At 35.6% G+C, this 65347-nt stretch overlaps 2 protein-coding genes across 2 annotated transcripts; both read right to left on the bottom strand.

Annotated features, from left to right (window-relative positions):
- Positions 1-9528: 9528 nt before the first annotated feature.
- Positions 9529-46848, bottom strand: LOC144452898 (anti-apoptotic protein NR13-like). The gene is made up of 7 exons (XM_078144101.1): positions 46761-46848; positions 45857-45917; positions 34109-34259; positions 24023-24160; positions 23544-23707; positions 19632-19770; positions 9529-14635 (listed from the first exon to the last, which is right to left on the bottom strand). Exons 3-7 carry the CDS (start codon positions 34257-34259, stop codon positions 14598-14600), a joined length of 630 nt encoding a protein of 209 aa, XP_078000227.1. The 5' UTR covers positions 45857-45917; positions 46761-46848; the 3' UTR covers positions 9529-14597.
- Positions 46849-50617: 3769 nt separating this feature from the next.
- Positions 50618-56880, bottom strand: LOC144452864 (small nuclear ribonucleoprotein E-like). The gene is made up of 5 exons (XM_078144053.1): positions 56756-56880; positions 55584-55610; positions 54447-54509; positions 52292-52370; positions 50618-52067 (listed from the first exon to the last, which is right to left on the bottom strand). Exons 1-5 carry the CDS (start codon positions 56801-56803, stop codon positions 52009-52011), a joined length of 276 nt encoding a protein of 91 aa, XP_078000179.1. The 5' UTR covers positions 56804-56880; the 3' UTR covers positions 50618-52008.
- Between the last annotated feature and the right edge of the window lie 8467 nt (positions 56881-65347).

Here is a 65347-nt window from a genome sequence, read left to right as displayed (position 1 = left end):
GATATGAGGTCAAAAGACCAAAATTATACTATTTTAGAGTCCAACATGGCTGCCAAATACCATTTAAAAGTGTATGGGAAATACAAGACAGTTGATTTTCTTCAACCCCCCACCACACACACACACACACACACACACTCCTGTTATTGTTTCCAGCAAACTTTCATATGGCAAAGTTTGGGAAGATCTGAAGAACTTCAGGGAAATTGGTCCCCAAATATGTTTCTACCTTATGAGCAGTATGACTGCAGGCTGAACAACTGTTTGTATTCTTGGTTAACATGTTATAGAAATTAGGATATAATGAGTGAAGCAAAGAAAACAATTATTGATATAAATTGAGGCCATCACAGGAATTTGTTATGTGTCAAATATAATTGTTTTTCTATTCAACACAAAAGGTGGAGGATGGGTAAAAATGTCAACTTTTTGTCTGTTTGTTTGTTTGTTGAGCACTCGCCAGTGGAACTGTGGCTCTATATCAGTATGACCAACAACACACATATCATATCAATACATACCTCTTGAGTAGTACAGAGCAAAACTTTGTTCTCACTCTCCAACCAACCAATCACTGACATGGAATATGTATGGAATATTTTTGGGGATTGAAACCGGAAAATATAAATTATAGCAGAGAGTGAATACTGGATAACTTGTTCCTTTACTTTGGATCTGAAGTACAAATAATTCAGTTATCTAGATGTGGTAAAGATGTATTATTCTCTTTAGTAATATACAGGATAGAAGACATCTTTTCTAGAATGCAAGAAATAACATATGGGATTTTGTTCTAGCAAGATTCACAGTAAATAATATATGGGATTTTGTTCTACCAAGATTCAAAGTAGTCTAAGAGAATGATATCAACTGTGTGGCAATTAATGATATAGAATGATATCAACTTTTTCATGGCAAAATGCCAAGAAGAATATATTGCACATTTTGTAGCTCCTGATGGTTTTGTTATCAACATATATTCTTCAAAAGAACACAAATATACAAATGTATTACATTATTGTGTTCCCTACGCTATAAATCATTTTCAACATAACAGTTGAAGTGAACCAGCTCAAAACATAACACTTGAAGTGAATCAACTCAAAACATAAGAGTTGAAGTGAACCAACTCAAAACATAACATTTGATGTGAACCAACTCAAAGCATAACAGTTGAAGTGAACCAACTCAAAACATAACATTTGATGTGAACCAACTCAAAACATAATATTTGATGTGAACCAACTCAAAACATAATATTTGATGTGAACCAACTCAAAACATAACAGTTGAAGTGAACCAACTCAAAACATAATATTTGATGTGAACCAACTCAAAACATAATATTTGATGTGAACCAACTCAAAACAAGCCATTGAGAATGACATAGTCCCCGCTATGATTGGGTTTTAAGGAATTAGCACTACTCTGATCACGCAACAACACTTGTGAACCTAAATCAAACAGACCATTACTGGGACAAGCCATTAAAGAAGCAAGTCCACTTGTTATCAAAGAGTACCAATATTTACACATGTGATGATGGGCTCTTACATAACACAAGTAAACAGTGTAGTTCACAGCGTAAGATCATTTCTAAGGAGTGGGTCAATTGAGGCAAACCTTATCTCCGTCTTATATCAGTTGTTATCAATTTATTAGGCTATTATAAGTAACACTACAAACAGCTTTAGAGATGCAAACAACTTTTATGACACCCGTTTTCGTCAGGCAAGCCCGCGGGTTTGTTGCACTTGGACCGTTAATGGCTTGTGAATGTCATGCTTAGATATGTTGTGTCTGCTTGTCGGACATGGAACATGCCTACAACAAGAAAGGATTGTTCGGGTATGGGGGATCATATCAATATGAAAATGGATATGCAAATGTATGTCATAGAACACTGTCCTAATACCAACTCTGAATGAGATCTGTTCAAGCATGTCTGAGTTATGGCTTTGGACATGGAAAATTCACAAACAAAATGGCTGCCAGGCAGCCATATTGGATCGTATCATGACGAAAATGGATATGCACATGTATGTCATAGAACACTGTCCTAATACCAACTTCGAATGAGATCTGTTCAAGCATGTCTGAGTTATGGCTTTGGACATGGAAAATTTGCAAACAAAATGGCTGCCAGGCAGCCATATTGGATCGTATCACAATGAAAATGGATATGCACATGTATGTCATAGAACACTGTCCTAATACCAACTTTGAATGAGATCTGTTCAAGCATGTCTGAGTTATGGCTTTGGACATGGAAAATTTGCAAACAAAATGGCTGCCAGGCAGCCATATTGGATTGTATCACAATGAAAATGGATATGCACATGTATGTCATAGAACACTGTCCTAATACCAACTTTAAATGAGATCTGTTCAAGCATGTCTAAGTTATGGCTTTGGACATAAAAATTCACAAACAAAATGGCTGCCAGGCGGCCATATTGGATCGTATCATGACAACAATGAATATGCACATATATGCCATAGAACACTGTCCTAATACCAACTCTGAATGAGATCTGTGTGAGCATGTCTGAGTTATGGCTTTAGACAGGGAAAATTCGCAAACAAAATGGCTGCTAGGCGGCCATATTGGATCGTATCATAAAACAAATTGACATGCATATGTATGCCATAGCATGTTGCCCCTGTACCAAGTTTGAAAAAAATCGGTACAGGCATCTCCAAGAAACGGCTGCGGACGGACGGACGGACGGACGCACGGACGGACGGACGCACGGACGCACGGACGGACAGACGGAACCCAATCCATAAGTCCCCGTTCCGGACTTCGTCCGCGGGGACTAACAATAGCACCAATGGTGTTGTTGCACAACTGTACAGTTTGCGTTATTTACTCATCATATCTCGACTCTATTCACAAGTAGTTTTTGAGATATAAGTTTTTAACCAGAATTAACCACTCGGCCATTGACAACCCAAATCTGATCACTTTCGATTGAACATGTTTCCATTTACACAACCTATGTAATGTCCCTACCAAATACAGAGACAATAGGTATTTCAGTTGTTGACTTTAAGTGGTTCGAGTACACACACAATACATACACACGGTGACACCAACAGACATTTCTCAATGCCTAAAGCACTACTGAACTTCTCAGTTCAGTTGTACAAAAAAAAGCAACACCAAACTTAGTAACTTAGTAATTGTATGCACGGCAAATTCAGGTTGTGTATAGTTATGTCCCACTGATTGCAGACTGATATTTTTGCATACTCTTTATTGAATTTGCAAGAGATGAAGCAACGCACTTAAATTGAAGAAAGCAGTCTAAGCTTCATACCATACATACATGGACGTACGCCAAGCTGTACACTTGAAAACAGAAAATGGGCAATTTAATATCTGTTTTATCATGCATAACGACGTATGATCATGTCATTGATTAAGTGGTGCTCAAAAGTATCAAAATGTCCAAAATTGAGCTACAAACTGCTCCTGGCAAAAGGATCTTGTCACTACCTATCTATGGTTCACAGTGACATAGACCCAAGATTCTCTCTAATTTTCCCTACGCTAAAAAACAAAAATATAATGTAATATACAATTACATGTAATTGAAAGGAACCATGAATGCATGGTTGATTTTTTAACCAAATTTTGCCGTTTTGGATAAACATATGTAGTAATATTTGAACCCAATAACATGAGTGCTAGTGATGTAGAGACTAGCAGTATTTGCATGAGTGCTAGTGATGTAGAGACGCAATATTTGCATGAGTGCTAGTGATGTAGAGACTAGCAGTATTTGCATGAGTGCTAGTGATGTAGAGATACACTATTTGCATGAGTGCTAGTGATGTAGAGATACACTATTTGCATGAGTGCTAGTGATGTAGAGATACACTATTTGCATGAGTGCTAGTGATGTAGAGATACACTATTTGCATGAGTGCTAGTGATGTAGAGATACACTATTTGCATGAGTGCTAGTGATGTAGAGATACACTATTTGCATGAGTGCTAGTGATGTAGAGATACACTATTTGCATGAGTGCTAGTGATGTAGAGATACACTATTTGCATGAGTGCTAGTGATGTAGAGACTAGCAGTATTTGCATGAGTGCTAGTGATGTAGAGACTAGCAGTATTTGCATGAGTGCTAGTGATGTAGAGACTAGCAGTATTTGCATGAGTGCTAGTGATGTAGAGACTAGCAGTATTTGCATGAGTGCTAGTGATGTAGAGACGCAATATTTGCATGAGTGCTTGTAGTGCTTTCTGCTGCCATAGAAGAAGGATTTTGTATATTGAAGTTAATTGTACAGACCAACCAATCACATACAAGAGATTGAGTATGCAGATTAATCATCAGACCAACCCATTTCACATAAGAGGGGTTGGGTATATACAGTTATCAGAAGTCATCAGACCAACCCATTTCACATAAAGGGGGTTGGGTATATACAGTTATCAGAAGTCATTAGACCAACCCATTTCACATAAGAGGGGTTGGGCGCATACAGTTAAGTTATCAGAAGTCATCAGACCAATCCATTTCACATAAGAGGGGTTGGGTATGTAAGTTAAGTTATCAGAAGTCATCAGACCAATCCATTTCACATAAGAGGAGTTGGGTGCATACAGTTATCAGAAGTCATAAGACCAACCCATTTCACATAAGAGGGGTTGGGTATGTAAGTTAAGTTATCAGAAGTCATCAGACCAATCCATTTCACATAAGAGGAGTTGGGTGCATACAGTTATCAGAAGTCATAAGACCAACCCATTTCACATAAGAGGGGTTGGGTGCATACAGTTAAGTTATTAGAAGTCATCAGACCAACCCATTTCACATAAGAGGGGTTGGGTGCATACAGTTAAGTTATTAGAAGTCATCAGACCAACCCATTTCACATAGGAGGGGCTGGGTATGTACAGTTAAGTTATCAGAAGTCATCAGACCAACCCATTTCACATAAGAGGGGTTGGGTGCATACAGTTAAGTTATTAGAAGTCATCAGACCAACCCATTTCACATAGGAGGGGCTGGGTATGTACAGTTAAGTTATCAGAAGTCATCAGACCAATCCATTTCACATAAGAGGAGTTGGGTGCATACAGTTATCAGAAGTCATAAGACCAACCCATTTCACATAAGAGGGGTTGGGTGCATACAGTTAAGTTATTAGAAGTCATAAGACCAATCCATTTCACGTAAGAGTGGCTGGGTATGTACAGTTAAATTATCAGAAGTCATCAGACCAACCCATTTCACATAAGAGGGGTTGGGTATGTACAGTTATCAGAAGTCATCAGACCAATCCATTTCACATAAGAGGGGTTGTGTATGTACAGTTAAGTTATCAGAAGTCATCAGACCAATCCATTTCACATAAGAGGGGCTGGGTATGTACAGTTATCAGAAGTCATCAGACCGATCCATTTCACATAAGAGGGGTTGGGTGCGTAGAGTTAAGTTATCAGAAGTCATCAGACCAATCCATTTCACATAAGAGGGGTTGGGTAGCAGAAGCTGAATATTCAATTGTGTTTATATGGAAGGCTCCTTCCTGATCAGATGTTTATAATTTCTGTTACTGACTAAAATATTGAAGACCACAAAGTAGACTTTGTAACAAATGTATCTGATTTCTCATCAATATCTAGTAGTGTTTTTCAAAGAAAAGGTTTGTTACAACTCTCAAAAATGCTACAAGGTGGCAAACAATTGTTTAAGGCAAACATAGAAGTAAAAGCCTTGCTTGACAACTGTTCCAAAGAACTTAAAATGCTGTAAAACTGCAGTGTAGGATATCAGTTTATTTTTTACAAGAATCATAAAGAACTACTTTGCCATATCTACTTAATATGTAATACACTTTTAACCTGTACAAGGAAGGTAATACTCAAGTTTATATACATTATCTGTTTTGATTGGCTAAAGCAACACATTATGCATCTATATTCACTTTGCCAAATCAAAATAAAGGTACAAAGATTCCGTACACAAATCATTTCTGTTTGGTTAACACAAAACATGGCATTTATCTTCTTCAGCTAATAAGAATACAGCATACATCTTAAAACCATATGATACAAGTTTTGATATAATACAGAGGCTAACTTGAATATGGCATAAAGACTGATGCAATATGGTATAAAGACTAACACAATATGGCATAACGACTGATGCAATATGGTATAAAGACTAACACAATATGGCATAAAGACTGATGCAATATGGTATAAAGACTAACACAATATGGCATAAAGACTGATGCAATATGGTATAAAGACTAACACAATATGGCATAAAGACTGATGCAATATGGTATAAAGACTAACACAATATGGCATAAAGACTGATGCAATATGGTATAAAGACTTAACACAATATGGCATAAAGACTGATGCAATATGGCATAAAGACTGATGCAATATGGTATAAAGACTGATGCAATATGGCATAAAGACTGATGCAATATGGCATAGACACATAATATGGCATAAAGACATGCAATATGGTATAAAGACTGATGCAATATGGTATAAAGACTGATGCAATATGGTATAAAGACTGATGCAATATGGCATAGACACATAATATGGCATAAAGACATGCAATATGGCATAAAGACTGACGCAATATGGCATAGACACACAATATGGCATAAAGACTGATTCAATATGGCATAGACACATAATATGGCATAAACACACAATATGGCATAAAGACTGACGCAAAATGGCATAGACATAATATGGCATAAAGACGGACGCAATATGGCATAAAGATATGCAATATGGCATAAAGATACGCAATATGGCATAAAGATATGCAATATGGCATAAAGATACGCAATATGGCATAAAGATACGCAATATGGCATAAAGATACGCAATATGGCATAAAGATATGCAATATGGCATAAAGATACGCAATATGGCATAAAGATATGCAATGTGGCATAAAGACTGACGCAAATGTTTTCATACAATAAAAAGAAACATCAGAAAACTAACAAACTATTTGTTCAGAAATGACACAAGATAACAATTTACCGTAGCATTAGAAAACCCTTCTCTGAAATATAGCATGATTATTGCAATATATTCTGTGTATTGGCCAATCACGTACTAGTATGAGCTTGAAACTTACTGAGTTTATTTTAGCGTGACATATATATGCATACACTATACTTATACATATATATATACTTATACATATATATATATATATATATATATATATATATATATATATATATATATATATATATATATATATATATATATATATATATATATATATATATATATATATATATATATATATATATATATATATATATATATATATATATATATATATATATAGTTGTCTGATGATCGCGCCATGCGTGAAACTCCGAGTTACAACCAAGAAAGAGTTCCAGTACTACCAAAACTATATATACATATATATATGTTCAGTTTCATAGTAGCTGGGTGACTAAATGTTATTTTAGTGTTGCTATGCTATGTGCAGTTTCGTAGTAGCTGGGTGACTAAATGTTATTTTAGTGTAATGTGCAGTTTTGTAGTAGCTGGGTGACTAATGTTATTTTAGTGTTGCTATGCTATGTGCAGTTTCGTAGTAGCTGGGTGACTAGATGTTATTTTAGTGTTGCTATGCTATGTGCAGTTTTGTAGTAGCTGGGTGACTAAATGTTATTTTAGTGTTGCTATGCTATGTGCAGTTTTGTAGTAGCTGGGTGATGTCATTTTTAACAAGCTCCCAACGTGTGTGTTGTATTGTGTAAGGTGATTACCATTTTGGCAATTTTAACATCAAAATGCTGTGTTAGACTTTCCCATGATGCAAATATTTGTAGTGTAGGAAGACATTCAAGGTCAAAAGTCAAGGTCTTAAAATTTGATAATATGAGTGAAGGAACTTGAAGGCACCACTACATATTACATCTACAAAGTAATGATACATACTGTGAAATTTAACAACAAAGATGGCTGCCATTCGGCCATATTTGAGTCAATAACAAAACAAAGAGATGTGCACATGTCTCACACAGCATGTTACCTTTGTGCAAGGTTTGGTTGAAATCGGTTGTTGCATACCATAGGTATGAGGGTAAACACACAAACATCAAATATGGCCACCATTCAGCCATATTTGATTCAGTAACAAAACAAAGTGACATGCATGTCTCACATAGCATGTTACTTTTGTGCCAGGTTTGGCTGAAATCGGTTAGTGTATGCCACAGATATGAGGTGCACGTGCGGACAGAACCCAAGGTATATAAGCCCCTCCGCATTCTGACCGTTGGGGGCTAAAAATATTTATCTTCTTGCCAAACTATCCCTTGCAGTTGCACTGATACTAGAGGTGGACACTTGAATGGAGTCTCTATTTACTACTACCTGGTGTTATCTTTGCCATATACATTATCATTTGACTAATGCTATGGTTGTGGTCTCTCCTTGCTAAGGAATATATGCATACATACTTTCAATGTTTATTCACTTGTCCATCCAAAAAATGTTATCTTTGCAAAATATAATGGCATTTGGCTTTTGCCAAGGGCATGGTTATGGTTGCTAGGGTCATTTGTGTCAATAGAATAACACCTTAGCAAATCCCCATCAGATTTCAGCTACATCCACCAAGTATTTTTTTTAGATATAACTTTTTCACCAAAAGTGACATTATTAGATTCAATTTGCATAGCAGCATATCACTGACAGGTTCATCAAGTCCTTAATAATTCTTCATCTTCACATCTCAAGAAACATCCCCATTAAAAGATTTTTACTAAATGTTCACATTTTTATACCTAATTTACATATCACTGATAGGATCCCAATGGTATGAACAATCCAGACCTTCATCTACACACCCCTTCATGTATGTCCCACCACATTTCAGGCCAATCTGTCAAACAGTTTTGGAATTAAGTTTTTCATTGAAAAGCACCCTTTATAACCCACAATACACATCTCTGGTGTGATCATTTTCACTTGAACAACTTTCCATCTACACACCCTAAGTGATGTCCCACCAAATACCAAGGCAATCTTTTACTTTAAGTCTGTTTATGTACACACACCCATACACATGCATACATACACAGACACTTTACCATGCCTATGGTAATATTGTGCTAAAAAGTAACATGAACAATAAATGGCATATTAAGTGTTTACAGCTTACAGCACCTTAATGGACCTTATACTGCTGCCATTCAGTAAATAGACTGATATGTTCACTAAAAGTAAGGCTTGTGTATATTACTCTTCTTCAATCTGTATTACTTACAAACATGATTTAGAAGAAATTAGACTAACCATAAAATGCAAGAAAGTGCCTGTGATATGCAAGAAATGGCTTCATTTTTATAACTTACCCTGAAGGTTGGGGGGGGGGGGGGGTCAAGATCAAAGATCAACGTCTGCAAAGAAATCTTGCACTGATAATAGGGGTAGACACTAGACTGGAGTCTCTATTTACTACAGTTTTTGTATTTTTTTATTACAAATATGGCCACCATTCAGTATTAAATAGAGATATGACCACCAACAGTAATACTTCTATATAATCAGTCAGCAAACATGATTTATAAGGAACTGATGCAGCTTATAAATACAAGAAAGTATCTGTGATATGCAAGAAATAGCTTGATTTACATATTAACTGACCATGAATGTCAAGGTCAAATGTCAAAATCGGCTGCTATTCAGTCAAATTTTATATTATGTAAACATCAATATCAAATATTTCATAACTATGCCCTAAGAAACGTGATTGGCCAATATACAAGAGTGAAACCCTTTGATTGGCCAATATACAAGAGTGAAACCCTTTGATTGGCCAATATACAAGAGTGAAACCCTTCGATTGTTTTGTCAGATTTGATACCAATTACCATCAGCCACTTCCATTCAGCAACTTTCTATCACACTAATTTATGTAATTTATGAGAATAACAATATTGAGGAAATTCACCTCATTTGCTGCCAATTTTGCAATTTTCTAGATTTCCTTCAAAAGCATTGTCTATGTTAGATTTAAGCATGTTCACTGAATAAAATGACTTTATTTTCTGAACATTTTCACTTTTATTACAGTATTTTGTTGCCTGTCAGACTTGTAATTCAATGACCTCTTCATGTCATGTTTGAATTGTGAACTCTGAACTTTGACACTATGGGAAATCCAAGACGGCAGCAAGTAGTAAAGAAAAAAATATAGAAATATGCATGGACTGTGAGTTTTCCATGATACACATACAAAGTCACTCTATACAATTGATACATGCAAACAGAACCCTGCCCTTTAAATATACAATACACACTTTATCAACCAAGATATTGTTTTCTACGCATCAGCATGGAAAGAACAGGGCAGATATTAAGCGACTTCATATAAAGACAATACAGTTTAATTTCACTACAACTGAAGTACTTACAATGATAATGAAATAGATCTGGTTTATATCAGAAAAAAACATTTCAGTGGAGATGTTCAACCTTTAAAGTGAACAAGTTTTACAAGCAGTGAGTATTGTATTGCAAATTTATCACTGATGTGTCTAACACTCGACTGCAAGACTTTTTTTTTATCTTTTCAACAAATCAGCCCTCAATACTAAAAGTTCACATTTGTATAATGATCTTATGGAGGGTTTGTTTAAATTCTTTCAAGCAGATATATTCAAACCTGATAGTGCTGTCTTCCCTCCAGTAGTTTAGAGGTGTTTTACACCTGTGTCACTAGTGAGTCAATATTCATCTCTTCCCCTATAAATGTGTGTTGTCATGGAAATAAGCAATACACTATACAGTATACACTGTTTACATAAAATCTCCTTATGTTTTTAACATATGCAGATAATACTATGATAAAGATTGCAATTTATCCATCTTTGAAATCTTTAATATGCATGTATAGCATAAAGAAGCCCAGAGACTTGGTTTGGTGTTACTAAAGCTCTCAGCGCTCTACACCAAACCAAACCAAACCAAACCAAACCAAACCATATGCACTTCAGAGCACAGAAATGAATCATGGATTTGAAATATAATTTCCAACAGCTGTGTTAAAATGTAAGTGGACCTGATATTGAGTCAGGCGCTTGTAATTGGGCATGTGGCATTGATTATACATTTTAAGTTTATATATAAGATCCACTTAGATCTTAGGACAGCTGTTGGTGGTAACTTCAAATTCAAAAAAATTCCTGTGCTTCGAACTGCATTATGCCTTAATAGCTTGTGTAGAGAGCAATTATAAGTAACACCAAGACAAGTCTCTGGTCTATAAGTATATATAAGGTACTTAAACCAAATAGCAAGATGTAATATTGACCTAGATGGTATACATGTATTATAAATGTACACATTGAGAAGATGTAAAACATCTCCAACTATCCCTATTGCAAAGGAGGTAACCTGTACTTTCAGGTCTTGTTGACCATACACTTGGTCAAAAAAATGATTCCGGACTAAACAGTGGCAAGGCTTCTTTATTCTGATCCTTACATCAAGAAATTTGCTGAAATTCAGGAAAAATGAATTTCAGATGCATACTGAAATCTGTTACTCTCTTGAACTGTGATGAATGTACAATGTACTTTACACATGCAGTAGAACAAGTAGTCTGTAAGGTACGCCATGATGGGGCACCCTCAAACATCAGGCAACCCCTAACACATCAGGAGGCCGGTGAGGGCGAAACGTCACGACGTATCTTACAGTCTATAGAACAAGACAATGATAATAAATCATGGCAAGATAATGCATGGTTTTTTCTCTCACTAATAAAAACAGAATGTTAGAAATGAGTACAAATCACAACATTTCTTTACCAACTTCCCTGGTCATGGAGTTTGCTGTTTTCCACCTTGTTTTTTGAACATGTGATAAGAACATAGAATTTAGTCCTAGATTGATTAAAACAATGAAATTATTTAATTATGAACAATTCACCACCCCCTTCATAATTAATGTAGACAGGAAATTCCTTCATTATAGTACACTTTCCACTCTTTCATAATGTAGATAGGAAATTCCTTCATTATGGTACACTTTCCACTCTTTCATAATGTAGATAGGAAATTCCTTCTCTATGGTACACTTTCCACTCTTTCATAATGTAGATAGGAAATTCCTTCATTATGGTACACTTTCCACTCTTTCATAATGTAGATAGGAAATTCCTTCTCTATGGTACACTTTCCACTCTTTCATAATGTAGATAGGAAATTCCTTCATTATGGTACACTTTCCACTCTTTCATAATGTAGATAGGAAATTCCTTCTCTATGGTACACTTTCCACTCTTTCATAATGTAGATTGGAAATTCCTTCATTATGGTACACTTTCCACTCTTTCATAATGTAGACAGGAAATTCCTTCTCTATGGTACACTTTCCCAACACTAATGAGGGAAGTGACATTGTGTCCTTCTCTTCATAATGTAAAAAATAGCACCACTGGCATTGTACCACAACTCATCGTCATACATGACCGCCCTCTATGGCGAGTCTTATCAGCCAATGCCGAAAGGGTATGGGTATTATTTTTCATTGCATCAGCCGTGAAAAAATGCTCTGGCTTGCAAGAATGACCACAACTGTACATTTTTTGAATGTTTATTTACTTGTATATTAATTCCTGTTGTTATCTTTGCAATATAAAATCACCATTGGTTGTTGCTATGGGGACGGTCTTGTTGCTAGGTATATTTGCATACATTTTTGAATGCTTACTCCCTTGCCTGGTATGTTACTTTCTTTACCATATACTTCATCTTTTGGCTGTTGCTATGGGTGTGGTCTTGTTAATAGGCATACTGCATACATTTCTGATGGTTTATTCATTTGTCTACACAGCCTTGTTTTTATCTTTGCAATTACATCATCATTTCATAATTGCTAAGGGGGGCATGGCCTTGTGCTAGCATATTTACATCCCTGCTGTTACCTATGCAATATGCTCAATCATTGTTGTTGCTATGTGTGGTATCTGAGTTGCTGGGTGACAATATGTAATTTAATATTAATTATCTACATTCACATCTCTGCACATACATACACACACAGAAATTACACCATGCATATAGCATTATTGAACTCTTAACTCTATATATTGTCGGTGCAAATCATGACTAATCTGTACATGTAGTCATCTCAGACACAAGAAAAAGCCCATGCTTGCCTTGTGCATATGCAGTAGTATCTATAGTACGTAATGGATATAGATAAGTTAAGAGGTCAGACTTCAGTCAATAGTTAACAGAACCTCAGAACAGTTGTGCTAAAACCTAGTGCCAAAATGTGAATGAATTCCAGCACACTTTTGTATTTCATTGGCAATCCTCACTCAAACTAGTTTTTAGGCAGTCAGTCTACTTTGCTCTGGTCAAAACAATATGTTGAATTTGTCTTGCATTGATTGTTGTGAGGTCATGAGTAGGCTAAACACATAAACAAACTTAATTGACATCTCCACTATGTGGGCTGGCAAATTCATTTCCTAAAGCCAATCACATCAATGCCTTCCCATTTGAAAATGTTTACTGACACAGACCAATCAGAATGCAAGGAACTTATAGCCAATTACAGCTATGGATAAATTAGTTGTTACTGGTCCCTGTATCAAATCTGATGTGGGACCAGAAACAAGTCTTGTGAGTGTCATGGATCACTGATCCTAAGGAATTCAATGATCATTTGCAGTGTTTTCCATGGCTATATGCAACTGTGTTATATTTTTATCTTCTTCACATTACATACTAAACATCAGCTAGAAACTAAACTGGATTGCATGTTCACTTGCCTATATTGAAAGGTCTGTTAATGATAAATAACAGACCAGAACCTACTGTAAAATGAGACAAATTTAATGTCTGAGTGAATGAGTACAAAATCTGCTTGAAACTTCCACTAGTTTTACATTTTAACAATAACCAAGTCACTATCTACTACATTCAATACAAAAACAAGCAGCATATAAATTCTATGTCATCCAGAAATTAGAAACATTTACTGATTTCTTCAATTTGAAAATGCAGGAACTACATTATGAAAGAGGGAGTTGATAAATGTTACTCTGTGCCTCTTCCCTGTTGTCACAAACCACATAGAAAACAGCAAATCTTCAGACCACATGATACTTCTCAGAGAACTTGACACAAAGTAACATTTATTTCAAAAAGACAAATTAAAAGTTTCAAAATTGGATAAAATTTGAAGTACAATTTTAATGCAGCATTTTTCTTATATTTGTAATTCTAAGCTAAAATTGTGCTCCTTTCAAAACTCTGTTCTCTTAAACCATAGTTAAATGTACATTTCAGAAACCTGGATTATCATATTTTTCTTCTTTTTCCCCCTTTTTTAAAATACATCCACTGCTATATCATATAATGTCAGCTACAGTAATTTATAACTCATGATTCCCCTACAATGCATAAATAGATTTTGCCAACAACTACAGGACAACAAGGTTATTCCATTCTGAAAGCTAGGATAGGGGTTTGTGTTGCAGCTACACTACCTCTGAAGACTCTGGACTCTTCTAAACTTGGGTACCTGGTCAAGTTGCCATAGTGACTATGATGATGATGATGTGCTTAAAACTCCTCCTAATGCTGTGCACAAAAAAGACACAATAACACAAGCATTACAACAATATGACCTATGAACTCTCCATCTCAAATAATGTGAACTATGACCTTCTGATCTAGAGCAATGTGAACTATACCCTTTCCATCTAGAACAATTTGAACAATGGAAGGTCTAAACTTTGATAAGCTTTCTTGTTTAGATTAGGACAGATTCATGTTACTGGTATGACGGTTCTCAAATCTGGAAATTGACAGATTCTCAATTCACAGAAATAACTTATTTTATGAATATCTGCAAAATCTCTACCACGATGTTTGTTTTATTTTCTGTAACTCATTTTGCTTTATTGCTAATACTCTAAGAGCCTGTCACAATTTTTGACACCTTTTAAAGTCAGTTCTGTTATAATCATCAATTATTGTTTTAATTCTTTTCATTAATATTCACGAAGTTTGTTCAGAATTTGATGACTTGATAAGTCTTGCTTATGAATTGCAATGTTTATTATCTAAATTTCCAAAACAAATCAGATCACTAGATTTCTGTGTCTAGATCGTTTAAGCTACCTTCTTACTGAAGAAGTGATATACTCTTTTTTTATTATTGTCATGACAACAGCACTCAGTTAAAAATATTACATCTTTACTCAAAATACATGTGTATGTCTGCCTAAACAATAACTATGATAAACTTTAGAAAATATATTATTTAGAATTAGCATAAAGAAAGACATGCTTGGTGTCGTTTTCAGTCAGCCTTTAAGAGAAAACAAAAGTTTTTGTTGGTGGTCAAATTGATGAAAAAAATGGCTGCACTTGTTTGTCATCACATAGTAAGTGATAGAGGGACAACCAAATTTTGTAGTCTAGGTTACCTAAACTCCTCGCCATCCCAAGGCAGTCAGGGGATACAGCGTCAAGGAATTGAATGAAAGAAGGTGACTGTCACAGAACTTGGATAGTAGTTTCTGATTGAATCAAAATGATTCCTAATTTTCATTTTTATCAACACTGTATATATTTAATACAAATCATGGTATAAACTTTTTGAAAATCATCTTTTGTCAGAAGATTAATTAAATTACTCTTCACAAGTGTTACCACCATGTGATTTTACGACAGAGGTCATGTTGTGGATAAACCGCTCCATTCAGCCAACTGATTCCATGTGATTTTACGACAGAGGTCATGTTAAGGGTCAACCGCTCCATTCAGCCAACTGATTCCATGTGATTTTATGACAGAGGTCATGTTAAGGGTCAACCGCTCCATTCAGCCAACGACAGAGGTCATGTTAAGGGTCAACCGCTCCATGCAGCCAACTGATTCCATGTGATTTTACGACAGAGGTCATGTTAAGGGTCAACCGCTCCATTCAGCCAACTGATTCCATGTGATTTTATGACAGAGGTCATGTTAAGGGTCAACCGCTCCATTCAGCCAACGACAGAGGTCATGTTAAGGGTCAACCGCTCCATGCAGCCAACTGATTCCATGTGATTTTACGACAGAGGTCATGTTAAGGGTCAACCGCTCCATTCAGCCAACTGATTCCATGTGATTTTACGACATAGGTCATGTTAAGGGTCAACCGCTCCATTCAGCCAACTGATTCCATGTGATTTTACGACAGAGGTCATGTTAAGGGTCAACCGCTCCATGCAGCCAACTGATTCCATGTGATTTTATGACAGAGGTCATGTTAAGGGTCAACTGCTCCATTCAGCCAACTGATTCCATGTGATTTTACGACAGAGGTCATGTTGTGGATAAACCACTCCATTCAGCCAACTGATTCCATGTGATTTTACTACAGAGTTCATGTTGTGGATCAACCGCTCCATTCAGCCAACTGATTCCATGTGATATTACGACAGAGGTCATGTTGTGGATCAACCGCTCCATTCAGCCAACTGATTCCATGTGATTTTACTACAGAGTTCATGTTGAGGGTCAACCACTCTGTGCAGCTTACTAGTTCCAATCACTGACACTGTATAGTTCCAGACCTCTGGGGGCAGTGGAAGCCAGGAGTCTGGGTAACCAAGGATACATATTTTGGCGCATCATAAAAAATTGTTGCGCATCAGTCACATCAGATTGGCATAGTGGGCATACAGATTTGTTATCATTTCAAAGATTTCATGCCTGTTATTATTACTCTCTATATTTCTAATAAAAACATTGCTTATTGCAGTGGCTAAGATTTCATTACATAGAGATTAAAGTTACCATGCTACGATCAGATTATTTTTAATATTTATCTAGACTGTTGACCTTGTTATGAAATACTGTGGAATCCTTTATCTTGAATATGAATCTATGCTGCTGTTTACAGGTAGACAAAATCTTTTTATGATCATTGAAGGTAAAAACTTCCTCAGTATAAACATTTGCTTACATGGCTATGTTTCAATCATGGGTGATCACATAAATGTTATCATATCAACGTAGCCATAAAGATTACCTAAAATAATTGTTTTGTTGTGGACAACCTCTTTTTCACATCTAAATATTAATTCTAATCTGAAGTGAGCTTGCAGGTTGTCATACATGTGTTCAGGTTTACTGAGATAGTTAATCTAACTTTGTTATTCATTTCTCATATGCAGATATTTCATGAACACAGCCAGCAACATTAACAGCTTAAGATTCACATTAATTTCAAAACTTATTGACAAAAGAACGAATTACGAGAAAAAGAAGGAATGAATGAATGCCTTGACAGAGGAAATGACTACAAAATGTTTTGAATCTTTACTAGCTTTGCACCTCAGTGGGCTTTTTCAAGAAGTTTTATTACACCTTTCAGGACATGATAGTTAAAATATGATATAAGTTCTGCACATTAAGTTTTGAACATATCCTTCCTATATTTGAAATGTTTTCCAAAACGGTCAATCATTAACTCTATTATTGCACATACCAGGTATGAGAAATATGCGATGAGTATTTCTAGGCAACCCATACAATGCATGTTAGTTTATATGTACTTCTAGACCACTGTACAATGCATGTTAGTTTATATGTACTTCTAGGCCACTGTACAATGCATGTTACTTTATATGTACTTCTAGGCCACTGTACAATGCATGTTAGTTTATATGTACTTCTAGACCACTGTACAATGCATGTTAGTTTATATGTACTTCTAGGCCACTGTACAATGCATGTTAGTTTATATGTACTTCTAGGCCACTGTACAATGCATGTTAGTTTATATGTACTTCTAGGCCATTGTACAATACATGTTAGTTTATATGTACTTCTAGGCCACTGTACAATGAGTATGACAAGGAAAGCTGACTTTTCTAGTTCACCATAAAATGTCTAAATGAAGCCATCATTAACATCACATAATTTTCTTTTGAACTTGTGTACGCTAAAGAGGTACAGCTTGGTATTTATGGGCCTTGTTTCTTTGATTTTGAAATATTGCTATACCAGTGAAATTACTAACAAGTTGAACATGTTCCACCATGTGAAAAACTGGTAGAACTTGACCAAGCATTTGCATATGAATTTGATATGAAATTCAAATTAGGTAAGATGTTGAGAGGTAAATAAGGATAACAAAGGTCTTGTGTATTATTGAAAAAGAAGGAATCATGTATAAGCCTTTATACTAGAACACTGGGTGATTTGTGGTAACAAACATTTAGTATCTGTCAAATTTATCAGATGAGATGATTGACAATAATTTTTTCTCACTTTGATGAATGATGCAGCTTCACTTAAATATCTCACAGTCATTGTCATTATTAATTAGTAACCTCCTCTACCCCACAATCAATCGTACAGTTGGTATGACCCATTCTGATGGGTCATTCCATGTATTTGGGTAGGTAAGGCTAGAAACTAATCTATTAGATTCTATGAATGATGGTAAATGAGTTAATCTGAGAGTGTGCTTCCATCAGAGTTCTCCTGTTATAAATAAATATATAACTGATACAATCTCACTCTCAGTTTTACTCCTAAGATGAAAATATTCAATAAAAACGTATCTATCTTAAGATAAAAGTTCTTTAATATTTAGATAAATGGTAATATATGTATATTTTTAATTATACTATAAAAACCAATAACTATATTTTATACAATTGATAATAACAGAAATAAATATATGAAACTTTTCTTCGGACATTAGGCAATTATATTTTCTTATCTATTTTCCTCAAGGACACAGTACACATAAGAATGTACTTAAGAATTCGATTTAAACTTGGAAACTGTTCATCTTTGGTAAAAAGACATTATAGAGAATATTATGATTATTTTCCCCGAAAAATGATGAGAAGACATCATAAATAGACAACACTGTGGACAAAATATGATAGATGTATGTGGTTTTACTAAGTGACACTACAAAAAAAGATGATATATGTGTTTTCACTGTGACACTGTGAAAAATATAACAGTATGTGTTTTCACTGTGACACTGAAAAATATAACAGTATGTGTTTTCACTGTGACACTGAAAAATATAACTATGTGTTTTCACTGTGACACGGTGAAAATATAACAGTATGTGTTTTCACTGTGACACTGTGAAAAATATAACAGTATGTGTTTTCACTGTGACACTGTGAAAAATATAACAGTATGTGCTTTCACTGTGACACTGTGAACAAATACTGAACAACATATGTAATAAGTGTGTTTTCACTGTGACACTGAAAAAATTTGACATGAATTATGTGTTTTCACTTTGACACTGCAAAACTTATGGCACATGTTGTGTTTTCACACATTGCGAAAATATGACAGGTGTATAATGTTTTCACTGTGATACTTTGAATAAAATGACAAGCATATAATGTGTTTCCACTGTGACTGACTGATATAGCCGCCTGCAGCCTCAGTTTACACAACAAAAACTAAGAAAAGCCAGGGTTAAAGTTTGTTTTCATTTCTCTTTTGAACGCAAGAAGAATTCTGACTACAGAAGATATGATGTTGACTGGATGTACTCTTAATTCCGGTTGGCACATGTTGAATAATATTATGGTCTAGGTACCTCTTGAAGCTATGAATAGAAACATCACCAACCCTGCACCAAACCAGGCATATTTGCATACTGTCTCCACTATGTCATTCACAGTCTCTCGTGCCCTCTGCGCTGCTTTTTCTTCATCAAAAAATTCCATGAAACCATCCTGTGGAAAAAAAACATTTTAAAAAATTTCACTTTCTGAACTCTTAAACCATACTTAAGATATCATTACACAACAGAACCACTTCTATAACCCCACTTCAGATATCATTACAGTACAGAACCACTTCTATAACCCCACTTCAGATATCATTACAGTACAGAACCACTTCTATAACCCCACTTCAGATATCATTACAGTACAGAACCACTTCTATAACCCCACTTCAGATATCATTACAGTACAGACCCACTTCCATAACCCCACTTCAGATATCATTACAGTACAGAACCACTTCTATAACCCCACTTCAGATATCATTACAGTACAGAACCACTTCTATAACCCCACTTCAGATATCATTACAGTACAGAACCACTTCTATAACCCCACTTCAGATATCATTACAGTACAGAACCACTTCTATAACCCCACTTCAGATATCATTACAGTACAGAACCATTCCACAACCCCACTTCAGATATCATTACAGTACAGAACCACTTCTATAACCCCACTTCAGATATCATTACAGTACAGAACCACTTCTATAACCCCACTTCAGATATCATTACAGTACAGAACCACTTCTATAACCCCACTTCGGATATCATTACAGTACAGAACCACTTCTATAACCCCACTTCAGATATCATTACAGTACAGAACCACTTCTATAACCCCACTTGAGATATCATTACAGTACAGAACCACTTCCATAACCCCACTTCAGATATCATTACAGTACAGAACCACTTCCATAACCCCACTTCAGATATCATTACAGTACAGAACCACTTCTATAACCCCACTTCAGATATCATTACAGTACAGAACTACTTCTATAACCCCACTTCAGATATCATTACAGTACAGAACCACTTCTATAACCCCACTTCAGATATCATTACAGTACAGAACCACTTCCATAACCCCACTTCAGATATCATTACAGTACAGAACCACTTCTATAACCCCACATCAGATATCATTACAGTACAGAACCACTTCTATAACCCCACTTCAGATATCATTACAGTACAGAACCACTTCTATAACCCCATTTCAGATATCATTACAGTACAGACCCACTTCTATAACCCCACTTCAGATATCATTGCAGTACAGAACCACTTCCATAACCCCACTTCAGATATCATTGCAGTACAGAACCACTTCTATAACCCCACTTCAGATATCATTACAGTACAGACCCACTTCTATAACCCCACTTCAGATATCATTACAGTACAGAACCACTTCCATAACCCCACTTCAGATATCATTGCAGTACAGAACCACTTCTATAACCCCACTTCAGATATCATTACAGTACAGAACCACTTCCATAACCCCACTTCAGATATCATTGCAGTACAGAACTACTTCAGTCTATAACCCCACTTCAGATATCATTACAGTACAGAACCACTTCTATAACCCCACTTCAGATATCATTACAGTACAGAACCACTTCTATAACCCCACTTCAGATATCATTACAGTACAGAACCACTTCCATAACCCCACTTCAGATATCATTGCAGTACAGAACTACTTCTATAACCCCACTTCAGATATCATTACAGTACAGAACCACTTCTATAACCCCACTTCAGATATCATTACAGTACAGAACCACTTCCATAACCCCACTTCAGATATCATTACAGTACAGAACTACTTCTATAACCCCACTTCAGATATCATTGCAGTACAGAACCACTTCCATAACGCCACTTCAGATATCATTACAGTACAGAACCACTTCTATAACCCCACTTCAGATATCATTACAGTACAGAACCACTTCTATAACCCCACTTCAGATATCATTACAGTACAGAACCACTTCCATAACCCCACTTCAGATATCATTACAGTACAGAACCACTTCTATAACCCCACTTCAGATATCATTACAGTACAGAACCACTTCTATAACCCCCCTTCAGATATCATTACAGTACAGACCCACTTCTATAACCCCACTTCAGATATCATTACAGTACAGAACCACTTCTATAATCCCACTTCAGATATCATTACAGTACAGAACCACTTCCATAACCCCACTTCAGATATCATTACAGTACAGAACCACTTCTATAACCCCACTTCAGATATCATTAAAGTACAGAACCACTTGTATAACCCCACTTCAGATATCATTACAGTACAGAACCACTTCTATAACCCCACTTCAGATATCATTACAGTACAGAACCACTTCTATAACCCCACTTCAGATCATTACAGTACAGAACCACTTCTATAACCCCACATCAGATATCATTACAGTACAGAACCACTTCTATAACCCCACTTCAGATATCATTGCAGTACAGAACTACTTCCATAACCCCACTTCAGATATCATTACAGTACAGAACCACTTCTATAACCCCACTTCAGATATCATTACAGTACAGAACCACTTCCATAACCCCACTTCAGATCATTACAGTACAGAACCACTTCTATAACCCCACTTCAGATATCATTACAGTACAGAACCACTTCTATAACCCCACTTCAGATATCATTACAGTACAGAACCACTTCCATAACCCCACTTCAGATATCATTACAGTACAGAACCACTTCTATAACCCCACTTCAGATATCATTACAGTACAGAACCACTTCTATAACCCCACTTCAGATATCGTTACAGTACAGAACCACTTCTATAACCCCACTTCAGATATCATTACAGTACAGAACCACTTCTATAACCCCACTTCAGATATCATTACAGTACAGAACCACTTCTATAACCCCACTTCAGATATCATTACAGTACAGAACCACTTCTATAACCCCACTTCAGATATCATTACAGTACAGAACCACTTCTATAACCCCACTTCAGATATCATTACAGTACAGAACCACTTCTATAACCCCACTTCAGACATCATTACAGTACAGAACTACTTCTATAACCACACTTCAGATATCATTACAGTACAGAACTACTTCTAAAACCCCACTTCAGATATCACTACAGTACAGAACCACTTCTATAACCCCACTTCAGATATCATTACAGTACAGAACCACTTCCATAACCCCACTTCAGATATCATTACAGTACAGAACCACTTCTATAACCCCACTTCAGATATCATTACAGTACAGAACCACTTCCATAACCCCACTTCAGATATCATTACAGTACAGAACCACTTCCATAACCCCACTTCAGATATCATTACAGTACAGAACCACTTCCATAACCCCACTTCAGATATCATTACAGTACAGACCCACTTCCATAACCCCACTTCAGATATCATTACAGTACAGAACCACTTCCATAACCCCACTTCAGATCATTACAGTACAGAACCACTTCCATAACCCCACTTCAGATATCATTACAGTACAGAACCACTTCTATAACCCCACTTCAGATATCATTACAGTACAGAACCACTTCTATAACCCCACTTCAGATATCATTACAGTACAGAACCACTTCTATAACCCCACTTCAGATATCATTACAGTACAGAACCACTTCTATAACCCCACTTCAGATATCATTGCAGTACATAAGAGAACATAATAACTATTTTAATTATACATTATTTTCATACAGCCTTCAGTCATTGGCTATTTACTCAGGCACTAGTAGACATCATATTACTACTCATGCTGTTGTGTACTTTCAGCTTGAGAAATAGTTGCTGCATAATGACCCTCAGGATAACAGACATCTACTAGTGCCCTCAGTCATAGCCAGGCAATATGTAAATAATATGTCTTACCCATCGTCCATGTTGATTCATCCAGTCTTTCAGTTTATGGTTGATATATCTTGATGTCCAGCCTACTACACTAGCTACAAAGTCGTCCATGTTGTGCAGTGCACAGTACACCGACAATCTACCGCTGAATGTTATAAGAGCTGCTATCCTTCCCCATGTAATGCCTGTTAAAATATAATACATATAGTAAATAATAAAATACTGCCAATGGCAATGTGCACAACTGAAATCCAATGTCTGACATATGAATGCAACAGTGAGAGAAATAGAAATGATACCTTCTCCTACATGATACCAGGGAGAATATGTTTCTTAGGAAAAGCCCCTCTTAGTGATAAATTTCATTCTGTACCAACCATACAGCAGTACAGTGTTAAGATCTAATTTGAATATTACCAGAGAAGGTACTTACATTACAGATTTATGGCCAATGTAATACCACCTGAATTAGCATTCCAATTTATGCACAAAATACTAACCTCCATCAGCACCACCACCGTCACGAAATAGTTCATCTGCTAAATCTTTAAATTTTGCATATGCTGTTGTGGGTCTTAAATCTAATTGGTCACAGCAGTGGGCAAAAAATTGTGGACTGTTGTTCTCAAGCTCTTGACCTGTTAGGATAAATATCAAATGAAAGAGCAAAATTAGAGTAATACAATGTATTTATACTTCATGCCAGTCACATACACATAATGAATCCAATTGCACTAAAAATATGCGACTTATTCCAGTGCAAATGGATTCATTATGTGTATGTGACTGGCAATACAGTAACTGTAGTATTTCACTGATAGGGCAACATATTTTTTGCTCAATGATACTTTTGTACATCAATTTAACTCTGTACTAACCAATAAATGGAGCTCCACACACAGCAGGATTCCCTAAAAAGTAGTACCTAATCACATGACACCAACAAGTGACATGCTATTCTTTATCAGTGCAGTAAAAAACAGGCTTCTGTTGAGATGTTGATATATACATTGTAGACGTGATAGCTTCAATTGTTATACTAGTCACTACCATAAATGTTTACTTTTAATATAGTTTGAGCAAGAACTACATCCCAATAGTGAATTACACATCTATAATTGTTTATTTACTGACTTCCATAAATGTTTACTTTTATATAGTTTGAGCAAGAACTACATCCCAATAGTGAATTACACATCTATATTTGTTTATTTACTGACTTCCATAAATGTTTACTTTTATATAGTTTGAGCAAGAACTACATCCCAATAGTGAATTACACATCTATAATTGTTTATTTACTGATTAGTATTTGTGTCAAAATGTTACCCTGTTTGTGGTGTATTTTGATTTATGAAAACACATTAGCTTAGAACAGCAAAATATCAATGGACAGACTGTGTACAGATAAATCAGGATGTGATAAATATGTATGTCATGTATTGTTGTGATCTTTTTAAGATAACAAGATGATAGTATGGTGACATTTGAGTCTTGATAGTTGGCAAGATTGGAAATGTAGCTGATATTTCTAGTTAAGACCACAGGGAACAGGACAAATAATCCGACTAATGGAGGTAAGGATCAGTGGATGTTTACACTCACGGCTAGGCTTAATGCGTTAATTGGGCAAATAACTAGTGAGTTTGTTCTTGAATTAGTAAGCTACTAATTAATGCAAAGCTGATAAACTCCGATAAGACATTGATATCAGGTAGGAAATAGAAAGAAAAAAACAGTGAGAGGAAACAGTATTAAAACTTTATTTGAAATATACAAAAAATAATACTAGAAATCTGGAAAATCGTGAGAGAACAAAACTGATTATTTGTCCTGTTCCCTGTGTTAAGACGTACAGACATTATCGCAGACCTCTGGGATCAAGTGGCACTATGGCTAATGACAACACGGCTTGAATTTAGCAGTAGTTCACAACACATAGATGACTACCAAATCAATATGGTGGTGGACTGTTACACCAACGGAAATCAACAACAAACATACATTACTTGAAAATAAGCCCAAGTCCAGGTCATAAAAACTAATAGCCATACATTCTATATACATGTACATGTAGCCTACCAAACATGGTAGCCCCGTTAGACAAATGAAAATGAACAGCAAACATTCAAGATTGGATATTAGCAGAAGTCCTGGACACACATACATGTAGACCACCAAATAGTCCAAAGCACATTCCATAGCACTAAATATCTTAGATAAATACTAAAATAGAAATGTACATAGCTTAAAAGTTAGAAGTAGTCCAAGACACATCAGGGCTCGAAATTTGTTTTTTTCTTGGTGGCCCAGGTGGGCTACCATCATTTAAATTTGGTAGCCCGAGAGCAGTGACTGGTAGCCCATATGCATGCATTCCTAAATTAATGGTGTTTGTGTATATATGTACCTATATGATGTATTGAATTCAATGATTGATTGAATAACTTGAGAGGTCACGCGTGAATAACTTGAGAGGTCACGTTAACGCGTTATGTGTGTGTATTTCACGCCATATTTGACATTGGGGATGCAATTTTTTGCATGTATGTGTCTCTGGGGACGTGTCATAAAAGAGGGGACTTATGAGGCTTACTAATTACTGTTAGCAAACAACGTACGGTTATCATTGCAATAAAGAGTAAAACATCTAGTCGCAGTTCTTACTTGTAACTATTAGCTAAATCTCTTGGTGCAGTGTGACCTGTAAAATTTGAATACGATTCAACGTATGGAAAACGTATAAACAGTTTCATAAGCCCCATGGCCATTTCCTGATGTGGAGACTACGTCTTGGGTAGTTTAGAAACTATGTGCTGTTATCATTATCTATCCACGTGATTGGTTACTTATTAACAGATGGGTTAGACAGGTTTTGTATCAATACATGACGGCCATTATGGCAAAGCCCCTTCCATTCATGGGGGAAGAGATAATCAAACAGAGTCTAAGACCACATCGGCAGACAGTCCATGCTGAAAACTTCACTGAGATAAATTCAAACCATCACGTCACCATTTCATTCTCACTAAAACTTCAACTTTCTTTTGAGCTTTGCTACTACTACTAGATCGAATGCATTACGTGAATTTTACCATTCACCACTGCATGCTCTCTGGGGTTGCGTGAGCGTGGTTTACACATGGAATGTTTTAGGCATCGTTCAAGAATAAACGAATCTGCAGGACAGGTGTATACCAAGTTATCAGTTCTCATCAGCAGCATAAGGTTTTATCAAACACCAATACAACTGTGTCTCTGTCAAGTTGAAAGTTAAAGCTGTCATTCATGTGATGGAATTTAGTTCCTGCAGTGCTGTACCGAGAGTGTACTGTACTCCGACTCCGAGAAGAGCCAGAAGGGTCCGGGCCGGAGAGCATATTTCCAGAGAGTGATTACCATGGAAAATTGAAAGTACAGAAGTACTCCAGGACACATAGACTACTAAACAAATGTATCTAGACTATCAAACTAGCAGGACATGTACTCCAGAACACATAGACTTCTAAACAAATGTATCAAGACTACCAAACTAGCAGGACGTGTACTCCAGGACACATAGACTACTAAACAAATGTATCTAGACTACCAAACTAGCAGGACATGTACTCCAGAACACATAGACTACTAAACAAATGTATCTAGACTACCAAACTAGCAGGACATGTACTCCAGGACACATAGACTACTAAACAAATGTATCAAGACTACCAAACTAGCAGGACATGTACTCCAGGACACATAGACTACTAAACAAATGTATCAAGACTACCAAACTAGCAGGACATGTACTCCAGGACACATAGACTACTAAACAAATGTATCTAGACTACCAAACTAGCAGGACATGTACTCCAGGACACATAGACTACTAAACAAATGTATCAAGACAACCAAACTAGCAGGACATGTACTCCAGGACACATAGACTACTAATAATAAATGTATCAAGGCTACCAAACTAGCAGGACATGTACTTCAGGACACATAGACTACTAAACAAATGTATCTAGACTACCAAACTAGCAGGACATGTACTCCAGGACACATAGACTACTAAACAAATGTATCTAGACTACCAAACTAGCAGGACATGTACTCCAGGACACATAGACTATTAAACAAATGTATCTAGACTACCAAACTAGCAGGACATGTACTCCAGGACACATAGACTATTAAACAAATGTATCTAGACTACCAAACTAGCAAAACATGTACTCCAGGACACATAGACTACTAATCAAATGTATCTAGACTACCAAATTAGCAGTAGTCCAGGTCACATGGACTACTAAACATTGTATCTAGACTACCAAATTAGCAGTAGTCTAGGACACATAGACTACTAAACCTGGTATCTAGACTATCAAATAAGCAGTAGTCCAGGGCACATGGACTACTAAACATTGTATCTACAATGTAGACTACTAAATTAGCAGTAGTCCAAGACTCAGCCTAGGAAGTTACCGGAAATGACTGCCATCTGCAGGTGATAAATGGTCCAATGCAGGTGAATTTCTCTAAATACCTGCCATTCAGCAGGTGACATTTTAAATTCACTGGCATTTGAAAGGTGAAATTTCAACTTTAGCTGCATTTGACAGACAAATTTTGAAGCCAACTTGCATATTGACTATTTTCATGATAACAGGAATCTTTTTACTTACATTAATATGAACATTGTCTGAACATTCTCATTCAACAACACTGATGATTGGATTATTTATATTCTACAGATAAACATTGAATTTGTGACAATAAATGTTGATGAGAATTAAAGTTTGCTATTATTATATATCATTTACTTTTTAGGAGCATTTTGCTTCCAAAATTTTAAACGTAAGGAGCAAATTGATCCTAAAAAATCTTGCTCAGAGTTAACTCAGCCTGAGCTGAAGACACATGTACATGAAGACTTTGAAAAAGTGTAGTCCAAGACACATGTACATGACTTTGAAAAAGTGTAGTCCAAGACACATGTACATGAAGACTTTGAAAAAGTGTAGTCCAAGACACATGTACATGAAGACTTTGAAAAAGTGTAGTCCAAGACACATGTACATGAAGACTTTGAAAAAGTGTAGTCCAAGACACATGTACATGAAGACTTTGAAAAAGTGTAGTCCAAGACACATGTACATGAAGACTTTGAAAAAGTGTAGTCCAAGACACATGTACATGAAGACTTTGAAAAAGTGTAGTCCAAGACACATGTACATAAAGACTGTGAAAAAGTGTAGTCCAAGACACATGTACATGAAGACTTTGAAAAAGTGTAGTCCAAGACACATGTACATGAAGACTTTGAAAAAGTGTAGTCTAAGACACATGTACATGACTTTGAAAAAGTGTAGTCCAAGACACATGTACATGAAGACTTTGAAAAAGTGTAGTCCAAGACACATGTACATGAAGACTTTGAAAAAGTGTAGTCCAAGACACATGTACATGACTTTGAAAAAGTGTAGTCCAAGACACATGTACATGAAGACTTTGAAAAAGTGTAGTCCAAGACACATGTACATGAAGACTTTGAAAAAGTGTAGTCCAAGACACATGTACATGAAGACTTTGAAAAAGTGTAGTCCAAGACACATGTACATGACTTTGAAAAAGTGTAGTCCAAGACACATGTACATGAAGACTTTGAAAAAGTGTAGTCCAAGACACATGTACATAAAGACTGTGAAAAAGTGTAGTCCAAGACACATGTACATGACTTTGAAAAAGTGTAGTCCAAGACACATGTACATGAAGACTGTGAAAAAGTGTAGTCCAAGACACATGTACATGAAGACTTTGAAAAAGTGTAGTCCAAGACACATGTACATGAAGACTTTGAAAAAGTGTAGTCCAAGACACATGTACATGAAGACTTTGAAAAAGTGTAGTCCAAGACACATGTACATGAAGACTTTGAAAAAGTGTAGTCCAAGACACATGTACATGAAGACTTTGAAAAAGTGTAGTCCAAGACACATGTACATAAAGACTGTGAAAAAGTGTAGTCCAAGACACATGTACATGAAGACTTTGAAAAAGTGTAGTCCAAGACACATGTACATGAAGACTTTGAAAAAGTGTAGTCCAAGACACATGTACATGAAGACTTTGAAAAAGTGTAGTCCAAGACACATGTACATGAAGACTTTGAAAAAGTCCAAGACACATACATTTAAAGTAAATATGTATCAGGGCTACTACATTAGCAGTAGTCCAAGACACATACATGTAGACTTCGAAAAACTGTATCAAGACTACCAAATTTAGGAGGTGATAAATCACTGGAAATTAATAGAAACTTGTAGTTGAAACAGTTCACTTGAATTAAATCTGACCAACCATAAATTTTCTTGGTAAGAACGCCCCTTGTATTATTTGTTCTATCATACTACATGTACATACACAATATTTATGGATAAACTACCAGTGTTATGTAACAATGTCATTGCCTTTAATGTAGTACTGCTTTATTGTATTCATTGTCTATTGAATCTTTGGGCCCATGGCCTCCAAATACGGAATAAATAGACCTACATTTTTTTTGTACTTAATGACTCTTAGACCTGAAATAGAGTAGTAACTTACAAAAATACAAGAATATCTTCCAAGTGGTCATCACCTCAGGGTACCACCCCAGAGGCAGTACCAGTGGCCAGCTCTGGTAGGGGTGTGTAGCCAGTGCTTGTATCCCCAAGCCCCATTTTAGACCCACTTTGATCAAAAATTCATACCCCATTTTAGACCATTACAGGTTTCTAAAAGATGGTTTTACATTTTCCTTAGGAGGCAAAATTTGGGGGCAATTAATGGCAGTTATGATCTGGAAAAGGACGTTGGAACACATTTTAGACCAAGCCAAATAACAAATAATGCAAAGTGCACCCCTTTTTAGACTCTTCAGTATGAAAAAACAGACCCCATTTTAGACCAAAGGGCAAGAAAACACACCCCAAAGGATGGCACATATACATATTCTCAAATGAGGGAGTAGGCCCCCACCCCCACCCGGTGGTACCACATACACGTACAAACAGGTTTAAATTTAGTTTCATGCCATGATCAATTCAACTCGTCAATAACATGTAATCACTGCTAAATACTTATTTGTATATATTATAATCTCTACTTTTCACACATTTATTGTGTAAATGTAAAGTATGTAGTTCCTGTCAATGCAAAAGAAATTTCCTGTGTTTCATAACGATTAAAGAAATTATTATTATGAGAAGGGAAGGGGCTAAATACATGTATTATATAATGATAACAATCGCACAGTTAAAAGGAATGTAAAAGTACAAAAGAAATACCATCAGATTTATGTCACTGTCAGAAAAAAGAACTCATGCTAGATATATTTGCTCACTATTCTTCACCTTTTCAGTACTTTTAAAAACATTGGAAATGATTCAATTCAAGATTGAAGGTGTGGTTGTAGGATAGAGTCTGTCGTCAAGAATAGTTGCTATAGCAATAGGTGTTGGAGAGAGCACATCTTTATTTTTGAAGAATGGAATGGAAGAATGTACTGAATTGAAGAAAATATTGTCCACGTGCATGTGCTCTAGTTTACTCCTTTAACTCCCTAGCTTCATAGAAAAAAAGTTTACCACGGCACCTTAGTCCATGTTCATACATATGCACGTGGATGATATAAATTTTTGATTGAAAAGAAAATGATTTTGCTAAAAGTTGGAGCAGCAGCAACTTAGACAACTACATATGTTTCTGGAGTGAATTCAAACTGATTTAAAAATTTTAAAGATTGTTTGACATCCCCTTTAGATATGCAAAGAAATACAGGCAGAGATTTACGTCACTGAGAAAAAGTTCTCATAGATATATTTTTCACCATTTCAGTTCTTTTTAAAGCATTGAAAATGATTCAATATAAAATTGAAGGAGTGGTTGGTAGGATATTGTCTTCTGTCAAGAACAGTTGCTATAGCAATACAGATGTTGGAAAACACACATCTTCATTTTTGAAGAAGGCAGAATGTAGTAGAATGTATGGTACACACGCTTTTGCGCTAGGAATCCTGTAACTCTCTAGCTTCGTAGAATTTTTTTTTAGTATGGCCGCCATGTTTGACAAGTCCACATACGTACATGTGCATGGATGATATAAATTCTCGAGTGAAAAGAAAATTTTGTTCAAAGTTGGAGCCGAATCAACTGGGTGGGCAATATGCAAATAAATCTTACTGTCATTAAATTCATAACATTATTTGGTCAGCAGAAAATATTTTACCAAACATTTTTAAGCCTCCTAAGTTTCTATGGAAACAGCTATCCTATTTTACACAATTTGTGATATATTGGATAGCACTGACTTATAAATGCCAAAAGCAAGGACATTTGTTAACTGATTTAATTTTTTTTCCATGTTTTATGTAAAATGTTGAAAAATAATCCTCATCTTATGGTGATTTTGGTTACCATGGCAATGGATGTTCATAAAATGACCCCCCCCCCCCTTTTTTTTAAAATTGAAGACCGTCATGCAGTCAGAACCAAAATCACTGCAGTTTCAGATGAGTTGTGCTCTGTTGAAGTTGCTTGTTCTTAGCAACCTTTATTTATGAATATAATGGGCATTTTTTAAAAAGAATTTTGATCCAGGAATTCAAATATTGTAAGATTATTGTTTTTTTTTCCTCAGGTAAGTCAGAACTTGATTTATTGAATCATTCATTGCTGCACCATTGTACATATGCTACTTTTTGCTGAAAGTTCTTTTGAAAAATGGACACTACTGTAGGACAGGAATTGTACACTTCAACTCTAATACCCTTGCTTGTAGCCCATTCATTTTTTTCTTTGCTGCTTGATCAGTCATGTGACTTTGATTGGTCATGTGACTTCGATCATACACATATCATCGATATGGTCATCCTTGTTCTTGGAGTCATAAAAGTAAGTACCTAAAAAAATTTCATTTCATTCAGAGTCATCAAAAGCAATCATTTTACTGTTGAAATCTACATGTACGTCAACAAACATGTTTGATAACCTGATACAAGTACAAGTACACATTATACATGTATACTATACTATAGTACATACACAGGAACACGTTTTGAGATGTCTCCCCTTCCACTGTCTATGGTCTGACAGGCTGTTAACATATGGTTGGGACATATCTCTGGCCCTAGCTGCAATAATTGCAGCATTTCTTATGATTATGAGGATTTTTTCTTCCGTTTTTGTGCTTTTTGTTCCAATGTTTAACGGGAAGCAACAACTACAACTCTTGTAGCGTAAACGCAAATAGACGAGATCACACTGAAAATGTGAGCGAGATGTCAGCGTACTGTCTGTTTAAAAATGCACGCATTGCTACAGTTGCTGATTTTGATGGAAACTGTAATTAATGTCGGGAGTTAGGAAATATCTCATTTTTTGGCAGGTAAGGTGTAAATAAGCAGAAAATCCACCCAACTTTGCAATTCAGATCTGAATCACTTCTTCTATTTGCATTTACATTATAGGAATTGTAGCGTTTGCTTCCAGTTAAATGAAAAAAAAGGCCAAAAACAGAAGAAAAAGCCCTCAAAGTCACATCACACATTCCAATTATTACAGCTACTCTGGCCCAAATATCATGTTACATTACATGATCCAACCACTGACGAGTAAGACTCTATGATCAAATGTAACATCGCAATGACTTTGTACATAATCAATGGCCCCTAATTAGGATTAAAAGATTATCACTAAACCAAATACATGTAAGTGACATCTTCACACCAAGGGAAAAGCCATGTTTCTAGTCTGTTCTCTATAGTCATCTCAGGTAAAATTTACCAAAGTTTCCCAGTCATTTTATGGGGTCTCAAAATAGAGTTATGATAGATTCCAAACTATTCCACTTTTACCTCTTGAAACACTTCAGCCCTCTATGAAGCACATAAGATGCTTGAATACGCAGACATAAAATTTAATCCATTTTACCTGACTGATTAGGTATGTACAGTATGTAAATTGACAAAGTGTGTGGAAAACTGCTCGAGCACTTTCTATAAAAATGTAAAGATTATGAAACTGAGCATGGAAAGTGCTTGATCGTGCACCCTGTGAAAAATGGCAAAGTGCTCATCATTTACACTCATAAAATATTTCAGTTTCATTCTGTCGATAATGTGCATGATTTTAAATCTTGATGGGTTTGTGATCGAGACGTACATTCCTTGGCATTTGTCTATATGGTTCACCATCTTTAAGGCACTTTATACAATGCACAGGCCAAGTTGAACAAAAAATATGGAATATATACTCTGGTCCTTCTACATCAGGACAACATGCGTCTATGTCATGACAACGCATGTCTACATATACATCATTGGTTCCGCTGTGTTCGAAATATGCGTCAAAAACTTCAAAACTGCCATTACTTTCCCTGATTTTTCTTTGATATTATTGCCACTGGTATAAATAAGTTATTCTTCAATATTTTTCTTCATTCAAACGTAAAATACTTTTGGCCTTAGGCCCTATAGGTCACTCTTATTTTCCTTGGCTGAACGAAGAGAAATATTGGGAATAACATCTAAGTACACATCAAGTACATATAAGATACTGACCTATCCTTCGTATTCTTGCAGATACTTCGTTGAATGGTTCGCGACTAACGTGGTGATACGCCGGCAGCTCAATATGACTTAGCCTTAGCCTATATACACAATAATCCTCTATGTACCGTTGAGTTTCCTGTGACTCCACAGATTCAGACATCTACAGAAAAAAAATATCAAAAATTGTACAAATATATCTTTAGGTTAAATTTCTACAATAGTTACAATGGAAACTACAAGAGTAGACAAAAAACATGGTATGGCCTGACATTCTTACTTTAATTACATTTTGTAAATTGCTATATCGTGCATTGTACATTACATTTATTATTACATTTTGTAAATTGCTATATCGTGCATTGTACATTACATTTATTATAACGTTTTGTAAATTGCTATATCGTGCATTGTACATTACATTTATTATAACGTTTTGTAAATTGCTATATCGTGCATTGTACATTACATTTATTATTACATTTTGTAAATTGCTATATCGTGCATTGTACATTACATTTATTATTACATTTTGTAAATTGCTATATCGTGCATTGTACATTACATTTATTATTACATTTTGTAAATTGCTATATCGTGCATTGTACATTACATTTAGTATTACATTTTGTAAATTGCTATATCGTGCATTGTACATTACATTTATTATTACATTTTGTAAATTGCTATATCGTGCATTGTACATTACATTTATTATTACATTTTGTAAATTGCTATATCGTGCATTGTACATTACATTTATTATTACGTTTTGTAAATTGCTATATCGTGCTTTGTACATTACATTTATTATTACGTTTTGTAAATTGCTATATCGTGCATTGTACATTACATTTATTATTACGTTTTGTAAATTGCTATATCGTGCATTGTACATTACATTTATTATTACGTATGTACCAGAGATTACTTGCACCGGTGCGCACAATACTACTAGTGGTATTATTACAAATGTACCAGAGATTACTTGCATCGGTGCACACACATACTACTAGTGGTATTATTACATATGTACCAGAGATTACTTGCATCGGTGCACACAATATTAATGCATACCTGCATGCAAATGATATACAAATGAGGACACAGTTGCAATCGCGTGTGATTACATACTGTCGTTTTTATAAAAATTTGTTGTTTTGGATAAACATACGATAATAATAACAGAACCCCATGCCTTGTGAGTTCCAGCGTGGGTACTCAGGGGTATTTGCACTCAAGCTTGCAGTGTTTTCTGCTACACATTCACTCACTACGTTCATGACTTGTGAAAGTCTATGTGTTCCAACTAAGAAAGTCAAAATCTACCCGAATAACAAACCATGGTTTGATTTTGAAGTTAAGAAGAAACTTCATGCGAAAGAAGTTGCTTTTCAGTCAGGTGACAATGCTTTGTATAAGAAAGCAAAGTACGATCTGCAGAAAAGCATTACATTGGCTAAAAGAAGATATCGTAAGAAGTTGGAAAGTGACCTCAAGGCGAACAATTCCAATAACATCTGGCAAGGACTTCAAAAAATAACCAACTATAAAAAAAAACATCTCGTGCAGCTGATGCAAATGACTTGGACTTGCCCAACAAACTTAACATGTTTTATGGTCGGTTTGAAGAAAGGAACACCAAACCAGTGCCAACTGTTGACACCTGTCCAGATAGTCCGCCCTTTGTTGTGCAAGAATCAGATGTCAAAAGTCAGTTTAAGCATTTAAATGCTAAAAAGGCTCCAGGACCAGACGGCATTTCACCTCGTCTACTAAAGAACTGTGCGGATCAACTGTCGGGTGTCTTCACAAACATATTCAATTTGTCTCTTGAACTAGGCAAAGTTCCTGAATGCTTCAAAAAATCAGTCGTCATTCCTGTTCCTAAGAAACTGTCCATATCGTGCTTAAATGACTATAGACCTGTAGCATTAACATATGTTGTTATGAAATCATTCGAACGTTTAATTCTAGCATTTCTGAAAACCATTCTAAGTCACAAGTTTGATGCTTTTCAATTTGCATACCGCCAAAATCGATCTGTTGAAGACACAGTCTCGCTTGGTCTCCATTTTGCTCTTGAGCACCTTGAAAAGTCAAATAGATATGTTAGGATCCTTTTTGTTGACTATAGTTCAGCTTTTGATACAATTCTCCCATTCAAATTACTAGAGAAACTTCAAGAAATAGGTTTTCCCCAATCCATTAATTTGTGGATTCTCAATTTTCTATTGAGGAGACCTCAAATTGTAAAAATCGGCAATAACGTGTCATCGTCAATTGTCCTTAAAACAGGTGCACCGCAAGGGTGTGTTCTGTCCCCACTTCTATATTCATTGTACACATACGATTGTGTTTCCAGTCAACCAAGTACATCAATAATTAAGTTCGCGGATGATACTACTGTGGAAGGTCTTATTGAGAACTCAGACGAAAGTGCGTATCGCAATGAAGTTAATAATCTCGTTAGCTGGTGTTCAGAAAATAACCTTGAGATCTCCATGTTTCAAAAACAAAAGAAATGATCATTGACTTCCGGAAAAAACAAATCCCAGCTAGAACCACTTGCGATCAATGGCAGATAAAAAGTGATCCTTGTCAATGAAATGAGATTTGATGGCCACCATCTTGGTGTTTGGTGAGTCATGACCTCACTCTTCTGTCTTCCTTTATCCCAGGTCACTGACAATATTATTGACAATTGATCATTCATTAATGACATGTTTTGATGAGGTCTCTATCTATCAATAGTAATTTTCACTATAAACATGGCTGTCAATCAACTATTATCCCCTAAGTCATGAGGCATACATGTATGTGGATCACAAAATGTACTGTTTCTGGCATTTGTGCGAGGTTTTGTTGAAATCAGTATATGCAACTCAGTGGTGTACCGGTACTACCCAATTCAAATGTTCTCGGCAATTTACTTATTCCTGAAATTCATCTTTTAGGAATCCTTAAGTATTCCTAAAAGAATCCAATAGGAATCCTTAAGTATTCCTAAAAGAATCATATAGGAATCCTTAAGTATTCCTAAAAGAATCTAATAGGAATCCTTAAGTATTCCTAAAAGAATCCAATAGGAATCCTTAAGTATTCCTAAAAGAATCCAATAGGAATCCTTAAGTATTCCTAAAAGAATCCAATAGGAATACTTAAGTATTCCTAAAAGAATCCAATAGGAATCCTTAAGTATTCCTAAAAGAATCCAATAGGAATCCTTAAGTATTCCTAAAAGAATCCAATAGGAATCCTTAAGTATTCCTAAAAGAATCCAATAGGAATCCTTAAGTATTCCTAAAAGAATCCAATAGGAATCCTTAAGTATTCCTAAAAGACATCCTATAGGAATCCTTAAGTATTCCTAAAAGAATCCAATAGGAATACTTAAGTATTCCTAAAAGAATCCAATAGGAATACTTAAGTATTCCTAAAAGAATCATATAGGAATCCTTAAGTATTCCTAAAAGAATCCAATAGGAATCCTTGAGTATTCCTAAAAGAATCATATAGGAATCCTTGAGTATTCCTAAAAGAATCCAATAGGAATACTTAAGTATTCCTAAAAGAATCCAATAGGAATCCTTAAGTATTCCTAAAAGAATCCAATAGGAATCCTTAAGTATTCCTAAAAGAATCCAATAGGAATACTTAAGTATTCCTAAAAGAATCTAATAGGAATCCTTAAGTATTCCTAAAAGAATCCAATAGGAATCCTTAAGTATTCCTAAAAGAATCCAATAGGAATCCTTAAGTATTCCTAAAAGAATCCAATAGGAATACTTAAGTATTCCTAAAAGAATCCAATAGGAATCCTTAAGTATTCCTAAAAGAATCCAATAGGAATCCTTAAGTATTCCTAAAAGAATCCAATAGGAATCCTTAAGTATTCCTAAAAGAATCCAATAGGAATACTTAAGTATTCCTAAAAGAATCATATAGGAATCCTTAAGTATTCCTAAAAGAATCCAATAGGAATCCTTAAGTATTCCTAAAAGAATCCAATAGGAATCCTTAAGTATTCCTAAAAGAATCCAATAGGAATACTTAAGTATTCCTAAAAGAATCCAATAGGAATACTTAAGTATTCCTAAAAGAATCCAATAGGAATCCTTAAGTATTCCTAAAAGAATCCAATAGGAATCCTTAAGTATTCCTAAAAGAATCCAATAGGAATACTTAAGTATTCCTAAAAGACATCGTATAGGAATCCTTGGCCTATCAGCAGGCAATCTTGCTGGAGAATTAGCCAAGATAAATTCATACAATATTCACTATTTCATTCTCAATTATAATCGAAAATCAATTTTTGTACTTCTACAGTTAGGAACATGTTTGCACTTCCACAGTTCTGTTTGCCGTGAAAGATATAGAGCATGGTCAAACCAGGTCAGCTTCAACTTCAGTGTCAAATCACCCACTTTCTACTGAAAGTTCTTACACAAAGCCCATGCCAAATTTTTGTGAAATCTATCAATTTTATGGTCCATATTAAGGAAATTATGAGCAAAAAACCATACCGAAATTTCCGAGGATCAAGTAAGCTTCATCAGATCGTTATAAAATCAGTATTCCTACAAATAATTCATAAATACAGGCTGAGGCAGTGTTCACACATATGTATTTATATTAGGAGTGGAACTCACAGTAAAATACCTAGGGGAACCCAGGTACAGGCAGTATTCATGTATAAATTTATATTAGGAGTGGCACACACACAGTAAAATACCTAGGGGAACCCAGGTACAGGCAGTATTCACATTATATGTATTTATATTAGGGGTGGCACACACAGTAAAATACCTAGGGGAACCCAGGTACAGGCAGTATTCATGTATATGTATTTATATTAGGAGTGGCACACACACAGTAAAATACCTAGGGGAACCCAGGTACAGGCAGTATTCACATTATATGTATTTATATTAGGGGTGGCACACACAGTAAAATACCTAGGGGAACCCAGGTACAGGCAGTATTCATGTATATGTATTTATATTAGGAGTGGCACACACAGTAAAATACCTAGGGGAACCCAGGTACAGGTAGTATTAACATTATATGTATTTATATTATAGGAGTGGCACACACAGTAAAATACCTAGGGGAACCCAGGTACAGGCAGTATTCACATTATATGTATTTATATTATAGGAGTGGCACACACAGTAAAATACCTAGGGGAACCCAGGTACAGGCAGTATTCACATTATATGTATTTATATTAGGAGTGGAACTCACAGTAAAATACCTAGGGGAACCAAGGTACAGGCAGTATTCACATTATATGTATTTATATTATAGGAGTGGCACACACAGTAAAATACCTAGGGGAACCCAGGTACAGGTAGTATTAACATTATATGTATTTATATTATAGGAGTGGCACACACAGTAAAATACCTAGGGGAACCCAGGTACAGGCAGTATTCACATTATATGTATTTATATTATAGGAGTGGCACACACAGTAAAATACCTAGGGGAACCCAGGTACAGGCAGTATTCACATTATATGTATTTATATTAGGAGTGGAACTCACAGTAAAATACCTAGGGGAACCAAGGTACAGGCAGTATTCACATTATATGTATTTATATTATAGGAGTGGCACACACAGTAAAATACCTAGGGGAACCCAGGTACAGGCAGTATTCACATTATATGTATTTATATTAGGAGTGGAACTCACAGTAAAATACCTAGGGGAACCAAGGTACAGGCAGTATTCACATTATATGTATTTATATTATAGGAGTGGCACACACAGTAAAATACCTAGGGGAACCCAGGTACAGGCAGTGTTCATGTATATGTATTTATATTAGGAGTGGAACTCACAGTAAAATACCTAGGGGAACCCAGGTACAGGTAGTATTCACATTATATGTATTTATATTATAGGAGTGGCACACACAGTAAAATACCTAGGGGAACCCAGGTACAGGCAGTATTCACATTATATGTATTTATATTAGGAGTGGCACACACAGTAAAATACCTAGGGGAACCCAGGTACAGGTAGTATTCATGTATATGTATTTATATTATAGGAGTGGAACTCACAGTAAAATACCTAGGGGAACTTAGGCACAGGCAGTGTTCATGTATATGTATTTATATTAGGAGTGGCACACACAGTAAAATACCTAGGGGAACCCAGGTACAGGCAGTATTCACATTATATGTATTTATATTAGGAGTGGCACACACAGTAAAATACCTAGGGGAACCCAGGTACAGGCAGTATTCACATTATATGTATTTATATTAGGAGTGGCACACACAGTAAAATACCTAGGGGAACCCAGGTACAGGCAGTATTCACATTATATGTATTTATATTAGGAGTGGCACACACAGTAAAATACCTAGGGGAACCCAGGTACAGGCAGTATTCACATTATATGTATTTATATTAGGAGTGGCACACACAGTAAAATACCTAGGGGAACTTAGGCACAGGCAGTGTTCACCTACATATATTTATATTAGGAGTTACAGTGGCATGTTAATGTCAATGTATGCCTTCTGTTACACTACAATTGACTTCTAGCATTGTTAGAACATTTGATTACACAGTTCGGATCTCCTTCAAAGCATTTTTATATATATAATAAATTATGTCATCGGATCATTTATATCTTATATCTTAATACCAGGTTGAAGTTCCATCAATTGCAAGTGATGGTTAAAGTGTGCTTCAGTAAGAAGAATAATGATAGTGCCTTTTACATATACAGCACAAACTATGTCCATAAGCATATAAACTCAGCTTGTGCCCCCTTAATGAACATTTAATCTTTGTTTCCTTCAACAATAGTATAATTTGTAAAACCCCTCAGAGTAGGAAACCTTATCAAATAAGCTTATGCCACTGTAAGTACTGTACTGATGACTTCAGTTTAGGGGTATTTTGGTGCAATTATTAGTCATTCATGCAAATTTGGTTGAAATTTAAAGACTACAATCCACTCCTCGTATTATGCAAATTACATTGGGATCATCCAACATGGCGTAATGGCAGTCATGTTTAGTCATACACATTTGTGACAGAATAACTCAAATCAGAAATATTATGAAAGTGGGTCTAAATGTAAGCTGTTCATTGTCCCACTTTTTCCATTCTTTCCTTATTTGATAAGTTTGCTTTTAATCCTTGTGTTCTAATTTTCATTACAAATTTTGAAATAAAAATGTAGTTATTTCAGACCCAGTATTATGGCGTAGTAACAAAAATGTCTATCATTAAGTAGACATACATAGGTCTTGATCAAGTTACACAACAGTGTAAAATATGGGAAGACTGATATACAGCCCATAAAATTGTTGACTGGTAAAATATGAAGTGATTTATCTCTGCCGATGTAAATTTCCAGATGTGGGGATGAATTAACAATTCATTCTTTCCGTAAAGAACATACATAATGATGACGCCTTACAATACAAACTGATGGGTGGCTGCCCACAAACAGATAACTTGTGGCACAAGATTGTGAAACCAACTATGGCCCAAGGTAATAAACTGAACAAAATAAAGAAACAAACATACATCACATGTGTATGTACTGACATTATACTCATCCCACCATGTTACTTAAGAATGTACCAAAATGACTAAAAATGCTGGAGGACTTCTTTTCCCATGATGGTATATTTTACATGTATTTTAAGGTGACTACCCAGTCCAAGGAGACACTACATCACTACAAAAGTCCTTCATAATGTAATAAAGACACAATACTTTCGTTAAAATCATCACCTATAATTATCGATAACAACCAAACATTCTAAATTTTACCTCTGTATCTGTATACAAGTACTTGCCTTTTTTCTCTCAATCATATGCAAATCTCTAGCAACAAGTCGTTGACGTCAGTGGTACTGGGTACATATCATACATCTGTTTATAATAAATACTTACTATATAAATCTCATGACAAAACTTGTGACAATGAGTCTGGGATTGGTGGCAATCATCAGAGCTGGATTTATCCTGGCAAAACCACAAATAATATTGTGGTTTCCATTTCAAATTAGATCACATGCTAAAATTAACAGGAAACTTTACATGAATGGGAACATAACTCTTTGCTCTTGTACTCCAACATTTGTGGTATTATTTTAATGGTAAGGACTTCTCCTTTCTTTCAAAACCTTACAAAATGACCTAAAAGTTACAGCCTCAGACAGAAAGGGTTTCAAACCATGCATATAATTAAATCGTTTTATTCTAAAAAGGTTTCGATAATCTTAAATGTAAGTTAATTTCATGAATCAAAAATGCAATAAAAAATGTCAGATATTTCTAACATTTGGATAATTGACAGTCACTTCATCTGGAAATGAGGACTTGCTTCTCCCCTTCACATGCATATTTATGGTGAATGATACAAATTCATCTTATCCTTACTATCCTTTCAAACTTGTTATCCTTACTATCAAAATTATGATAATTTTCATCCTTCCTGATAAAAATAGTGCCAATGGTGTTTTAGCACAACTGTACACTGTGTTAATTTTTTGTCAATGGGTATGGTTTTGCCGCTAGGCATATTTACATACATTTTCTCAATGTTTAATAATGTATCTTATTATTTTTACAATATACGTCACCATTCTGTTGCTAAGGGCGTGGTCAAAATTACACACCTGTGATGCAATCATTTTGCTTTGAACAATTTCCCAACTAGACACTACAACTTACAAGTAATGTCCCATCAAATACCAAAGCAAGTGGTTGGGTGGTTTTTGAGTTTAAGTTGACATGCACGCACGCACGCACGCACATACGCATGCACGCACACACGCACGCACGTACATCATTATTGTAGTTGGACTGACTGCAGTTATCATAACAAGTTTATCATTGTAGTTGGACTGACTGCAGTTATCATAACAAGTTTATCATTGGAGTTGGACTGACTGCAGTTATCATAACAAGATTATCATTGTAGTTGGACTGACTGCAGTTATCATAACAAGATTATCATTGTAGTTGGACTGACTGCAGTTATCATAACAAGTTTATCATTGTAGTTGGACTGACTGCAGTTATCACAACAAGTTTATCATTGTAGTTGGACTGACTGCAGTTATCATAACAAGTTTATCATTGTAGTTGGACTGACTGCAGTTATCATAACAAGTTTATCATTGTAGTTGGACTGACTGCAGTTATCACAACAAGTTTATCATTGTAGTTGGACTGACTGCAGTTATCATAATAAGTTTATCATTGTAGTTGGACTGACTGCAGTTATCATAACAAGTTTTTCATTGTAGTTGGACTGACTGCAGTTATCATAACAAGTTTATCATTGTAGTTGGACTGACTGCAGTTATCATAACAAGTTTATCATTGTAGTTGGACTGACTGCAGTTATCATAACAAGTTTATCATTGGAGTTGGACTGACTGCAGTTATCATAACAAGTTTATCATTGTAGTTGGACTGACTGCAGTTATCATAACAAGTTTATCATTGTGGTTGGACTGACTGCAGTTATCATAATAAGTTTATCATTGTAGTTGGACTGACTGCAGTTATCATAACAAGTTTATCATTGTAGTTGGACTGACTGCAGTTATCATAACAAGTTTATCATTGTAGTTGGACTGACTGCAGTTATCATAACAAGTTTATCATTGTAGTTGGACTTACTGCAGTTATCACAACAAGTTTATCATTGTGGTTGGACTGACTGCAGTTATCATAACAAGTTTATCATTGTAGTTGGACTGACTGCAGTTATCATAACAAGTTTATCATTGTGGTTGGACTGACTGCAGTTATCACAACAAGTTTATCATTGTAGTTGGACTGACTGCAGTTATCACAACAAGTTTATCATTGGAGTTGGACTGACTGCAGTTATAACAGGTTCTAGTTGAGAGCAATGGGAGGGAGTAAAAGGGGAATTATTTGGAGAAAGGTGTCTATCTGTATTTCTCTGCCCCCTCCCCTCCTCGTCTCTTCAAATACATCAGTGTACAGTATTCTTCATTACTTTTACTAGGACTTGAAAGAAAGCACACTACTTGATGACTTCATAACTTTCCCCATTTGAAAGAAAGCACACTACTTGATGACTTCATAACTTTCCCCATTTGAAAGAAAGCACACTACTTGATGACTTCATAACTTTCCCCATTTGACACTTTTACTCTTCATCGAGTACAATCCATCTTGTTTTTAAAGAATGTGTACTTGTCCCAAATGAATTAATAGTCACACTACTAGCAGAATAGCAATTAGAAATTAGTGCCTGAAATTCTCACTGAGTAACTGTCACAGAAGATAGCGGCTATATTTACAACAAATTGGTTACCTTTTAAATATCAAATCAAATCAACAATTAGCTCTTCTTTGATTCTGCTGTAGATTATACATTTATACTGATGGTGCAAATCAAGAGATCTTATCAGTTTAGACATCAAACTGTCCTAAATTATAAAACATATAAGCACAGTTGGTATGCATCCAAGTTGTAATGTTTACAAATACTGCTTGAAGATTGTGATTCACTTTGTTGTCAGTTCCGAATGTTGTATTCCATGTAGTGGTAGTGAAATTTGTGAACTGTCAGAAGAAGATTTTTCTAAACCAGACAGAGTAGTTTAGGGGAAAATCAATAAAGTGTTATACGACACATGATTTTTACTCTCAGGATATTGTGATATGTACAAATTTCAACAAAATACATCTATAATATGTATGACATAGTTTGTAATGTGTCACCAGTGACTAGTAGTGTCATAACTGTATTTGATACATAAAATCTGAGTAGCACATGGATATATGATCCATACCCATACAATACACAGATAACACACTCATTATGTATCAAACTAGAAGAACTCAATGACTTAATTTTGTTGAAATTTGACCTACTTATATTTTTTACATTCAAAACTGTTGAAATATTTGTTATGATTGGATGATCATTCATAAAATATAGTATGTAAGATTTAAAGATGACTTTTTAATAACTTTTACATGGTTTTATAGCAATACATGGCATTTTGGTTTTCTCGCGATATAACAAAACCCCCAAGGGTGTGCAACTGGCACCATCATATATGTTATCAGGACACCTTTCTGAGGTGGAATCAGAAAAACAAAAACATTATATAACTCACACTGCAAGATTCACCTAAAAGCCCCTCTGGCAACCAGTCATTTTTGACCAGTTAACTCGCTATCGCTGCTGCATATATTTCATTCAAAGGTCATATACCATCCCCTGGGGGTGGTTTATTGCTATTACATTATAACAGAGAGAAAGTAACGGGAAAAAAAACAAATTCTAACCTATAATTCCAAAGACAGAAACATGATATAACTGTTTTAAAATAATAATAATAATAATAATAATAATAATAATAATAATAATAATAATAATAATAATAATAATAATAATAATAATAATAAATAAATATATTTATATGGCATCTATTATCCACCAAGTGACACTCACTGCCACTTGAGAATAGATACTGTCACAAATAAACTCTCTCAAAAGGTATATCTTTAGTCTTAGTCTTGATTAGAAAGTCTCAATACTTGGTGCAAAGCCATTTTCAAAGTTTGATCACTTCCAAATCATTAACTCTCAAAATTCAACTTATGATTCTTATATGAAGAAAGAAACACAATAACGTTTGGCTTGAATGTACCCAAGGTACTGACCCCAGTCCAGACTACTTACAACACTTTCACTTTCAACCGCCCACTCACATTTTAAACATACCTTTCATGTCCAATACAAAAATCCAGCTTCAGGACTCCTTCCCCGGACAAAAAGTCCACACCTTAAAAGAAAACAATCAGCAAATTATTTTGCTAGTCAAACCATAGATGTGGGTGGAGGGTCTATGCTCAAACATATGTGACATATACACAAATTATATACTGCATACGTAATTCAGAACACATGGCTCAAACATTTTTGTAGATTGTTTCTCTATAACCTAAGTTCTATTTTACAAAGAGCTTACCTGTATACAAGTTCCGCTTTTTATCTTATTGTTATAACACATACAATTGACTGAACGCTTTATCCCTCAGCTTACGTAATCTATCCACTATATGACCAGCTCCCGACTGGGGCCACTAGAAATGTAAACTACAAACAGCTGCCAGCCACAAGTTCAATCTACGGAGCGTTGCCATATTTGTTTAAATTATAATGAACGACAAATCGGCACATCTCCGAAATCACTGGAATCTCGGACAGGCGACCTCTGATATTAGGTTGACATTTGCTAACCAGCCCACGCTGTCTCTCTTTTAAATGTCTCCCCATTAAAGGTCGACTCGAGGAGCGTTTTGACGGTAACACAACGAGTACTCGTACGATTTCGATACAAGCTGTAACACGAATTCATATCGTATCCTTCCGTGTTGTTGTCGGTAAAGATGGACCGTCTGATTATACTTACGCCTACGTAACTGACGTGTACGAAAAACTCGAAAATTAACATTTTTCTCAAATTTCCCTTCTCTTGAGGATTCTGTCAAAACACTGAAGAGATCTCTGTGAACACCAACCTCAAACGATGGTAACGTTTACTATAAATTGTGATAAAAATAAACATACGATTCATAACAATAGGCAAGATGCTTTAATTGTTTGTCTCTGTTGCGGTACTAACCTTTCAAACTCGTTTTAATGGGTAGGCGACCCGGTATTTTCAATAGTTTTCCGTTTTCCCATCCACAGATGATCAGCCATATTGAGACTGCACCTTATCGCTCTCCTCTTGGCCGCGTGGTGGCGCATAGTGACCCACTTCTCAGGTCAACGTTGAAAGGTTGATCTTGTTTTTTTGTCGTCCTATCATGAAGTTTACGCCATGTAATTTGAAAGTGTTGTACACACCGTGAGTCGGCATGTCTTGGGGTAGACCATGACCAGTACCTATCTATGAAAGACGTCACCCAATCACAGTTACTACTGTCCGATTAAACAGGGAGTGTTTTCGTTATTTCCTACATGACAGGACTAGACTAGACTAGTCGACTATACCACGGACTATTCTCTTTATCAACCCTGTTCTTACTCAGAGTCATAGACAGAGTAGGTCGGGACCGGATTCTGATACTGTCCCTTTTTTATTCTTGTAGCAGGGGCAATGTTAGAATCGATTCCCAACTCACTCAACGACGACCTACAAGCAAGACTATACCATTAGATCACAATGCTGTTCAAGCAGATTTAAGTGTATGTAGTTTTACAGCGTTCACACCATCTTGACAGTATCCCAACTATACATCCTATCAAAACAATATCCCACCAAAAAAGGCCATGCGGTTTGGTTTTGTGTGTGTTTTAGCAATATATATATATATAAACACACACTTAGGGTGTTACTTAAGTCATTACTCGGAGTTTCATGCTTCTTCAGCAATCATCAGGCCACTGATAAAATTAGGATTGACAAGTTTGATATGTACACGTAAACGTTTGTGTATATATTGCGAAATAAGATTGTCGGACTATCAAAATTATTCCTAACGGATATTTACTTCTATAGTTATTATAAATATTATTGCATAATTAATAAAGAAACGCGCTACACTGCGACTCAGCGCATTGTACAATGAAATGTCACAGAGGAAAGAACACAAATGACTTTAAAATTTATTAGCAAGTTCTTTAAATGCTTCTATAGTTGGCGAGGGAATATTTACTTCTATAGTTGGCTAGGGTATATTTACTTCTATAGTTGGCAAGGGAATATTTACTTCCATAGTTGGCGAGGGAATATTTACTTCCATAGTTGGCGAAGGAATATTTACTTCCATAGTTGGCGAGGGAATATTTACTTCCATAGTTGGCGAGGGAATATTTACTTCCATAGTTGGCGAGGGAATATTTACTTCTATAGTTGGCGAGGGAATATTTACTTCTATAGTTGGCGAGGGAATATTTACTTCCATAGTTGGCGAAGGAATATTTTACTTCTATGGTTGGCGAGGGAATATTTACTTCTATAGTTGGCGAGGGAATATTTACTTCAAAAGTTGGCGAGGGAATATTTACTTCCATAGTTGGCGAGGGAATATTTACTTCCATAGTTGGCAAGGGAATATTTACTTCCATAGTTGGCGAGGGAATATTTACTTCCATAGTTGGCGAGGGAATATTTACTTCTATAGTTGGCGAGGGAATATTTACTTCTATAGTTGGCTAGGGAATATTTACTTCCATAGCTGGCGAGGGAATATTTTCTTCTATAGTTGGCGAGGGAATATTTACTTCTATAGTTGGCGAGGGAATATTTACTTCTATAGTTGGTGAGGGAATATTTACTTCCATAGTTGGCGAGGGAATATTTACTTCTATAGCTGGCGAGGGAATATTTACTTCTATAGTTGGCTGGGAATATTTACTTCCATAGTTGGCTAGGGAATATTTACTTCTATAGTTGGCTAGGGAATATTTACTTCTATAGCTGGCGAGGGAATATTTACTTCTATAGTTGGCAAGGGAATATTTACTTCCATAGTTGGCGAGGGAATATTTACTTCTATAGTTGGCGAGGGAATATTTACTTCCATAGTTGGCGAGGGAATATTTACTTCCATAGTTGGCGAGGGAATATTTACTTCTATAGTTGGCGAGGGAATATTTACTTCCATAGTTGGTGAGGGAATATTTACTTCTATAGTTGGCGAGGGAATATTTACTTCTATAGCTGGCGAGGGAATATTTACTTCTATAGTTGGCGAGGGAACATTTACTTCTATAGTTGGCGAGGGAATATTTACTTCCATAGTTGGCGAGGGAATATTTACTTCTATAGTTGGCGAGGGAATATTTACTTCTGTAGTTGGTGAGGGAATATTTACTTTTATGGCGACATTTTGGGACTAATTCAGATTTTAGTATGTATTTCAGTAGTATGCTAGCTCTTATCAGCATTGATTATATATAGTTTATCAGTAAAACAGAGATTACAACATTTCGTCTCATTTGTGTAATATGGGAATCATTTGATACATGTGCATAGAACATTCAAAACATTTCTGCAAGTCTACATTAGACCGACTATGATCCAAATGGTGTCAGATGATTTCAATACATTCATGTGTCATGCCTGCATGAAGTAATGTGGGAATAGTTTTTCACAAACTTGTAAAGAAATGGAATGACGTACAAACACGTACAATATGCATTAGGGAGCCGTCATTATTTAAGACGGGGGGGGGGGGAGAGAATCAGAGGTCACGCAAAATATGCTAAGCTAGAAGGGAGGGAAGTTACTCAAAAAATGAGGAGTGAAAGGGGACATGTTGCGATACAGCATTAGTTGGTCATACCTCCCTAGCCCTATAGCCTGTTTACTGCACTGTTGAGATACATCATTAGCTGGTTGTACCTCCTAGCCCTATAGCACGTTTACTGCACTGTTGAGATACATCATTAGCTGGTTGTACCTCCTAGCCCTATAGCCTGTTTACTGCACTGTTGAGATACATCATTCATTAGCTGGTTGTACCTCCTAACCCTATAGCCTGTTTACTGCACTGTTGAGATACATCATTCATAATAATAATAATAATAATAAACATTTATATAGCGCCATATATCCACGACAGTGCTCATAGGCGCTTCACATTTGAAATAAATCAAAAGCTACTGCAATTACAAGTATGGCTGTAAAAAAAAATGGCAAAGTTATAATGATTTAAAATGATTTAAAGAGTACATTTAAATCGACTAAATCTAAATAAATGATTGGTAAGAGTAATTCAGTTTAGATTACACACTGTAAATCTGGGTGAAAATGTGAGTTTTCAACTTGCGTTTGAAAGTGTCAATTTCTGTGCATTGTCTGATGTGACATGGGAGATTGTTCCAAAGCTTCAAAAAATGAGGAGTGAAAGGGGACATGTTGCGATTCATTAGCTGGTTGTACCTCCTAACCCTATAGCCTGTTTACTGCACTGTTGAGATACATCATTAGCTGGTTGTACCTCCTAGCCCTGTAGCCCTCACGGGCTAGACCAGCTAAGGATGCACCTCAGCAGTGCTGTAAACAGGCTACTGTAAGAGGCACCAAATTTCTAATTTGTTATGCCTTATTCGTAATGATGTACACAATTGCTGTACTCATTCGATCAGACCCTACTAAACATTGTACAAAGACACTCGGTACTAGTATAGTATTAGGTAATGTTTCAATGATGTTGGAATAGATATCTTCACCGTTCATACATTTTGTGTACTTCGATTGGAAGCAGGTTCAGGTCTAACACACATATATATATTCTTAAATGTCATAACTCAGATCTTATTCTGATGCATTAAAACATACGTGACAAATCTTATTTGTAGGGAAAATTGGTCACAAAGTAATTTTTCTGGTATTTGGACAATTTATAGAATTCATTTTGATTGACAAGGACTTCTTAGGATGTAAGAACCCTGCATGCCATGTTAGCACACTTGGTAAATACATGTAAAAGACAAAACAGAAAAGCATGCTTCAAATATTCAGTTTGTTTAATACCTCTTAAATAAATTTGCAAAGTACAAATGCAATATCTCCTTTCCTGAATGAACCTTAGACCTAAAAAAATTGTGTGGTTCTGATTACACTCAATTTTAGAATTGGTGGAGTAGGAAGATTTTTTTTTCATGTGCAAATGTCTAGTTTAGGAAGTTATGTTTTCTGTAGTTTTCCACATGGTCTCTATGTAATTGGTTTCTTCCCATAAGATGTACATGTGCAGCCATTACAGATTGGAAGAACAGTTGCATATTGTCTTTTTAAGTTGATGTCAGTTTCCGCATCCACTGTTTCTCCCGAGACTTCAAAATGTTTGTGTTTTATTATTTATTCCTGAATACGTAAAGAAATGTTTAGGGTCGGTAGTGAAGAGCTAGGTGGAGCCGGGTAACCAGAACCAAACAATTTTTTTAGGACTTACTAAAGTGTCATTTCAAAATGTAATGAAATGTACTGTACAAAGAAGTCTACAAAATAAAGTACAGTTTAGACAAAATGACAATCCATAACACTTTGTCACATCCTCCCCAAAAGCTTCTACGCATTGATACACAGAATCTACCACTGCCATATTTGATGTGTATGTACATTCAAGTATATCTATGTCTCACTGCATACATATACATGCAATGATATATCTATGTCACACTGAATACATATACATGCAATGATATATCTATGTCACACTGCATACATATACATGCAATGGTATATCTATGTCACACTGAATACATATACATGCAATGATATATCTATGTCTCACTACATACATATACATGCAATGGTATATCTATGTCTCACTGCATACATATACATGCAATGATATATCTATGTCTCACTGCATACATATACATGCAATGATATATCTATGTCTCACTGCATACATATACATGCAATGATATATCTATGTCTCACTGCATACATATACATGCAATGGTATATCTATGTCTCACTGCATACATATACATGCAATGATATATCTATGTCTCACTGCATACATATACATGCAATGGTATATCTATGTCTCACTGCATACATTAAACATACTCAACACATCTTACTACCATAAACTTGATCTTTACTGCTATCACAGATGGTAGGTGAAACCTACACACAGTGATCTTTTATTTCTCAACAAAAGTTACAAGTATGTTGTAGATTGTCTGATGGCAGTGAAATCTGCATAATTATGTTTCGACAGTAACATATACAAAATAACCGCTACTGATTGTATCTAGTTACTTGAAACATGAGAGATAGTTTCTGGTACCGCTGTATAGAAGCTTTATCTCCCACCCCCTCCCCACCCCATACTACATCTTGTCCCAAGGAATGTTTCTTCTCATAAAAAATCCAGACTTCATTCCCACACAAAGGAGTGTATCTAGTCTTGCTGAACATTTTGAATTAACGTTATATTGTCCCCTTTAAGTAATATTCTCCCTGTATGGAGAGAAAGAACATAGGATAAATAGATAAGAAAAACATACAAAGTTATGTCATTCAACAAATGTATGATGACTGGGATACACCAATTAAGGAAATATAGACTCATAGTACTAGGTATTACTATGTAAGTCTATATACATGTATAATATAATACTCATAGTACTAGGTATTACATGCATATTATCCAGATCACAGTTGTAATTTGTACTTAGTCATACCTAGGGGTTTTCTGTTTTTTGTCTTCATGTGATATTCTTCGGCATCATCTAACACTAAGTTCATGTACTCATCAAAGCCCTACAAATGAAATGAATAGAATCATTTAACAACAACAACAACAACAACAATAATAATCATATTAGTTTTTATATACCTACTTCCAAAACTGCTCAAACCACTTTACAATTAATACACCTGGTAGCCAGTGGTTACATCAGCAGACCAACCACTGGACCTTTTAGAGTACCCAGTAGTTACATCAGCAGACCAACCACTGAACCTTTTAGAGTACCCAGTGGTTACATCAGCAGACCAACCACTGGACCTTTTAGAGTACCCAGTAGTTACATCAGCAGACCAACCACTGGACCTTTTAGAGTACCCAGTAGTTACATCAGCAGACCAACCACTGGACATTTTAGAGTACCCAGTGGTTACATCAGCAGACCAACCACTGGACATTTTAGAGTACCCAGTAGTTACATCAGCAGACCAACCACTGGACCTTTTAGAGTACCCAGTGGTTACATCAGCAGACCAACCACTGGACATTTTAGAGTACCCAGTACAGTAGTTACATCAGCAGACCAACCACTGGACATTTTAGAGTACCCAGTAGTTACATCAGCAGACCAACCACTGGACATTTTAGAGTACCCAGTAGTTACATCAGCAGACCAACCACTGGACCTTTTAGAGTACCCAGTGGTTACATCAGCAGACCAACCACTGAACCTTTTAGAGTACCCAGTGGTTACATCAGCAGACCAACCACTGAACCTTTTAGAGTACCCAGTGGTTACATCAGCAGACCAACCACTGGACCATTTAGAGTACCCAGTGGTTACATCAGCAGACCAACCACTGAACCTTTTAGAGTACCCAGTGGTTACATCAGCAGACCAACCACTGAACCTTTTAGAGTACCCAGTACAGTAGTTACATCAGCAGACCAACCACTGAACCTTTTAGAGTACCCAGTGGTTACATCAGCAGACCAACCACTGAACCTTTTAGAGTATCCAGTGGTTACATCAGCAGACCAACCACTAGACCTTTTAGAGTACCCAGTGGTTACATCAGCAGACCAACCACTGAACCTTTTAGAGTACCCAGTAGTTACATCAGCAGACCAACCACTGAACCTTTTAGAGTACCCAGTGGTTACATCAGCAGACCAACCACTGAACCTTTTAGAGTACCCAGTGGTTACATCAGCAGACCAACCACTGAACCTTTTAGAGTACCCAGTGGTTACATCAGCAGACCAACCACTGAACCTTTTAGAGTACCCAGTGGTTACATCAGCAGACCAACCACTGAACCTTTTAGAGTACCCAGTAGTTACATCAGCAGACTAACCACTGGACATTTTAGAGTACCCAGTGGTTACATCAGCAGACCAACCACTGAACCATTTAGAGTACCCAGTGGTTACATCAGCAGACCAACCACTGGACATTTTAGAGTACCCAGTAGTTACATCAGCAGACCAACCACTGAACCTTTTAGAGTACCCAGTGGTTACATCAGCAGACCAACCACTGGACCTTTTAGAGTACCCAGTGGTTACATCAGCAGACCAACCACTGAACCTTTTAGAGTACCCAGTGGTTACATCAGCAGACCAACCACTGGACCTTTTAGAGTACCCAGTGGTTACATCAGCAGACCAACCACTGGACCTTTCAGTCTACCCAGACACAGACCTACCATGGCATAGTGACATTTCAGATATTTGTACTTATATACCCTGGGGAACATAAACATAGTCTTTACTTATGGACTTGGGACCCTGCTAAAAAGCTTATGGATTTAATACTGTGTCTTTATTGTCATGGGACCAAATATATGAGTATCATGTTCCAAGACAGCTGTCCTTGTCACAGTAAGAAGATAAAACAATACCAAATTCCGCCATTGTATAATTTAAATTCTAATTTTCTTGCCTTTCTAATGTCTGACACTTTTTACTTGGAAAATCTAATGAGTGACCTTGCGCCTCTTCTCTATAGTGGTCTGAGCTTGGGCACAATGGGTACTTTTAAAGGGGCACTCTTGTCTGTAAAATGCACAAATTGTGAAATCATGCATCCATACAATTTATTCTGGTGAGAACACTGTTATAGACACAGCTAAATCATTTCTACTTACAATGATATGTCCTTCTATTCTCATGTTGACTTGCTCATATAACCACACTTGAATACGTGACCTCTGTGTTAAGAACATAAACAAACGCAATAAATATGAAGTCATGATGGTTGAATAGTTCCTGTGAACAATACATACATTTTGACACATGGAAAATTTGGCAGGACAATTTAGGATATGTCAGGCACACTTTAATTTAATTTGGCAGACAGTGCAAGGGGAAATTACTCATACTACCTGTAAATAACTTGTATGAATTGGTCGAAAGCTTTCAGCTAAATTTAAAGCATTGTCAGTATAAACTGTGAAAATTAAGCTTAAAATATGTTGTAACTACGAAAAAGCTTATAAAATCAACTTCAATTTTGTATAAATATGATATTAAACCAGACCACAATGTAGATTTCCCCTTCATGATTTCAAACTGGCAAACTGTGGCCTCTGAGTCAATTTGACATGCCACTGAGACACACAAAAGTTTGGGGACCCCATCTCTTCCTACATGTATGTGGTTAACGGTGTGTCCTCTGAACCAATTTAACATGCCAACAAAACACTGTTTGGCAAAAGCATACAATGATCAGACATACATGTATTCCCTACTTTCTGATCTGTGCCGATAAAGTAAAATGGCCTTCACTTTACGATACATGTACATGTAGGCTCAGGCTGTAGTACAGGTGTATCGATACAGTTTGATTAAAATAAATACAAAATGTTACAATGTACCAAGTATGTGGTTACGGATCACTAAATTCAATACACATAGTAAAATCTTGATTTTGATTCGACACTTCCGTGCAAATAAACATGTTCACTGTCTAATTAGTTATTTTTTTTATTGTTGTGTCTTTGCTGATATGGCATACGTGCCCCTGCCCACATATTAGACCCAAAATTGCTGTTGTTGACATTCACTTTGACACTGAGAATAACATGATAAAAACATGTCCAGAACGTCTTGAATGTATCACGATGAATGTTTTATCTTTGTGCCAAGTTTGGTTGAAATCAGTTGGTGCATGCCAGAGATATGAGGGGCACTCATGCATGAACAGACAAATGAACTGAACCCCTCTGAGTGGTGCCCGTTAGGAGCTAAAAAATCATGTCGAAAACACCGGAAGAGATACTTACACTTTGAAGATATCTGAAAATAAGATTCTATAAATACAGTGTTAAGGAAATTAGACAACACTCAAACTGCATGCAGATAAGTATTTATGAACAAGAGCAATATGGCAAATATGAAACATGGAAGAACGACAAATCTGACTAACATGAGGCTTCATTGTAAGACAAGAATTAAGGATGGCTCCAAGGCTCTTTGCCTGACACTGGGCAGAAATCAACACATCACAAATACATGTAATACAAATTTCTTGTCCACCATTGTAAGCAAGATCATATTTCCCAGAAAAAATAACTAATAACAAATTCTGTTTTATCATCATTAAGGCAAAGGAAATTTGAAGACATCCAAGCTCTGACATCGGAAATACAGTTTTCTTACCGTATCATTGTGATTTGCATGAGGGAAAGACATGTACATAGGCTATAGCACTACTAAACCCTATCTGTTATCACTGTATATCAGTTCAGTTGTGCTAAAAATTAGCTTGTCAGTGTAAGAGTACAGTATACTGTTTTTTGTAAAGGGCAGTAAAATCTAGCTAACTGCTTGTTCTAGGTTCCCGTCAAAATCATGGCACTGTGTATGGAAATGAATGCAAGTTTTACCAGATTTCGCTCTCCACGTTAACAATAACAGTTTCCAAGCCTTCTTAACATTGGCAATGGCAGTATAAAGTACAACAGTATTTAATATTGTAGCTATCACCATAAAACGGAATTACCTGGCTAGTAATTTTGTTAAGGTTTATGCAAAAAAATGCCAATTCAGGGAAGCCAGTTAAATCCATGAAGGTAGGAAAAACTTTCGACCCGTACTAACGCCATGGTGAGTCTAACGAGTACTAGTAGCGTAATGCTGTAATGTTACAACTTTTCATGTAATAGAATGCTAATGTTTGTAACTATCAACGAGCATTGCACCAATAACTAACATATTATGGGTACACATAATTGTGGCAAGACTTAAATACTAAGATCAACTAGCATTTCCATATGCGGTATTCGACGTCACGATCAAGTGTATCCTATATTCTTAGTGTCATGTCACCATGTGTTTGTTACAAATACAAGTTGTTGTGAACATTGACGATTGGCATTGCTTTGTCCGTAGATTAGATATTAACGTAGTACACCTCTCACGTCCTTAAGAGTTCCTTGGGACAAAAAAAGGATACAATAGGTTGTACCATAACCTTCTGTACTTTCTGTCCTTTGTAGGCCATCTTCGTTTCACTAAAACTGCTTCCAAGAGAAGAAATGTTGTACTTCACGTGGTACAGCAATGACAGCAGTAATTCAAAATGGCGGGTACCGTACACTAAACGTTTACGCCTGCGCAAATGCTTCGCGTATAAAAACGAAAGACGATGCAGAATTTTACGTAGAAGGCGTAGAACATAGCCGGTCGAATCAATACCATCCGGCGCCGGTATAGCTATGATCAGCCATGATCGAATATTTCATTTGTGAAATCATAAATTATTTAGAAGTCAATCAAATCTCATAATTACTGACTCCTCCCAAAATAGGAAGTAGACGACTGTACTCTTATCCATGGAGCTTACTGTATTGTAGAAGGCATGCTTATTGAATTCTACTGTACAACAGGTATCAATCAATCAATCAAATTTCTATAGCGCTGATTTTCAGAGCAATGTTCTGTTCAGTAGCGCTGAATGATAAAAGCACACCATATATGCTTTGGTGAACAAATAAGTCTTCAGTTTTGTTTTGAAATAATCAAGACTGGAGGCTTGGCGAATGTCAAGTGGCAAATAGTTTGGGGGCGACATTTGAAAATGAACGACCTCAATAGGTGACGTGTCTGTAATTTGTCGTTGCAAGCAGATTCTTGTTTGTAGAACGTAGAGTGCGACTCGATGTGTATGGCTGGAGAAGATCACAAATGTACTCTGGAGTTAGGCCATGAAGAGACGTTGTAGAATTTTACGTAGAATATGTAAACAGTAAAATATTGTAATCAATCCTGAAACGAACTGGTAACCAATGGTAACCAATTATCTACTGATCCGACTAATGCTACCAATCATTAGTCGGATCTGTGGATGTTTACACTCACGGCATAAATTTGGGCAAATAGTGAGTTTAGGGTTCTAGCAAGCTACTAATTAATGCAAAGCTGATAAACTCTTATAAGACAGTGATATCAGCAGGTAGGAAATGGAAAGAAAAGGAGAGGAAACAGTATTTAAAACTTCATTTGAAATATACAGAAAATAATATTAGAAATCCAGAAAATCGCGAAATTGATTATTTGTCCTTTTCACTATGAACAAACTGGCGGGTTATTTGCCCAATTAACACATTACGCAGTGAGTGTGGAGGGTCTATGGTGAGTGTAAACATCCACTCCTTGTACTTCCATTAATCACAGACAACTAACTAGACATTAAGAAGAAATATGTCTCTTGTCTATACTTGTCTGTGGTTTAGCTAAAGTCGGATCAAAATATAATAAAATAAAATAAAAAATCTACCTACCCTACTTATTGAATGTAAGCGGAACCACACATTTTTTACGCCTAAATGGTGTGGTTCCGCTTACATTCAATTTTAAAATAGGCGGGGTAGGTAGATTTTGTATTTCATTTTTTTTCATGGGTGAGTGTCTAGTTCAGGTTTTCCATTGTTTTCGAAATGGTCTCTGTGTTGTTTATTTCTTCCTATCAGATGTACAGCCATTACAGATTGGAAGAATAGTGTTATATTGTCTTTTAAGTTGATGTCAATTTCCGCACCCACTATTTCTTGCGAGACTACGATTTTCGCGATTTTATTATTAATTTTCTTGAATAAGTAAAAAAAAGTTTAGGGTCGGCGTGAAAAACTAGGTGGGATTGGGTAACCGGAACCGAACATTTTTTTATTTGGCCTAATGGATCACAAAAACATTTTTATCCTGAACTGGCTCTATATATTGTAATTGTACCTCACAGTTTCTTTCTTTTCATTTGATTCGGTTCTTCCAATCACATTCACTCTGACCTTCTGCCAATCAGATTTATATATATTCAATCTAGTGAGCCAAAAAGGTAACACATGTCGGAACCTCCACTTTGCACTCAGTGTCGTGATGGATTTGGGCCAATTTAATTAAAATTCGATTTCGTGTACAGAGCGCGTTCCACCGGCCCTTTTTAATTTTGCTGTTACGTTTACTTTCGTTTGTTCTTTTGTGAGCGCTCGTATCTATCGAGTGCTCACAAAGAAGAAATGACAGAACATGTAACAGCGAAAAAGAAAACGCACTCTGGAGCTTTTCATGTTTTCAAATTTGTGCACTGTAACAGGTGGTAATGTGAATTGAAGTGCAATGTAACACAAGACTGCCAGGGCCAGGTACTCTGAGAACGGACATTTTATCCGGATTGGAATTGAAGTGAAATGTACTAACATAAGTCTGCCAGGGCTAAGTACTCTCAGTGTGTTCCTATCCCAGGAATAAATTTGCTTCAAAGTTGTTGTAGACATCTAAATGGATTTGAACTAGAGTGAACTGTGTGCACCACTCTTGGACAATATCAACTTTGAACTTTGACTGAAAATGCTAGGATTTGACACTTGCCAAATGAACAATGACAAATGACAATTTCAGTTTCGGGTAGATAAGTTAGTTGGCAATGTAACTTGACAATTTCATAAAGATACATTAACAATAAAGTACATTTGTGAAGCCCCATGTTGGGTATTGAACATTGCCAAAGTCATCAAAAGAAGAGTACTTTTTTACCTGAATATTGCCACTAGGAGGCGCGATTTTATTTGAAAACAGGCTAATTTTGCACATTCCTGATTGAATTTTTTGACCCAATCTTAAGGATAGATGTATAAAAATTACTTGCATTGATTGAATAAATTTCGGGGGTCAAATATCATCATAAGATTGTATTGTGGGTAATATGTTTATGCATAACCCTAACCGGTTAATTTATTCAAGGAGAAATAAATTTAGGTTTAATGCCGTCAATATGTTGTTAGGTACCCTAAATTGTACCTGCTCACCAAATGTGGTCGAAAAATAATGAGAAATGAGTGTTTTTCTAAGTTGTCAAAATGACAAAATAAACGTTACCACTGAGGGCGCGCTTTGCTTTACAATTTAAAAAAAATTTCCTGTAAGTATTCTTTGACCAAATTTTCAGGATAGGTATATATTAATATCCTTGACTCATGTTATAAATCACATGTCTCAATGGCTAGTAGAAGTATGTTTGTTTGACTGTTTTTTTTTTGCCATTAGGTTAACATGTGGAAAACTGTCATTATTTGTAAAAGGCATTTATCTATATAAATTCACCGTTTTTTTTTTTGTCTTGAAATACTCTTATTAATTAGAATGACTAGTGTCATAAATTGCATGTCACAATGATTAGCGGAAATATGTTTTTGGAATTTCAATTTTTTTCTACATTATTTTAACCATGTTAGCCTATGGGGAAAAGTAATTTTAATTTTTAAAAGGCACATTTCTATGGAATTTCACAAGTTTTTGTGTGCTGAACTACTCGTGTTAATGATCATGAAGCAGACACTTAATATCTTGTCTGAGTCTTTTGCAGAAATATGGTTTCCAAATTCTAGTGTTCACTTATTTCCAATTTTGGTGCATATTTCATGGTGTACAGGGATTTTGAAGGATTTTGCGTGGTCACCTTTGAACTCTTACTGTTAAGCAAGGCATAGACTTAGGACTAAAGTGATTTCTGTTTTGGATAGCACATGACAAACTCTCTTGCCAATGAAAGCCACTTTTTAAACAAAGCACTATTAGTAGTACAGTGGTAGTCAAACGTATACACTAACATGTATATGTTATTTTCTACATTGATAACTTTGCTATCAAAACCCATACATACCCTGCTCTGGTATTAAATATAGTTTATAACTTTCTATAGATATTATGATTTTCTATTTGTAAATGGTGAAAAAAAATTCTTGATATAAGTTCTAAATTGAGCACTGGCTCTCACTACTTTGACCTTTGACCTTTGACCCCCAATTTCAGTGTCGGGTAGATAAGTTAGTTGGCAATGTAACTTGACAATTTCATAAAGATACATTAACAATAAAGTACATTTGTGAAGCCCCATGTTGGGTATTGAACATTGCCAAAGTCATCTAAAGAAGAGTACTTTTTTACCTGAATATTGCCACTAGGGGGCGCGAATTTATTTGAAAACAGACTAATTTTGTACCTTCCTGATTGAATTTTTTGACCCAATCTTAAGGATAGATGTATAAAAATTACTTGCATTGATTGAATGAATTTTGGGGGTCAAATGTCATCATAGGGTTGTATTGTGGGTAATATGTTTATGCATAACCCTAACCAGTTGATTTATTCAAGGGGAAATGAATTTAGGCTTAATGCCGTCAATATGTTGTTAGGTACACTAAATTGTACTGCTCACCAAATGTGGTCGAAAAATAATGAGAAATGAGTGTTTTTCTAAGTTGTCAAAATGTCAAAATAAACGTTACCACTGAGGGCGCGCTTTGCTTTTCAATTTAAAAAAAATTTCCTGTAAGTATTCTTTGACCAAATTTTCAGGATAGGTGTATATTAATATCCTTGACTTATGTTTTAAATCACATGTCTCAATGGCTAGTAGAAGTATGTTTGTTTGACTGTTTTTTTTTTGCCATTAGGTTAACATGTGGAAAACTGTCATTATTTGTAAAAGGCATTTATCTATATAAATTCACCGGTTTTTTTTGTCTTGAAATACTCTTATTAATTAGAATGACTAATGTCATAAATTGCATGTCACAATGATTAGTGGAAATATTTTTTTGGAATTTCAATTTTTTTCTACATTATTTTAACCATGTTAGCCTATGGAGAAAAGTAATTTTAATTTTTAAAAGGCACATTTCTATGGAATTTCACAAGTTTTTGTGTGCTGAACTACTCGTGTTAATGATCATGAAGCAGACACTTAATATCTTGTCTGAGTCTTTTGCAGAAATATGGTTTCCAAATTCTAGTGTTCACTTATTTCCAATTTTGGTGCATATTTCATGGTGTACAGGGATTTTGAAGGATTTTGATGGTCACCTTTGAACTCTTACTGTTAAGCAAGGCATAGACGAATACATACCCTGCTCTGGTATTAAATATAGTTTATAACTTTCTATAGATATTATGATTTTCTATTTGTAAATGGTGAAAAAAAATTCTTGATATAAGTTCTAAATTGAGCTAGCACTGGCTCTCACTACTTTGACCTTTGACCTTTGACCCCCCAATTTCAGTGTCGGGTAGATAAGTTAGTTGGCAATGTAACTTGACAATTTCATAAAGATACATTAACAATAAAGTACATTTGTGAAGCCCCATGTTGGGTATTGAACATTGCCAAAGTCATCTAAAGAAGAGTACTTTTTTACCTGAATATTGCCACTAGGGGGCGCGAATTTATTTGAAAACAGACTAATTTTGTACCTTTCTGATTGAATTTTTTGACCCAATCTTAAGGATAGATGTATAAAAATTACTTGCATTGATTGAATGAATTTTGGGGGTCAAATGTCATCATAGGGTTGTATTGTGGGTAATATGTTTATGCATAACCCTAACCAGTTGATTTATTCAAGGGGAAATGAATTTAGGCTTAATGCCGTCAATATGTTGTTAGGTACACTAAATTGTACTGCTCACCAAATGTGGTCGAAAAATAATGAGAAATGAGTGTTTTTCTAAGTTGTCAAAATGTCAAAATAAACGTTACCACTGAGGGCGCGCTTTGCTTTTCAATTTAAAAAAAATTTCCTGTAAGTATTCTTTGACCAAATTTTCAGGATAGGTGTATATTAATATCCTTGACTTATGTTTTAAATCACATGTCTCAATGGCTAGTAGAAGTATGTTTGTTTGACTGTTTTTTTTTTGCCATTAGGTTAACATGTGGAAAACTGTCATTATTTGTAAAAGGCATTTATCTATATAAATTCACCGGTTTTTTTTGTCTTGAAATACTCTTATTAATTAGAATGACTAATGTCATAAATTGCATGTCACAATGATTAGTGGAAATATTTTTTTGGAATTTCAATTTTTTTCTACATTATTTTAACCATGTTAGCCTATGGAGAAAAGTAATTTTAATTTTTAAAAGGCACATTTCTATGGAATTTCACAAGTTTTTGTGTGCTGAACTACTCGTGTTAATGATCATGAAGCAGACACTTAATATCTTGTCTGAGTCTTTTGCAGAAATATGGTTTCCAAATTCTAGTGTTCACTTATTTCCAATTTTGGTGCATATTTCATGGTGTACAGGGATTTTGAAGGATTTTGATGGTCACCTTTGAACTCTTACTGTTAAGCAAGGCATAGACGAATACATACCCTGCTCTGGTATTAAATATAGTTTATAACTTTCTATAGATATTATGATTTTCTATTTGTAAATGGTGAAAAAAAATTCTTGATATAAGTTCTAAATTGAGCTAGCACTGGCTCTCACTACTTTGACCTTTGACCTTTGACCCCCCAATTTCAGTGTCGGGTAGATAAGTTAGTTGGCAATGTAACTTGACAATTTCATAAAGATACATTAACAATAAAGTACATTTGTGAAGCCCCATGTTGGGTATTGAACATTGCCAAAGTCATCTAAAGAAGAGTACTTTTTTACCTGAATATTGCCACTAGGGGGCGCGAATTTATTTGAAAACAGACTAATTTTGTACCTTTCTGATTGAATTTTTTGACCCAATCTTAAGGATAGATGTATAAAAATTACTTGCATTGATTGAATGAATTTTGGGGGTCAAATGTCATCATAGGGTTGTATTGTGGGTAATATGTTTATGCATAACCCTAACCAGTTGATTTATTCAAGGGGAAATGAATTTAGGCTTAATGCCGTCAATATGTTGTTAGGTACACTAAATTGTACTGCTCACCAAATGTGGTCGAAAAATAATGAGAAATGAGTGTTTTTCTAAGTTGTCAAAATGTCAAAATAAACGTTACCACTGAGGGCGCGCTTTGCTTTTCAATTTAAAAAAAATTTCCTGTAAGTATTCTTTGACCAAATTTTCAGGATAGGTGTATATTAATATCCTTGACTTATGTTTTAAATCACATGTCTCAATGGCTAGTAGAAGTATGTTTGTTTGACTGTTTTTTTTTTGCCATTAGGTTAACATGTGGAAAACTGTCATTATTTGTAAAAGGCATTTATCTATATAAATTCACCGGTTTTTTTTGTCTTGAAATACTCTTATTAATTAGAATGACTAATGTCATAAATTGCATGTCACAATGATTAGTGGAAATATTTTTTTGGAATTTCAATTTTTTTCTACATTATTTTAACCATGTTAGCCTATGGAGAAAAGTAATTTTAATTTTTAAAAGGCACATTTCTATGGAATTTCACAAGTTTTTGTGTGCTGAACTACTCGTGTTAATGATCATGAAGCAGACACTTAATATCTTGTCTGAGTCTTTTGCAGAAATATGGTTTCCAAATTCTAGTGTTCACTTATTTCCAATTTTGGTGCATATTTCATGGTGTACAGGGATTTTGAAGGATTTTGATGGTCACCTTTGAACTCTTACTGTTAAGCAAGGCATAGACGAATACATACCCTGCTCTGGTATTAAATATAGTTTATAACTTTCTATAGATATTATGATTTTCTATTTGTAAATGGTGAAAAAAAATTCTTGATATAAGTTCTAAATTGAGCTAGCACTGGCTCTCACTACTTTGACCTTTGACCTTTGACCCCCCAATTTCAGTGTCGGGTAGATAAGTTAGTTGGCAATGTAACTTGACAATTTCATAAAGATACATTAACAATAAAGTACATTTGTGAAGCCCCATGTTGGGTATTGAACATTGCCAAAGTCATCAAAAGAAGAGTACTTTTTTACCTGAATATTGCCACTAGGGGGCGCGATTTTATTTGAAAACAGGCTAATTTTGTACCTTCCTGATTGAATTCTTTGACCCAATCTTAAGGATAGATGTATAAAAATTACTTGCATTGATTGAATAAATTTTGGGGGTCAAATGTAATCATGAGGTTGTATTGTGGGTAATATGTTTATGCATAACCCTAACCTGTTGATTTATTCAAGGAGAAATGAATTTAGGCTTAATGCCGTCAATATGTTGTTAGGTACACTAAATTGTACTGCTCACCAAATGTGGTCGAAAAATAATGAGAAATGAGTGTTTTTCTAAGTTGTCAAAATGTCAAAGTAAACGTTACCACTGAGGGCGCGCTTTGCTTTTCAATTTAAAAAAAATTTCCTGTATTAAAGTATTCTTTGACCAAATTTTCAGGATAGGTGTATATTAATATCCTTGACTTATGTTTTAAATCACATGTCTCAATGGTTAGTAGAAGTATGTTTGTTTGACTGGTTTTTTTTTGCCATTAGGTTAACATGTGGAAAACTGTCATTATTTGTAAAAGGCATTTATCTATATAAATTCACCGGTTTTTTTTGTCTTGAAATACTCTTATTAATTAGAATGACTAATGTCATAAATTGCATGTCACAATGATTAGTGGAAATATTTTTTTGGAATTTCAATTTTTTTCTACATTATTTTAACCATGTTAGCCTATGGAGAAAAGTAATTTTAATTTTTAAAAGGCACATTTCTATGGAATTTCACAAGTTTTTGTGTGCTGAACTACTCGTGTTAATGATCATGAAGCAGACACTTAATATCTTGTCTGAGTCTTTTGCAGAAATATGGTTTCCAAATTCTAGTGTT

This window comes from Glandiceps talaboti, chromosome 23 (genome assembly GCF_964340395.1).
Source record: "Glandiceps talaboti chromosome 23, keGlaTala1.1, whole genome shotgun sequence".
Classification (NCBI taxonomy): Eukaryota; Metazoa; Hemichordata; class Enteropneusta; family Spengelidae; genus Glandiceps; species Glandiceps talaboti.
This window is presented reverse-complemented; position numbering and strand designations above follow the sequence as displayed.

Bases quoted from the DNA above. Each gene is read 5' to 3' on its own strand.
- LOC144452864 (XM_078144053.1), bottom strand. From the start codon at position 56,803: ATGGCCTACAAAGGACAGAAAGTACAGAAGGTTATGGTACAACCTATT. The intron at 55,611-56,755 runs GTATCCTTTTTT...CTGTATTTATAG, and splicing joins AGGTTATGGTACAACCTATT to AATCTTATTTTCAGATATCT. The intron at 54,510-55,583 runs GTAAGTATCTCT...TTCTTAACACAG, and splicing joins TTTTCAGATATCTTCAAAGT to AGGTCACGTATTCAAGTGTG.
- LOC144452898 (XM_078144101.1), bottom strand. From the start codon at position 34,259: ATGTCTGAATCTGTGGAGTCACAGGAAACTCAACGGTACATAGAGGAT. The intron at 24,161-34,108 runs GTCAGTATCTTA...TTATCCTAACAG, and splicing joins TGCAAGAATACGAAGGATAG to GTCAAGAGCTTGAGAACAAC. The intron at 23,708-24,022 runs GTTAGTATTTTG...ATATTTTAACAG, and splicing joins CGGTGGTGGTGCTGATGGAG to GCATTACATGGGGAAGGATA.